The sequence below is a fragment of the Cariama cristata genome, unplaced genomic scaffold (genome assembly GCF_000690535.1).
Source record: "Cariama cristata isolate BGI_N322 unplaced genomic scaffold, ASM69053v1 scaffold3521, whole genome shotgun sequence".
Taxonomy (NCBI): domain Eukaryota; kingdom Metazoa; phylum Chordata; class Aves; order Cariamiformes; family Cariamidae; genus Cariama; species Cariama cristata.
This window is the reverse complement of record NW_009600839.1, coordinates 7,660-72,046: the sequence shown is the minus strand read 5'-3', so window position 1 is coordinate 72,046 and position 64,387 is coordinate 7,660. Positions and strand designations below refer to the sequence as shown.

Here is a 64,387-nt window from a genome sequence, read left to right as displayed (position 1 = left end):
CAGGAAGTAAGGTAGAAGGAAGTTTGGGTTGCTAAATATTGTGAACTCTAATCTGCAGAATATTTGCTTATGTTGTTGATCTTGGTGAACTGTTTGAAAGTTAAATGGGAAAAATAAGGATAAATTTCTTCAAGGGCATAGGTTTAATGATTTTCCGTATCAGTGTCAGGGTAGTGTAGTGTAAGATGGGTATGGGCATGGTTGATGGTAGGGCGTTTTTTTTGTACTGTAGCAAGTCTGTATATGTAATTCACATGATGTTTATTTCCACAGTGATTGTTGGGTGAAGATTGCCCATGGGGTATATAATATGTATTCCTTACAGAGAAGATGGGAGAGACTGGTTTTGCGCTGTTTTGAATGATGGCTGGTGGTGTAGAAGCGAGGTGTCTTAGGTCAATGGCATTCTTGCGTTTAGTCCTTCGGTAGATGTTAAGGGTATGGCCATCAAGAAGGTGATGTTGGTCCAGTTGGTATAGTTAGTTATAGTTGATATAATTACTTAAACAAAATATTTAATTCCTGGTGGATTGCACAGGCATGTCATCCTTGTGTGCATATTTGTGCTGATTTTTTGATTTAACTATTGTCTGCTCAGAATGACTTGTCTGGATGAAGAGATGTATAAGCTGGCCTAGACCTTGTAGGAACTTCTGTTGGCCTGGGATGCCATTCTGGGTTGAGCTGTTAGGCAACTGTGATACTTTCAAACCAACCTTTTCCAGTATTGATTTCCGTACCAAACGTTGGAGGGCTGGTGTTAACATTGCCATAGTGAGTTTATTTCCAATAAAGGAAACTAATGTACTTAAAGATCCTGTTTATAAACAACATATAGGTACCTAATTTGTCAGTAATATTTGCATTCATTTCTACCTTTTGAACTGAAGTAAATACATAAATGTAGTATTTATGACACCTGTAGGATATTTCAGGTTGGTTTATGTTTTTTCTGTTTATTTCTACTAAGAAACCACTAGGAAGTTTACATTAAGAACAATTCTAAGCTGCTTGATATTACTGAAAGAATGCATATATTAGTACTCTTGAAATCAACAAAGGCATCTCCTAATAGACTTGTTATGTGAAAGTGACATGTTTTCATGAATTTTATTACTATCCTGTTATATAGAGGAAGAATGACAGTATTTCTTCTTGCACCCCCAAATATCTGATGCTACCGTAAGGATAGAAAGCACGTTTTTTCCACTAGTGATACAGTTCAGTGTATTTAAAATATAAAGGTCAATTAAAACCACTCAATATCTAGCCAGACATTTTGAAAAAATAACTGCTTATAAACCAAAATACATTTAATAGATATATAATATACATGTATGAAAATGAAAATTACAAAAATCAAATTTTATTCAGATGTTTCTCATGCATGTCACATATATTAAAAAAATATTTTGTAGCAAGATGACATTCCAATGTATTTTCAAATCTCCTTTATTTGATATACTGTTATATCATGAAGAAAAGAAGTAGATTTTGGAGGAAAGGTTTTTGCTTGACTGCTTTATGTTTTGTTTTGTCCTACAAGATTGACCAGTATATTTAAAAATGTGTACCAGTTCATAAAAAGATTTTATGTTTCAGTGTTATGTGCTTCATTTTTCTAAAATCAAAAAAACCTAAACTATACTGGTCACTGAGGAAATAAAATTTGGAGCTAAAGAACAACATGAGTGTATATTAGAATGGGCCAGACTTTTCGCCAGTGTGATGTACTAAATACTATACTAATTCAAAGAGGTCATAATATGCATGAAACCAAGTGGAACACCCACTTCTCATCAGGAAAATTAGATTTCTTCTTCACCGGGCAAAACTGCTGAACGGCTGGCTGGTCAAAATATCCCTCTGCACCTTTTGACTTAATGTCTCATGTCTATCATTTTCTCAGTAATTATTGGCATATAATTGCGTGTTAAGTCTCTTAAACCTTGTTCTCTTTCTTGACAGATTAACAATTTCTTCCTGCTGCATCAGACCCAAAGATTTCTATGCATTTTTACTGATTGAGACTACATTCATTTTGTGCATGTCTATAGATTTTCTGGAACACTGTTCATTCCCAGAAAATCTAAAATAAGTTAAATGAGTGAACCTCCCTTAAAAATAAACTGAAATTTTCTTCTTCAACAATAACTCAAGCTGTGACAGTTTCTTGCATAACATTTACCCAGCAGAAAGCAAAAATACTCTTTCTGTATAGATACTCACTTCTCTTTATGGTAGTTGAAACTTTTTTCTGGAAAAAAAAGGAAAGCAACTCTGTACATTGTCCAAAAGTGTTTAAAATACTCTTTCTGTATAGATATTCACTTCTCTTTATGGTAGTTGAAACTTTTTTCTGGAAAAAAAAAGGAAAGCAATTCTGTACATTGTCCTAAAGTGTTTGATTATCTTATCCTATTATATTAGTCTCTTCCATTGTTTACTTGATTTGAAGGTATTGTCAGAAAGGAAGTTTATTTTTTCTTCAGTCATTTCAAAATGGACACATCTAATTTCTTGTCTTTCTGTAACATATCTTACAGAGACATTGGAAGGCAAAATTGCTTCTTCTTCCTAAAAACTTTACAGTCTTTATTCTGGTTTAGTGTTTCTCTTTATTTCTGTTTCTAGTTTCATGTTACACCCTTATCCTCCATGAAGGTTCACTAACTAAAAGTTACTGGATGTTCAGAAGTTCAGATAAGAAAGTCATTTATAGAGAAAAGTGGCTTTCTTTTTTGATTTGGTAGTAGAGAGAAGTAGAATAAGAAGTGCCGTGCAGACACTGAAATAATATTAATTCTGATCATAGCTTAGATGATATTTATTTTTTCTTAGGTCCAAAGTTTGCTGGACTCATGCCTTTGTAGTGTAATACCATGAAAATTAATGTGCTGACACTGTTCGGACAGTTTTCAATAAATTGTAATATATGCATAACCTTTAATTGTGGTCATGCAAGAAAATTAGGAGCATTAGAGGTGAGGTCAATCCGTTGTCATGCAGGTGGGTAGACCAGATTCTGGAAAGCTACCGTGCTACCTATGTACTTGCTCAACATTTACCCATGAGACAAAAAGCAAACCAGGAGACATTTTCTTTGTAACAGTTTGTTTGCTGGACTGGTTAACTTTTATACATTTTAAAAGAAACACAAATATTTAAAAATATGTAGAATTCACAAATAGTTTTAACTAAAATAGAGAGGAATTAGACGATACAAAACAATCTCAGAATTAAGAAATGGTTCATACCAATATGTTTCACTTAAAAATAAATGTACATTTTTGGAACTAAGAACTAAGTAATGCCAAACTAAAGCATTTTATCCTAGGTCAAACAAAATATGCATTGGAATCGGAATTTGGCTCACACCTCATTGGTAATAAAAATTAATTTAATTCTCCCAGCAGATTCACCAGTTACAAAGCAGCTTGGAAAGCATGTGAATATAGTAATTGTAAATCAAAACATTTCATATATTGAACAGCTGCATTTCTTAAAAAATCTAGTAGTGTATATTGTCAGATAGGGGTGAGTAGGAAATGTATAATGAGCAAGTTTGTAAACAAAAGAGAAGTGATAATGTTGACGGAATTCTCTTGTCGATTATACTAATGTAGCTCTGCTAAAACAATAGATTTTTCCACATTTACGCTAAGCTAAGACCAAAATGTGACCTTGGTTCTGAAGGGAGAATACAGCTGAAGAACAAGAGTGAGTTTTCCCACTTATGGAAGCAAAATAAATGGTTACTTCTGTCTGATACTGAGAATTTATTGCTTGCAGTTCTGTGTCAGCACTATTACAGAGATGTTAAGCACTGTTTACAGAAGTCTTTTTCTTTTCTGTACAGATGATGACGTGTTTTCCAATGTGTTTTGTGAAAACTCTCAGAAGCTTATCAATGTACATTTGTTTGCCCTGGCTGCTAAGTATTATTCTTTGTCCAGCCTTGGAGTGTGTACCCCATTAGAAGATGTACTTGAAGCACTGAGAGGAGACAATCAAGGAACAACAGGTATATTTACATTTGTATTCAAATTTTTACTTATTCACTATAAGACCTGCAGAGTTTAGGTTTTGGAGTGTGGTTGTTGGCTTTTTTTCCTATGTGCTTCTTACTTTGACTTTCATTTGTTCCTAGAGAGTTTCTTCATTGCCTTTGTTTAGGAAATAGATTATCCAGCTAAAATTTGAGCAGAGGGGTCACAGCATTCAGTACCTATAGTCCCTTCCTGAGATTCAGTTTTGAAGGGGATGAGATAAACAAGCAGGCACATCATTATTTGAGATATCATATCATATCTTGTTAATTCCCTTTGTTTTTATTCTCCCTGAGTGGCAAGAATCATGTTCACTATTCTTGATCTTTTAAAAAGATCACCCTAAAATCTGGCAAGTAGGTTTTCTTGTTATATCTTTTGTTTAATATTAAATATGTGCTGTGGCATTTAGCTGACTATGGCCCAATAAGAGTCTGATGTCTCAAAAAAAAAAAAAAAAAAAAAAGATTTTATTCGTTCTGTGTGTTTTGGACCAATACCAATTATATGTCAAAAAACTAGAGTAATTTCATTTTCTGTAGTTGAAGAAATTAAATTAAACCACTCTGAAGTTGGCATCAAGTTGGACACTGGAAGTCTTATCCCTGATTACATTTTTTGGATCAGATGATAAACTGGCATTTATACTTAATAGGACTGCTGTCATTTTCACCGAAAATGTGTTCTTCATGGAGTTCTCAGTCTTTATAGATTTCTCACTGTCTTTCAGATTTCTCATTAGTTTTTCAGAGACAGACAGAGCAGCTCTCTGCCTTTGCCTTCTAGTGTGTTTTCTCTCTACAACACATTAAAACACTGACGTTTCTTATCCTAAGTGATAGCACCATTATATATATGTTGGGCATCTCTCCCATTTTCTACAGCAATCTTCTCTTTCCAATTTTGTCATTTTCCATGGTTGGCTCCCCAGTTTTTCATTTCTTCAGCAGTACTGAAATGCCATAGCTAAGATAGTCTTAATGGTTTGTTGTGCATTGGTCTTACTTTCTGACTTCTTTCCTTCTGCTCTTTATCTGAAGCCCTTTTTTCTTGTTTGACAACTGTATGCTGCTTTTCTTCCGCTTGCTTGTTAGCTCTTTTCATTTTTATTATGCTCTCATTCCCTGTGTTCCACTTAATTTTCTGTAATTCTTTAGTTCTACCTTGTTATACTTGCACTTGAGTTCATACCTGGATTAGCTTCCTTAGACAAAACTACAAGAATTCTTTCATCTTCTTGTCGTGCAGAATGGAGCATCAGGAACAAAGCAATTGCTGAATATTTTGTTCTGTTTCTTGCAGGAGTGCTGCTCGATTGGGTAACTGGGGCCTGAGTTTGTGATGCAGTAATTCTAAATTGTACTTCATAAAAAAAATAAAATGTGGTCCAAATGCATACAATGGTATTATAATTCAAAACCTTTGTGTTGAATTGGCAGTAGTTATCAGTTAAATTAACTTAATTGAAGTTCCTGGTAATCATTTGGCAGAAGCAAAATGCCAAATTATGGATTCGTAACGTGCAAGTTGCCAAATGAAAGTTGTGATGTTTTAACTTTAAGCTATTTAGATATTTTGGACTTAATTCTGTAGTTCAGAAAATATATTCATTTCCTGAAATATTAAAGCTTGCAAATCAAGGGAAGTCTAAGTGTGAGAAAGTTGGCGACTTTATGATGACCTTGCTCATATACAGAAAAGTATGCATCAGAATAATTCCATTTATGTTTCGTATATTTTTAATATATTTTCTTGTTCTAGGACAAACATGCTTATGAGCCTGTTCCTGCAGTTCGCATACTTGCATAGTTCTCTAACTTCTTTGCCATCTTAATGTAGACATATTGCTATCCTTCCTTGGAATAATTGATAAGCACAATCATTTTAAGCATATTGTGGACACAGGCACTCAGAATGGAGTTGTGAGTCTTTCTGTGACGTATTCATGCCCAATTTTATTTTTTCATCACAAAAGGAGATGGATCTCTAAATTTCTTACAGTTTTTGAAATTAGTATGTGTTCTGCTTGCATCAGTTGTACCTGTGATAAGGAAATCTACATGAATAAGTATTTGTTTCAAGGAAGTAATTCTGTCATAGCAAAATGAATTTACAGTTTGTTTAAAACTAGTATACATATTTTTTTTTCAAACTTGCATTTGTCTTGCCAATATAAAATGGTCCCCAAATATGGTTTTTCTATTAGATTGTAATATGTCTGCTTGTTTTTCAAAATAATGTAAAAAAATCTATTAGAATTTTGCAGAAAGTGCAGCAACAATAACATTTATTAAAAATCCATAATTTTCACAGGACCACAGAGTCGATTTCACAGAAGTTAGATTTTCTGCAAACAGCGTAATTTTCTGTGAGCTGAAATATAAGCAGAGTGTTCATTCTGCAAAAAGTAGGAAAAGTAGTCTAAAAATGATTAAGAAACTTTAGTAGCTAACGTGATAGTACTTTATATATGCAGGTAGAAGCAAACTATGATTTTTCGACCTGGAACCTCAGCTTTTCTAAGTTGGGTCTTGTTTTCTGGATTTATTCCATGTTTGAAATACTTACTTTGGCTTAAGTACTCTCTGAAATGATCCTTCACACAGCATTACCCAATTCAGTCTTTTGAGTTCATACTACAGCAAAGAGTAAAAGGTGCAGTATGTGGTGATAGTTCAAAGTGACAGTGCTGCTTTGGAGAACACTTTTATTTCTGTCAAGAAGTTAAATGTCTGTTTCTTCCTGTTTCCATCCTGCTTCTTGTTGTGATGAACCTATCCAGGCACAAAAATGTTAAAATATAAACAAAAAAAGATATTTTTTCTTTTTTTTCTTAATTGTTTCTGTCTTTTTTTCTTTCATTTGAAACACTTACAAATTAAGAGTTTTTTAGGACACCTTGTAAATCTTCTACAATTTTAAAGCTAAGGAGAATCTTTAGTGAAATAACAAACACTTGTTTCTGCCATTTGTTTTGTTTAAAAGTATTTTAGTCTATTTTTTTCTTTTGTCAGTTCATAGAGTCTATATTAGATTTTAAGTATTGTCATAACAGTTTATTATAAAAAACCAGATGTTTAAGAAATAGAGAGATCCTGTGGGTTTTGGGAAAAATAGAGAAAACACTAGATTTCTCATGAGCGCAGTTCAACTCCCCACTCTTTTTTAAAGAAGTAACACTCTTGGCTCTGTTCCCAGCATGATCTGATCAAGGAATGAACATAGTTTTTGCTTAATGATCAGTTTCTGGACAGATGAACACATACCGTGCAGAAAGCACAGAATGGGAAAGTATATTAATCTGCCTAGTCATGTAGAAAAATCTTGTTTTCTAGAAGCATGCTCATCAGTAACGGTCCAGTTTCTTCTACCATCACTCAGACTTACAAGAATTTCCATCAATTTAATGAGAGCCAAGTGTAGGGTAGAGAAATGTGTGGGTTCCTCCCAAGGGAGCGACTTCTGACCTCCTCCTTTGTTTGGGGGATGTAGAGATTAGGCAGTGGGTGCTTGGTATTCTCCACAAGCAGTAAACCTGTGGTAGAGATTGACCTCATCTCTTTAACACATTCTCCAGCAACACTGAAATGACTGATTTTCTACAATAAAGATGTAACAGTTATATAGCCCATCCATAGGGTAAATAAAGAAAATAAAAGTGCATCTTCCTTTGAATTTCCCCAGCATTGCTCCTAACCTATTTGAGGTCTCTCCCACTTGATATCGTGAACAAATACGTAGAATTAACAACCCATACTGTGTGATTATTAATTATCCCTGCCCTTATATTTTGTATATGTAAAGGTAAATGTAATAAATTACACAAAAATAAATATTTTTTAATGAACAGGAAGAAATAGCACAGTTTTATAGTAGTAACTATTGTCTAATATCTGGTCAGGTATTAGATGATATGTTACATCTTAAAAAAACTACATTAAGAGTACTAAGTTTTACGGTGTGTTGAATTTTACTAATTCGTCTGTAATTCAGAAGTTTAGTCTTGTAGTAGTTTAGTGAGTTTTTAGTTAAAAATTACTATCCTTAAACTATAAAAATACTATAGCATATTTTTAGGCTGATATTTTTTTCTGATTGATCACAAATCTTTATTATTATGAGTTGTGTTAATGTGTATTTATTTTCTTAATCTGTTACAGATATCAAAACTGATGAGTTTATGAATAATAAGAAATCACATGAAGTGCAGGTGATGTCAGAGGTGGTAGACAAGATAGCAAATTATTGTGGAATAAAGCAGGTAAGAAAGCATTTCTTACCGTATGTTACCTTGTACCTTCCAAATTGTTCTCCTTATTGTGTTCGAATACATAATTTTGATATTCTGTCACTGCTTATTTTTCCTCTAAATAATAGTAGCTAAATAAGAGCCTTTAGGGCCAAGCTGAAAGACAATTTTGTTTACAAATGTATCATTCCAAAGGAGCTGCCTTTCAGTGAGTCATAATAATTTTATGACTCACGAAAAATTTTAAGAAATTGTAATTGTCCCCTATATGTTGATCAGCTAAAAATTGTACTGCTTTTGCTATGCATGGGTACTGCCTTGTTTATCGGTATTTTATTGCTGGCAATTTACCATAAGCATCGGTAGGAGAGCAAAACTTTGTTCTTCTTCTGTCAGACACACAAGAGTGCTACATACAGACCAAAGCAGAAAATCTGAGAAATTTTGAAAGCTCATCTTATTCTGGCACAAGAGATTTAAATTGTTTCCTATTGTTTAATACTGTTCACCTTTATTTAAGCATCGATTGAGATCTATCAATTAGGAATTTAGTTATGACCTTTTTAGTTTGAAAAGAGACCAGATTAAGCAGAGATTTATGTAGCAGTGTTTATATGAAGTACATTTGGTAGAACATGTATGAGATCTGGACACCCAACACCATTATCACCCAGCGATTACTCTGTGAATTGGCTGTTTCATACATCAGACGGCAAGTTCATCCTTGGATGGTGAAGAATTGCAGGATTCCTTTCCCAAATTTGATTGTAACTTACCTTTTTTTTTTTTTACATGTAATTATGATTGCAGTGTGCACTGGATCACTGTTGCATTAAAACCTCATACATGTTTACTTATGGATCTGTTGACAAAACACAAACATCACAACAATACTTGACTTTTTTGAGTACCATATTTCATATTTTATTAGGCAAAAGTACACCAATACCATTTCCTTGGTTTACATACATGTAATTTTTCTGTAAGCTTTTTCACTGTTAAACTTTCTGTTAGATCCCACATCTTAGACCTTTGTTGCGGTAAGACTAAATTCTTAAATATCTGGGTGAACTGAATTGGTTTGATCATTTTAATCTCTATAATGCTAGTAACTGGCTAATGCATCTTCATCCTCACTTTAAACTGTAGATGTCTAGTGCCTCTGGACACTGCACTTGATTGCTTTCTGCATCTGAACTGCACTTGCTTTCTGTGCAAGGGGCTATAAGGGTAAATGGAGACTAATTTCCTTCAGCCTAATATTCATTCCCACAAAGAGTTGTGGAGAACAAATTGAAATTGTTTAAAACCAAAGATTAATAAGGTATCTGCCCAGATTTTAGGCTGAACATATTCCTTCTAAGCCTTTTTTTTTCCTAAGTAAATATGTCTGAGTATAGTTTAAAATTAATGTACCAGATGGGGGTAAGGGGGAAGAGACAGCTGCAGCTGGGGAGGCCAGGTCTGTATTACTATGGTCTCTGGTATATCTTATCCCCAGTACTTTGTAATGGGAGAGTTCTAGTTGGACTGCTTCATACCTGCACGGAGGGGTTGCTAAAAATTGATGGTGTGGCCAGTCGTGTGCCAGGGGTAAGAGTACATGGCCGTGTTCTGTTTGGTTTAGTGGTAGAGGGGTAACTGCAGCATCCCTAGATGCTGCTACGGCCACCACAGACCAAATACTTGGATTCAGCTCTGAGTTGCTGAAGCTGAACTTTGATTAGGAAATTATTTGGCTCAGGCTGAGTTTAATTGAGATTGTGTAAATGATGCAGTACTTTTGATAGGTTTGGGTCAGGCCTGGGGCATCTGTGGAAACAGAGATCAAAACTCTGAATCCTGACCATCTGTTTGGTGAGGAACAACTGGCGAAGGCAAAGTTTTAGGCAGTCTTTTCCTTACAACTGGGATTACCAAGTAAATAGAGAACTGCAATTAAGGCCAAATATTACTGGATGAGATGCGATCAATTTGTGAGCATCTGCGATCGCTTACAGCGGTGGAAGGCGATCTTTCCAGCAGCTCTTTCAAGAGCCAGCTGCGGTGACAAGCGTGGGTGCCCTCAACGGCCATAAAGTGGATGTGCTCTGTAAAGAATAGAAATACGGTAGCAGGAGATTTGTGAAAGTAATTTCTTCTGTCATTAGCATGTTTTTTGCATTGCTTACCTTTTACTTCAGGCAAGAATTAGTTGTTCAAGTGTTGTAGACTTTCACGTTCTGAAAAAGCTGTAGGAGAGTGTAGTTTGCTCATAATGCAGTACTAAATGTTCTCTGCATTTGCTGGAAGGTGGTGTTTCATATAGCATTTTCATTTAAATTTTGAATAGTTCCTGTGAGATTCAGGAATGAAAGGAAAGGAAAACCCATATTTAGAGACTAAAAAAGTAGAGCCACCTTAATGACCTAACCTAAGTCCCGATGTAGCTGGTTACTAATAAAATCTCAAACCAATCATTATTAAGTATCTGTCAATATGCTGCAATTTCATGCGGTGATTATGCACTTTTATCAGATGGCTTGGAGTATCTTTAGTCAAAGGATTATTTTCTGTTTAGTATTTGAAAAAATTGTAACATTTATTGAAAAACATTATTGCAGTATATCACTAAATATGAAATGCTGACTGCTCTATATTAACTTTTTTCCATTTTAGTCATATACTGTAACAAAATTTATTTGTGCAAAGTTACAAATCCCTAATATATGAAAAGAACTTTCCAGTTACATTTAAAAAAAAGAAGAAAAGCGTCCTTCTCAGTTATTAAAAAAATGACTCCTTTTGGTTTGGTTACCTTTCAACTTAAAAAGTATAGGAGTTGTAAAGTTTTAGGAGAGTGTTTTCCTTATTGATTTTTTTCCTATCCTTCTCACAAAACAAAATATATGCAGCATTTAATTAAAAAATCTAGAGCTATGAAAACACAACACATGTTTTACAACAGCACATGTCCTCAGGGTGTTTCTTTCAGATATTACAGATCACTGACGGCTTGAAAAATGCCCTCCATTTCACCTCCATACCCATGATGTATAATGGGTGGTAGAGGATATTACTGTCTTTCAGTATTTTATAATGTAATATAATAAATAATAAAAGCAAAAAATTTATTATTACTGTAATCACTTTTAGGTTAGTGAATTGAATTAAAACATTAAAGCAAACTAACTAAAGGGTTTTTTTCAGTTGTTTACTGCCCCTTTTAAGCATTGTTCCTATTGTACAAGTGGAACTTTATTTTATAAAGAAGTTCTTGATTAAACTCTGAAAAGAAGCCAGTGGTGATTCTTCTTTGTTTAAATGCACATTTGTTTTCTTTACTGTATTTGTGAAAGTTTCCCTTGGAAATTGCAGCATGCACAGCAAGAGTTGCAATGTGTAATGTAAGTATGATATAATTCTGCATTCAGCATCCATTAAATTTGTGATTTGATGCCGGGAAATGTTGAAATGCTTCTGGAAACGAAGCTCTTGACTGCACTGTGCCAGAAACTGTGCTTAAACATAGTACCCAACTCACTGTGGACAAGACCTTTGGAGTTCATTATGTCATGGAAATTTCATTTTAAAAGTTCATGCTTGGCAGATATGCTATGGATTGCTGATTACCTTTCCTTATGTAATCAACAGAAGGTAAAGCAGGGATTAATTTAATGCCATCTATTTGTTTAGCACAAGATCATTGCCTGCTTATTTTTAGTCAAATTTTCCTTTCATTTTAAAACTATTCTCCTGGTGCTAATTTAACAATATATTACTGTTTTCTTTTTACTTGGAAACATCTGACAAAACCTTACCCAAACAGCAGTTTGTCTTACAGCCCCCAGAGGTGACATGTAGGAGTGGGGACTCGTGTGTCCGAATGCTGCCTTTCACAGAAATAATTAAAACCTTGTCGAAATGGAGGTGTGCATATTCTGCATAATAGTCATATCTGTTACATAAAATAGTGGGTGAAATTAATCCTTGAACGCTTTTCTTTCCTTCACTTTGAAATAATCTAGGAAAATATTGGTGATAAATGTGACAAATAAATGACATTTTCAACAAGTATGCTTAGATTATATCAATTCTATTTCACTAAATCCACTCCTGTGCTGATTTCATTCAAGAAATTTGAGGATTGTAGCATACCTAGATGGCAAATATGCAGTAATATCACATAACAAGTACCAATGAGAAAGCCACGTGCAGCCGGGGTAAACAATTTTTACCTAATAGTGTATATTCTCCACTGTTTTACATAGTCTTTAGTGACATTGGTTTAAATTTTGCTTTCTAATTCCATGGCTGTACAAATCTTTAACTTTCTTAGAATAAGGAATAAATCTTTCATTTTAGTAAGAGTATAGCTGTACTGAGTATCCTTACCTGGTAAAAAACTATGCAGTTGAGTTTAAGATAGATCCATGTAGTGTATGCTGCTATTTGGACCTACAAATAAGCAGTGTAAGCTTTCTTATGAACATATGACAGACCAAGAACAAGACATGGATATTCTGGAATCAAACACTTTCAGGAACATCTACAGGGAAGACATTATATCTAGTCAACATAATTTTTGGTAGATACCTGAACAGAAGTGAACATTTTCTTTCCATGGAGAAATGTCACTCTGCCTATTCTTGTAAAATATTTTATTATGTATTTATTACAAATGTAAACACACGTGCTATAAAGCTGTGATTATGTATTTAAAGGTCTCGGGTTATCCTTGTTTCTGCTACTGCTCTGTATAGTGTTTTCCTTCCTGTGTTATGTCAATCACTGAAGTAGCACAGGCTGTCAACTCAGACAAACTGAACTGTCAGCTAGTGACCCCTTCTATGCCCTCCTTCCTCCGGAACAGGCAGTGGAAAGCACATCTGACATACGAACCCCTTTGTTTTATTACAAAATCATCCTCGTGTTAATCAAAGCTGTACGGATCACAGAACGGGAAAGCAGTATAAATAAGCCTTCTGACATAAAGCGGGGGTGTAATCGATATCACCTGTCTTTAGGTCACATCTGAAGTGATTAAGTTAGGCACTGAATCTGAAGATGCCTATTTCTGTACACCTAGTGGTAGTAGACTCCTCAGTATGGGACCTAAGTGCCTAAAGCTAAATACTGTGTACACTTTCGTTACTAACACTATATCCTGACCCGGTTTAGCAAGGGCGGGTGGTATTGGTGTTGGTTTGTGGTTCTTTTCTTTAGCAGAAGGAAGTTCTTTGTCAAAGAATGTACTGAAAGTCTTTCCCAGAAGAACCAAGACAGGTGCATGGCATAAGCATTGCAGTGTCTGTTTTCTGGAGCAAATCAGTCAAGACTTGATTCTGTGTTTTGAAGTCAGAAGGTGGACCAACAAAGCAAAACATCTAAGTGTATTAAGTGGGAATATACTGATAAGGTAGCTATTAAATCCACGCTTAAATTTTTAGGGAATTATTTTGCATTTGATTGAAGTGTGTCTTGTTGCTCATTAATATAGCAAATTTTATTTTCTTTTTTCCCCATTATCTAGGTGATTGATATAGGTTCTGGAAAAGGCTACCTGAGTTCATTTTTGTCCATGCAATATAACTTAAAGGTTTATGGAATTGACTCCTCAAACACCAACACTAATGGTGCTCATGAAAGGAACAGAAAATTGAAGAAACACTGGAGAGCATATCAGAACCGAGGAAGGGCAAACCTCAAAAGCCGGAGGTTGGAAAAGGCAAATGACAGCCCAGTAGAAAGTGAAATTAAATATAAAGTAATCAGTGAAAAGCCCTTAAATAATGACAGCAGTCTTCAAAGTCAGGACCAAGTGACTATCCAAGATTTAGTTCCTTCTTGTGGTTTCACAGAAAGGGCTGCATCTGAAACCAGCAAACAAACTGAAGTTGATTTGGTGGCTCAGACACAATCTGATGAGAGCAAACTTTCTGAAGAGGTTCTTGCTGTTCTAAATGTTCTGCCTGCTGATGCTATAGAAGTTTTTTCTTCATCTCAGTGTAACTGTGGGAAACTCTGTGAAGAGGAAAAGGCGCAAAGAAAAATGGCATCTCTCAAGGCTAAAGGAAGCAAGTTGAGTGAATCAAACCTGTATTTTCCATTGACTTCTTACATCACTGCAGAAACAGAACTCGGTGACATCATAACAGATCTGGAGGTTATTTTACTAATATTTGAAGTAGATTGTCCATTGTCTTTATATTGCTATTTTCATATGTACATAATGTTTGCTGAGTGTTCCTAGAGTGCTGTTAGTGGTGTAAATGAATATTCTGGCCCAATAGTTTTTTTCAGCCAGTTAGCAGAAGTATGTCTAGCAGATACAGATTGTTTAGCTCTTTTATATATGTTGGGATTATTTAGAATATGTAAAGCAACCTTTAGAATTTATGGGGTAGATAATAATCAGCTGTCAAAGTTAACAGCATACATATTAGCACATTCAGGTATTTTATGATTATGGTTATAGATAACATCTAATTATTATGAAAAGAGTTGTATTTACCAGGTAGATGGATATATTAAGCACTGGAATTTCAATTTTCCTGAAATGTCTTATTTTTTAAGTTTTTTATTTTTGTAATCTCAATTAAACTTTGAAGGCATAGGAGAATTTATTGTGTATAATACTCAACACGAAGAGTTTTTAAACAGCCCTATTTGCAAATAGTGTTTTTATATTTTGACTTTTCAGAGTTACTTTAAGTTCATTTAGTAATTTACAAGCTGGTGAGGATTGTGTCTACACAAGCCCAAGCTCAACTGCCCAAAGGCAGTGACACGAGTCTAGAAGATGTATAGCTGTTTAGTTCCTGTGCCTGAGCTAACACGTGTTGATTGGATAGATACATTCAGTCAAGATAAAAACTTGTCTGTGTTCAGTAGTAACTGGACTATTATATTCAGGAATGTAGTTCATCTCTGATTCAAGACCATAGGTTTGTGCTGATGGCCCTATAACTTGAGCAAATAAATCCTACTGAGTATCTGAGAACATGTGGAACAAGCTCATGTCTGTCTGCAAGACACCCTGAGCAGCAGGGTTTGTTGATGAAGCATATGCCTTTACATTTGCACAGTTGGATTTTGTATCCTCTTAGCATGTAATCTGTATGATGTAAAAGGTAAAAGAAATCCTATATCGCAGCCTGCTTTTATTAAAAAGAAAAATACAGTCAGAAAAGTTAAAAGCTTCATTGTATTAAAAAAATAGTAATAACGAAACTGCACATTATTTGATGAATGTGTGTAATTAAAAAACTTTAAGATGTGCGATCATTTATGTTTTAAAAGTATTTTGAGAATTTTTAGAAATAAAATTTTTTTAGAAATAGTTTTACTAATATTTACATTTTTTTATTGTAACCATAAATTGATTATTTTTTCCTAAATTTTCCTAAGCTGGGGACAAATGGGAAGTGGGTAAAATTAGTATTTACTGATTTATACTGTAAATTCTGAAATTAATGTGCTGATGAAATATGGGTATAGGAATGCATGTTTGTATATAGCCCAGGACTAATATTGAGGTAGCAAATTTTGCTACACTTAAGCCAACGATCCAGAAGTACTTTCAGTTATACTCAGGCAACCTCACTGAAGGCAATGACACAGACTGCCCTCCTATTGTTCAGAAGTTTTGAGCATTATAATGTGTTTCCTCTGTCTTGCATGTGGTAGCCGTCTTCCCCTAGCTTCCTCCTGAAAAAATCTCTCCAACTTTTCCCATGCTGGGGTTTAAATCCTGCCCTTGCAAGTGCACGTCTTCCCTTAGCTTCCAAACTTTAGTCTTGTTCCGCTATTTCTGTAATTGCGTGTGGAAAAAAGCTTTGTGGAATGGTGAGCTGAAGCTGACTGATAGGAAAAAAGTTTTTAAAAACTAAGCTGGACTGTAACTGAATTTTTGCCACCTAAAGATTTTGGATCCTAAGACAAGGAGAGGGCAAGAACAGAGAAGCAACACAAAATGGAAGGTGAGAAGGGAGACAGGAATAATTAAAAAAAACAGAGGAAAGGGGAGGTTTTACTGTTTAGCACGTACACGTGCTATATAATACAAATGGGTGAGAAAATCAGATATAGAGCAGCAAAAATAGATGTGCATATAAAGTCAGAATGATTATAGAAAAGTCTCCTAGTTGAATGTCTCTGGGCTAATTTCTTGTTGATAACCTTATTAATAAATAAGGCTGAAATCAAAGCAGTATCACGTTTACCATGTAGATTCCAACTAATAATGCTGGAAGGGAAATACCTTGTTATGAATGGTGAGAAGAGGGATAATTTGGATGGAGAAATAGAGGGAAAGTGAAAAGTGGGGGAAAAGGAAAGCAGGAAATAGAATGGACAGAACAGAGCATCTGAAGCTGAAGTTTTTAACTTTGTGCTATGGAAGGAAATGCCCATTTGTTGTTCAATAGTAGTAGGCACACCGCAAAACTGCGGCACTACTACAGTTTTGGAAATAACAAAGCCTGCTCTTCACATTATATTTAGGAAGTGGTTTTGATTTCAGCAACTTAAAGTAGCAGAAATGCCATAGATAGGTCCAGCCAGATTTACAGCAGTAAATCCGAAGTAAGAAGAGGAAATAGCAGTGGTAGTAATATAACAGGAAAGCTAGGAAAGACAAGAGAAAATGGCCCATATCCAGTCAACACATAGATGTTCCCTTCCGTGCAGGTGATCCAGCTGCTATTCATAGTCTTGAACTTCTGCTTCCTCATGGCCGGTGAAGGTAGCGTGCAGAGATGCGTAGTTCTTTCCCCGAGCAAAAGCGATGAGCACTCTGTCTCTCCAGTGAAGCAATGCACCATATTTTCTTAGCCCTGAAGAGCTTTTATTATGCACTGAAAAATTCTAGAACAGGACAGCAGGAGTCCTTATGGACTTGCGTATTTAAACTTCACAGCTCGATAACCATTTGCAGCATGTTTGGGTTTTGGAGTTGGTTGTTGTTACTCGTGCTCTTTCAGTTGAAGAGGGAGATGCTTTATTGCTGCTTTTGTTTCTTTTTCTTCTTAGGACTGTATGATGGTGGGTCTACATACCTGTGGCGATCTTGCTGCAAATACACTACGCATTTTTACTGCCAAGCCTGAAATCAAAGCAGTTTGCAGTGTAGGCTGCTGCTACCATCTGTTGTCAGAACAGTTTGAAAACCAAGAAGGTAATTCTTCTGAGCTTAACTTGTGGCTGCCAGTTTGCATGTTGAGAGTATTATACCTTTTAATTAATAACCTTGTGTTTGTTTCTTTCCAGTGGCTCATTTAGTAATGGTTTTAATTACATTATGTGGGTCATTCACTCCCGGATGCCCTGTAGCTTTTCTGTTATGCCAATATTCCTAATATTCTTACTGAAATTAGGGACATTAATGCAGAATGTTTTTTATGTGGTTATGAATACAGCTGGTTTTATTCCATTACTTCACTTGTAAAATGTGGAGGCTTTTTTAGTCCAATGTGTTTTCATCCTTTTGAAATATTTTGTACCAGATTTTGCCCTTGGCTGTCTGCATGAAACATCCATTTATGTTGAGTTGTATATATACAACTATGAGCAGAATTAAGCCCTTGTAATGTAAGTTGTTACTCAAAAAAAACCACTCATCTGAATGCTGTGCTCTGGGGCATTGCCAGTTTAGAACATTATGGAACAGTACATATATAACAGTTTTTCTTGGGGAGGCAACCTGAAAATTATTTGAGGATTCACAGTATAGGCAAATTTTCCTTCAAATGTGGGTTTTTCCATTTTTGATAGAAAGTTGGTATCTTTACTTGAAAGGTAAATTCTGCATAATGAAAAACATGAAGTAGCTGGCTTTCCTGAGACAAGTGGTGTGTAGCTGAGCTGTCTAAATATGTGTCTGCTGAAGTCCTAGAACCTGATTGTCATATCAGCCAAATTTGAGAGAGGGGTGCATTGGTGAAGTTGATTTCAGCTCTTTTAGGGAACTTCGTGGACAGAAAGGCAGGTGGGACCCAGCTGCTGCTCTTTAATGGTTGGCTGCTCAGGCAGCTAAGGCACAGCTCCAGACTGACCATGACACTGGCTAGCTCTTACTCGCTTTAATGATCTTTTCATGTTGTTCTTATCTTGCTCTGCAACAATTTTAAGAGTTTTTGCAGTGTGTTAGTTTCAGTTATTTCACAATACTTCAGATCATGCCAAAACCAAAGAAAGTACAAACAAAATTTCTGATTTATAGAAATGTGATTAGTAAAAACCAAACAATTCCTTTTACATCAGAGTTTTTAAAAATTACGAACTTTTCAGGCACTTGTCATTAAGTTTGTGTGTCTGAAACATTTGATTGTTTCTTATTATTGCAAAGAGGACACGACTTCCTGTTCTAGCTGTAGGATTACTTTTTCCAGACTAGTGCATAAGGCTTTACAAAATTATGGTTACTCGGACACCACCAAAGGATCAGGTGTAACCTGATTGTAAGTTCAAACAAACAGATGTACAGGCACAGTGGTAAGAGATACTGCAGTTTCATAGCAGTACGGAAATGAAGCCAAATTGCATGTTGGAATTTCTAGCTGTTTGGTTTTTCTCAGCTTGAAGGATAAAAATTATTCTCAAAGAAGAAACTTCAGGCAGAATAAAAGGAAATTACAGCATTCGTTTTTGGGGAAAGAACACATAAGTAGTTCCAGTGGTGCTCAAAAAAATGTATTTTTTTTTATTATTACTATGAGAGTACATATTCTAAAATCTACAATGCTGTTATATTCCCATGGAAAAGTCATCTATTGTATGGCTTGTTTGTAAGTGCACAGTGGAAGGATAAGAGCGCAAGGACTGACAATATCTAAGAGCTAAAATTTCTTCAAGGGGAAAATGGGAAAGAATTAGGACTATAGCTTGTGTCTACACTTCCTATGCATGGGTTTCAAACTGACAAAGCATTGTAGAGGATGCTAGAGGACTCTGTAACTACTCAGATGTTATGGCTCCAACAATCCACTTGTGCAAGAAGTAAACTAATTCATCTTGCAGCTGTCTGAGGCAAGTGAATTTTGGAACTGCTTCCAAAATGGACTGAATCATAGAATTGTGATGAAATAATGTAACTTGGAAGTGGCTTCTGGAGGTCATCTGGCCCAGATCACAGCGCAAAGCAGGGACAACTTTGATCAGGTGGTTCAGGGCCTTGTCCAGTCATGTTTTGAATATCTCCAAGGGCAGTGAATCAGCAGCCCATTCCAATGTTTGCCCTAACCACAAAGTTTTTTTCCTTCTATGTATTCAGAATTTGCAGATCTCATGCATTATCTTTTCATTGCGCACCTCCAAGAAGAGTCCAGCTTAATCTTTTCTGTTCCCTTTCCTTGGGTAGTCAAAGATAGCAGTTAGATCCCTCCTTAACCTTCTCTGCAGCCCTGTAGTCCTCTTGCCACCACTGAACTCCTTCCAGGCAGTCAGTGTGGTGTCCTGGAGAGCCCAGAGTGGCACGCTAGATGCCCTTACTCTCACAAGTGCCAAAAAGGGGGAATAATCACATCCCTTAACCTACAGGCTTCACTGTTGAGCTTCAGAGTCCTATCAATTTTCTACCCACCATAGAGTCCACCTGTCCGAGTCATATCTTTCCAATTTTTCTATAAAGATACTAAGGAAACCTTGCTGAAAGCCTTGCTAAAGTCAAGGTAAGCTGTGACTATCCTCTCCCCTAGTTCACAGAGCCAGTCACTGCATCACAGAAAGCAATAAAGTTTGTCAGTCCCTGGTAAATTCCTGCCAGCTATTCTCAATCTCCTTCTTGTTCTTCATGGGCCTGGGCATGGTTTCCAGGAAAATTCACTCCAGAAGCTTAGTGAGAACTGAGGTTAGACTGAAGATGGGTGTGATGTTCGCCTTTTTCCTGTGATCAGGAACTTCCCTTGATGGACATGGTCTTCCAAATATGGTAGAGCGTGGCCTTCGTGTGACACCAGCCAGTTGCCTCAGCTTCCTGAAGTGCATCCCATCTGGTCACATACACTTGTGTATTTCCAGTTTGCTTGTGTGGTCCCTGAGCCAATGTAATCTGTACTGTAGGAAGTCCTTCACTTGCCCAGGTTCTGACACTAAGCTCAGGGAACCTACTGGCTAATCTAGGCATCAACCAGAGATTGCAGAGACCTGTAGAAGCCTTACATGGAGAGACTACTGTGAGTGTTAGCATGCAGACTTAGAGCTAGATCTCTGCAGTGATGGATTGAAGATCTTCCTATGAAGCAGAGAGAATTGGGCAGAATTTACTGCACACAGGGAATCACTTATTTGTTTGAAATCAGTCCAGTAAGCAAGGGCTTACCTGTGAGGACACAGTGGGACGTTCTGTTATAAAGCATTTTATACTTATTTTTTCTTGACTTAGTAGCTTTGAGGCTTGGAAGTTTTTAAAAATGTGTTTTTAAAATGTCATTGCTCTATTTTATATTTATATTATTTTTTGCCCAGTTTAAAAACTTTTTTATTTTCATGAGGTACACACTCTTAAGGACAAGGTTGAGACAAGTCCACCTCAAAGCTCTTTCCCACAAAGTAGCACATTTTCCATCTTTGCTGCTTCTTTAACGTAAACACAGATGGTTGTTCTCATAAGCCTAGTTGAAGCAGATGTGCCAGCTCACAAAAAAGCTGCTGTGGACTGATGGTTGCCATAACTTGAGATGACTGGGCTGTATGTTGTTTGGCTGTTAAATTTTATTTAATACCAAGATCAGTCTTGTTTGAGGCCAGTGAAAAATTGCTTTTTCACTTCATATTAACTAGATTTAACTGATATTCATGGGAAGAAATTTTACCCGTTTTCATGCCTAATGTAGTGTTTATAAGTCTGAGATGGTGAGTTGACAAAATATCAACAAAATGTTACTGTGCTATTTTTGGTGGGCTATTGAATCACCTTGGTTATCACAAGTTTGGGTTTTTTTGTCTCTGAGGAGCTGACTACAGGGCATAATCATAGACCCATAGAATCCCAGAGTGGTTTGATTTGCCATGTGCAGGGACACCTCCCACCAGACCAGGATGCTCACGGCCCCATCCAACCTGGCCTTGAGCACTTCCAGGGATGGGGCATCCACAGCTTCTCTGGGCAACCTGTGCCACAGCCTCACCACCCTCATGGGGAAGAATTTCTTTCTAATACCTAATCTAAATCTTCCCTCTTCCAGTTTAAAGCCATTGCCTCTTGTCCTGTCACTCCTTGTAAAAAGTCCATCCTCAGCTTTCTCGTAGGCAAATGTATTACATTTCTCTTATATTCCAAAAATAGTAAAGATATTGCAAGATTGCCGGATCCAGTTTGCCATTGGACCTGCTGTGGATACTTTGGGAGCATTTCTGATGAAAGTAGGTGCCAGTAGTCACAGTCTTGAATATTGCAATCAGTATACATTGTCCTCCTATGTGTCTATAAATAAGCTAAATTCATCTGGAAATTTTTGTAATGGGACCACATTTCCAATTATGCTGGGAATAATTTTGAACTCTTAAGATCATGAAAGCCTTTGTTTTGATTTATTAGTAACTACAACAACCAAGGGATGCTGTGTAATGTAATTGAAAAAATTGAAACCACTGACTTTTAACACCTGTCTTTAAATTTCACTGCTGTTATAAGCAGTACCAAACACTAAATTTCAGTTAATAAAGAATATTATGACAGCTCTTGGAAAATTCTAAGTAGTTTTACTTTGGCTTTCTCTAAGGAGAATTGGCTGTTTATACAGAGATTCTTCTATGGATAAAATGCACTTAGCCATTAGTATAATTGATTCCTTTGGGATTTTTCTTCACTGTTACTGTATTGGATAGTCAATTACATCAGAGTAGTAAGGATTTTACTATTTATTAGAGACTTTTTACATAAACCTATTTACATAGTGAGCCATTATGGCAGTTTTTCTGGAAAAAATCAGTTTGCTAATGATTTTTAGTTTAAAACACACACTGTGCCTCCGTTCAGGAGCTATTCTTAGAATTTTTGGGAGCTGGTTTATCTTACATTCAGCTAATACATTTCTGGGGCAATGTACCAGCTGGACTATGACTATCCCTTAACAGACAGTAACTGCAAATTTAAGATCTTTTCAAAAGACTTGACTGTCCTTAAAAAGGAATTGATGTGTTTCTGTATTCTAATTCTATTCCTTCCACCGTCCATACCACCAAACACATCAGTGCCAGTCTAGAAACCAGTGAAATTCTTCAATACGATGTCCTCTGGAGGAAAAAACCAAATGAACATTACTATTCCTAAGGAGCTACTTATAAATAAGTATTTCATAATCTGAAATATGACATAGGTGTAGTTTATAGGTAGTTTCAATGATAGCTGTCTGATAGAAACCCTTTTTGAGGTTAGCTTGAGTACTGCAAATCGTGAACTCCAGCTTTTGTAAGGATTTCCAGGATCAGGTCACTGCTTTAGGAAGAAAAAAATACATGCTGGGCAGAGGAGTTGTAGAGCTGTCCTGAAAGCTGTGGAGTGTAGCTTCTCGATAAGGCGCACCAAGAAGAAGTCAGCAAACCTTTTGCAGAAGAGTAAAAGCCTTGGACTCTCGAGTTACATAAATATAAACTTTGACTACATTTGTTAAGCTCTAACTTTTAAAAGCTGGTGAACATAATTAAGGGAACCGAAAGGGATGCAAAGGAAAGTCAAAATTCATGTACGGAATTTTACCAGATTTGTGAAAACTGAAAAGGCCTTGGTTAAGGTAGATTCAGCAGACTAAAACTTCAAAACTGAATTTTCTAAAGGATTCCTTACACAAACATAATGGCTTCATATCACTCCGTTCCACTGAAACATGGAAAGATTATTCGCTGTTTTAGAGGTATTAGAGTACAGATGATTTATGTGTTGCCTAGGTATATTTTCAAAGATATTCCACAGCCAATGTCTTAAAATAGCTATCACTGATACCATGGCAACACAGGAAAACACTTCCAAGCAAAAGATCAAAAAGCTTGATTTCCTTTCCAAGACACCTTTAGATGTTGCTGCACAGGGCACATTTTCATGAATTTGTGACAGAGCTAACTAGTCACTAAAACCCAGATGTTTTCTATCAAAATTGATCCTGAAAAAAATATGAAACTTGAAAAAATATTAACTAGGTGAGTTTTACAGATGTTAAATGACAGCATTACCTATTTAAGTTATTAAAGTATTTTTCATTAATAAGTGTAGCAAAAATATATTAAAACCTGAAACTATCTTACATTTGTAATTTTGTGTGTGTGTGCACAGTATAGTTGAGAAAGCCAAGTTTTCTATAATATACAATAACTAAAGCATACCCTAGGTTTGGTTTCTGAAAATTATTTCGATGACAACTGATTCTGTTTCCTGAAATGGAAGAACATTTTGCTTCCCCCCTGCTCCCCTTGCAATGTAATGGGATTTGTGGGAAAAATACAAACTCGAGGAACTGTGAAGTCTTTGGTCAAAGAGGATTTAGTCTTTCCCATGAAGGAAAAAGGCAGTTTAAGTAGTTCCTCTCCTTTGCTTGGAATCCTAGAAGTAGACTGAGATACTACAATGTGATGGAAGATGGATGCTATGGAAGACCTGAAACAGGTTGTGTTATTTGTGTTTCAGTACTGCCTTGCCTGAGTTTGGCAGTGTATACGAAGAGACAAAGTAGGCTGTGCATGAAGGATTTTGATGAGGGTAATAAAGATTACCTTCCACTGAAAAATCTCGAGAAGAAAAAATGACATTTAATTCCATTTAATTACAATCTCAGAAGATACTATCAAGATTTTTGTATCATTATTTGGAATTACTTATTCATCTTAAATAATCTTTACTCAATAATTATTCTGTCTTTGTCCTAGTGCTGGAAAGTGCATACAAGATTCTGGTATCACTTTGTAATATGAATCTTCTAGGATTTCAGAATCACTAAAGATAAATAATTGTCCCTTGATTATGATCCAAGCATAATACTTTTGCATACAGATTTGTTGTAGTTTCATTAATATTAATGGAGGAATGCAAAAGTTGAGTGACATAATTTTCATGTTATTTTTATGATTGAAACACACTATGAAACAGATCATTGACTAGTTTAAGTTGGCATAAATCCACTGAGATAGTCCCAACTTTAAAATAAGCACCAAACTTTAATCATATTCATGATGTTATATTAGTTGATTTTTTCCAAGGTACTTGAATACTTGAAATAGGTGAGAATTTTGCAAACTTCTTTCTGTCTCCAGTACTACAGGTAATGAATATCTGTAATTCTTTGCTTTACTATCAAAGTACATTTTCATATGTTAATGAGTTAGCTTGCTTTCACACTGTCTGCTGCATTGGTAGACCTGAGAATATAGTTTTAACGTCTGTATTACTTACAGCACATTTTCAGGTATATTTTTTTTTTTGGCAGATGTGGCATCACTATATGAAAGAAGACTAATTCATTTTTATATAAAATAATATTTTGATAACAAAGTAGAATGAAGATACAAAATAAACATACAGCCTGACTTCAGTATCCATAACAGAGACATGGAAATCATGCAATCTGTTAACATCAAACATTCCTCTATTCCAGTATCTTGTCTTCCATAGAGGCCAATAGCAGGCATATAGAGAAGAGTATAAAATCATAGTGAGTACATAGCAATACTTCCCCCAAATACTGTCTTTGCTTCCAGCATGTTTTGGCTCATGAACTTCTTGGAACAAAGTGGTATATTTGCATTAAATAAACCTTGATGGATTTTTATTCCTTGAGCCTTCAGGTTACTTTTGAACATATGTAAACTTTTAGCATCTATAGCATGCTATGGTAAGGGATCAACTGCATGTTGTATGAAGCAGAATTTCCTTTTAATTGTTTTAGGGCTGCTAACTGCATGGAGTTTTTTTATACCCCTTAATTTTGGGTGTAAAAGCCAGTACGCATTTGTCCCTATTTATTTTCTCCATCCCATTCATGATTTTGCAGATTTTTCATTCCCCTTTTATCTGTTTTACAGCTTTTATTTTTTGTAATACTTGCTCCTGTTATTAAAATGTTCCTTACTTATGACAAACCTGTTTCTCTTCTCTGCACCTTTTTGGGTGGTATTACTTGTTATCTGAGGTGAGAAAAACAAATCCAAACACAGAATTCAAGATTCGGGTGCAGCATGGAGTTATATAGTAGCATAATAGTGTTTTCTAGGGGTTTTTTCTTAATAATTCTTAATGGTTTTTTTTCCTTTTCTTAGTACTGGGCTTCTCTTTTCATCGAACTGTCAACTCTCAGTTCAAATCCATTCATTGTATATTTAAAGTTAATATTTTTCCCAATTTGAATCACTTTCATCTACATTGAATTTTATACACCATTTCATCTCTAGTTTTTATTAGAAATGGCTCTAATTTGTATTACCCTTAGGATCATCAGCAAACTTTGTCCTACTTTTTGTTAACTTTTTCAGATCATTTGTAAATTTGATCAACAACCTGTTCCAGCACAAGTCTCCTTAGGCCTCTGCTGGTGATCTCTGTCCTCCATGAAAAATGGTATTTTATTCCCATCCTTTGTTTCTGTCAATTACTTACCCATAGGAATGCTTTTTATCTTGTTCTGTGTTTTGATAGTTTCTCTAATGGTCTTGTTGAATGCCATTTGGAAACCCACTCTATCTTTCTTGTCTAAGTGTTACTTGAAGCCTTAAAAAAAATTCCAATATGTTTGTGAGATATGACTTCCCTTTAAGAAAGTCATGTTGACTCTTCCAAATATGTTATATTTGCTCATATATCAAATGACTCTATTCTTTAAGATACTTTCTCTCCATATAAATGTGAGGCTTCCTGTTTGGAAGTTCCCTGGACCTTCCCTTGAGCTCTTCATAAGCATTAATATTACATTACCTGCTTTGCAAATCTCTAGAACCAAAGAGTTTTGATCAAGAATTTGCACAGTGCAGTTTGGCAATTTCAACTTGGTTTTAGTTTTTGAATGAATGCCATGTGGCCTTGGCAATTTTTTGCTCTTCACAACTTCTGTTTTTCTATAGCTTCTTCTAGGGATCCTTCAATTTTAGATATTTCATCTGATGAGTTCCTTCTATGAAGCAGGAACTGTGGCTTAAGAACTGCATTTAGCTTATCTTCCATGCCTTGTTTCCTTGAGCAATCCTTTATAGCTTTAACACAATGGTAGTCCTATACCTAGTATCTATTTATAAGAAATTCTGTAGACACTCAGGTATCTGCAAAAGGTTGAAGAGATTTGAGATTATAAATTATTATCAAAGACCATACAGAATTATTTTTTACTTTTATAACAATTGAAAGAGAAATGTTTTGTTTGCCTGTGCCAATTACATTACTGACCGAAGAAAGTTATCTGTTAATAACCTTTTTTCTTCTGTCACCGTGCAGAACACAGTTAAATAGCTTGTGCTCTCTCAAGGAGATTCAGAATAATACCCTAACAATTTCATGCTCTGAAATGGAGTCTGAATATTTAGAACATCATAAAAATTGCATAGCTGAGAAGAAAAAAAAACCTTCACTGTTTTCTTTTTTTAATGCCTGTTATTGAGATCAAGTGCAAAAAGACTAATTATACTGAGAGCAGAAGAATTACTAAAGGTATAAATCCTTGGTAAGCAAGATTAATCTCCTGTTTGGATGGTTGTATTTATAACATTGTTGAGGCACAAGGTCGCTGTATATTTTCTGCTGGTCTGAATAGGGTAATTCCTTCCCTGACTTCTGTAAGAATAGAGTCTGTGCGTAGTGACAGCCTTTGTTTGTCAAGAGCAAAGAGCTTATGGTATGTGAACTAATGCCTGTTTCTCCAGCAGTTAAGGACTCTAACATGAATTCTCTGGAAACAAAGTATCACGAAAATGATGAACTACACATGTTCAATATACCACTTATTTCACTAACATCTGCAGGAATGTAATAATAGTCTTTTGAAAAATATAAAGTATCAAATAATTGTCTACTTACCTTTTTTGAAACAGAAAAAAAAAGGATTGTTTCAACATAAAATCTGTTACGTTGTGCGTTTTATACCGACCTAGGCAAATAAATACATTGTCATATTTGACAAGGGAGAACAAATAGAAAAGATTTTTCAAACTGAAATAAGACAGAAAAAGCTTTCTTTTGAATGCAAAGGGCATTTTCAAATACAGAACTTCAGAAAGCTTTTTCCATCTTGAAATACAGTTTCTACAAAGTCATTTAATATATCTTCCACAGTTTTAGTGATGATGACTGATTTTTATAAGTCTTAGGATATTACCTTTTTACACATCTTTGTAGCATAATGTCAACATAAATATACAATTGTACATGTCCTAATCCTTTAGTCTAGAGCATATAAGTAGGCTACACAATTTGTAGTATTTGAATGACTTCAGCAGGGTTGCTTTTAAGCATAATATTCTGCACTGAATATTGCAATTTCAAGGCATTGGTGATAAAAATATAACGTACAGTGTGGCCTTTGAGTGTTAATTCCAACTTGGATGTTAGAGGATTTGTCATGCAGAAGACTTCTGGTGTATTATAATAATGGTATTTCCACTCCTATAGTTCTTACATAGGCATATCTCATGGTTTTTACAGAAGACCTATTGCCACTAAGATAATACATAACTTTGCCAGCTAATGATGACTGAGCTGAGGAGAATTAGAAGTAGGAGGTGTAAAATATAGTTCTGTTAGTGCTATTGGTTACATTAAAAAATATGTAAGGATAGCTATGTATTGTGTCTATGAATATATTGTATCTCTTTCTCCTACTCTGCAAATGGTATTTGTCTGATTTAGGATATACATTCTTTTATTTTTTTTAATTTGTGTCACGCCTTACTAAATGAGTGCTATGAGAGATGTCCAGTAGTATGAAAAGGTGGTAATTGGCTTCAGTGGGAGTTTTCTCTTAAGTGAAAGAGGTAGACAAGTCTAGTGTATAAAACAGCCTTTGCCAGTGTTAAAATTAATCTCCCTTTTGTTTGTAGTTTATTAAAAGCAACTGCAGGATATTCCGTTGTCCAGTCTAAGAAAATAAATTTTTATACATAAGAAAATTGAGAAAAATATTTGACCACAGTATGAAGAGCTTATATAAAAATACTCTTCCTTTAGCTAATATATTTTTTGGGCAGTTTATGGATTTTGTATCCTATAATTCCATTTTATTTTTACATTAAAGAGAGTTTGTACGTTTACCATGTTTACCAGTAAAGATAAGATTTTTTCCAGGTAATTTAACTTTAAAAATTATGGGTCATTTTCCTTTCCAGTTAATGCAGTTGTAATTAGCACTTTGCAAAAATGTAAAATTTTTAATGTTATAGTTACAATTTTGAGTACCAGAATATAATGTTATTTTACTAATAAATATTTTAGTTTGTGCATTTGGAAAATGACTAGTCTCTTGAATCATCATATAAGTGGAAATGGCATAGTATTTAACACACTATATATATTTGTGTCCAAATCAAAGGCTGTATGTATTTCTTATTCACTGGATGTTTGAGTTCGAGTTTTGTGTTTCTGTTGTTGATTTTTAATATGACTAGTGCTAAGTTCCTAGAATTAGGTAACAGGTCTAAAAAGCAATATTTTAATACAGTGTTAGCAAAGAATTTATTTTAATTTCCTGTCACAGCTACTAACCTCAACTTTTATGGCAGTTCCTGGGTTTGTTGGTAGTACTAGAACAAAGTCTGTTTTCTCCTGAGCTTGTCTCCATCCTCCTTCTGCTTCTCTGGTTTGTCTAGAGTGTAAGTCATTCAAGGCCTGCCACGTAGTAACGAGTCCAGAAGAATGGGGGTCCCTCCCTACCTTACTGTGGCCCCTACTGAAATGCCAGTACTGACATAAAGCTGTCAGTAACCATTTATTCATCTTTTCACTTGGTGTTGCCCTTCAAGGATTTCTTTTAGTTTTCAGTAATACGTTTCTACTATTAATCATGTGTTAACTGTGTTCAGAGTAATAGATACAAAAATCCCTTTCTCTACAAAGAACATTTTAATAAGAATATTTTTAAAGAGCCTGATTAATTAAAACAAAGGAGGACAAAAAGAAATAGTGTGGCCAGCAGGACCAGGGCAGTGATCATCCCCCTGCACTCAGCACTGGTGAGGCCGCAGCTCGAGTGCTGTGTTCAGTTCTGGGCCCCTCACCACAAGAAGGACCTTGAGGTGCTGGAGCGAGTCCAGAGAAGGGCAACGAAGGTGGTGAAGGGTCTGGAGCACAAGTCTGATGGGGAGCGGCTGAGGGAGCTGGGGGTGTTTGGTCTGGAGAAGAGGAGGCTGAGGGGAGACCTGATCGCTCTCCACAATGACCTGAAAGGAGGCTGTAGCCAGGTGGGGGTCGCTCTCTTCTCCCAAGTAACGAGCGATAGGACAAGAGGAAATGGCCTCAAGTTGCACCAGGGGAGGTTTAGATTGGATATTAGGGAAAACTTCTCCAAAAGTGTTGTCAAGCATTGGAAGAGGCTGCCCAGGGAAGTGGTGGAGTCACCAGTCCTGGAGGTATTTAAAAGACGAGTAGATGTGGTGCTTAGGGACATGGCTTAGTGGTAGGCTTGGCAGTGTTAGGTTAACGGTTGGACTGGACGATCTTAAGGGTCTTTTCCAAGCTAAATGATTCTATGATTCTACGATTGTATGATGAAACTGAGATCAAAAAATTGAAGAGAAGAAGGGAAATGAATTTACATTTGTAATGCCATTTACAGTTCTTAAATGTACCATGCTCTTTTTTTTTTTCCTTTACTTTTAGACTTCTGGGAATGCTGGCTATATTGCTTGGAAGAAGGAAAGCTCTAGTTAGACAGAAGGAGATCCTCCCAAGGCTGTCTGGATCACAGCGTTTATGGCAAAGCTGCAGTTTGGCCATTTACCATACACTCTTAAGGATACATTGATTTTCTAACAACTTCAAATACTAAAATAGGAATGATGGGACAGAGGATAATTAGGAACAAGGGGAAAGGGAATAATTTAGTTCAATCTAGTATAGCCTTTTTTTATCTGACCATCAATATGTCAGGAACTACCCAAGCAAGAACATGGTTGCTATGGTTGTTATCTCAGGTATTGCTCTTTGAATTAAATAGCTGAAGAGCAGATCTTAGTGCCAGCCTTGTGGATTCAGCCATGTACAGGTTTTAGGTACCATGTCATGTTACCCTTATCTACTTGTCTTTGGCAAGAATCCCAAAGCATTGTTGGCCAACAGGTATATGATTAATACAGCGATTTTTCAATGTGCTTGGCAGTCCTTGCACAATTACCTTATGCTGACAGCTGTGTCTGATCTTCAGTCAGTTGTGCTTTTTCTGTAGAATTGGACTCCTTTTATTTTTGCCTTGAGTATTCTCTAGCTGCCCAGGAGTGGTTCAAAATGGAGCCTTCACATTTGCATTTCTTTTATTTTCATCTTTGTTTTTCTTTTTCTTTCATGATCACAGAAAGAGATCATAGACACTCAAGTGCACTGGATGTGAAGTACAAAAATGCAACTAAAGTTAATTAATAAGTATCTGAACTGTAGGTTTCTCATGCTTTGAAATTGAGAAAATAAAAAAAATCAATAAAACCTTTGAAAAGCAGCTCCACCTAGGTCATAGGCTGAAGTGGAGAGGCAAATTGGGGAATTATAATTCATAACTGTAGTGGAATTTGGAAATTGGGGGTACAGACTGTGAGGATGGACAAAGATGAGATACTAAGACATCAGGAAAGAATCAGCTGAGATAGATGTTAACATCAAAATAATAGCAAATGAGTAGGAGATGTGACTGTTTTAATGTTATGAAAGAAAAGATAAGAAATTATAAAAAGGAAATTTTAAGTTCTCTTAGGAGTGGTGCTCAGAAACACTGCTGAGCCTGTAAGAGTCTTAACGGATCTGTGAATAGGATGGTAACAACAGTAATGCTCACCTGAAACCTTTCTCCGTATCCTGACAGAATTAAGTCATGATGAGGGAAGTTGTAGTTGATCTAATTATAAATAGATAATGTATTTGTTGTGATTTATACTTTTTTACTACTTAGTGTAATGTTTTCAGTGTACCAGGTGTCCATATGTATTGCCATTTTTTTTCATTTGAAAGTTGAATGGAAAGGGGGAAAATTCTTTACAAACAAAGTTCAAAATGGTACAGGTGCTCCAAATCGTATATGCCGCTACTATTGCAATATTACAAAAATTACACAAAATGGAAGTCCAATTCCTCTACAAAGCTTAAGAGCAATTTACTGAAGGTCTTACAAAAAGATCTAAATAATGAGAGGACAGGGAGTAACGTATGACTTCCAGGAGTAAGTTGAGAAATAAGAACTTCATTCTGACAAAATATTTTAAAACAATAGTAGTATTGGGTTCCCAGAAGAAGTGGAAAGGTAATCTGACATACTTTATAGAAAATTTAGTCTTATCAGTTGATGATAAAGTATGAGACTTTATATTTACTTAAATTTTAAATGTTTTACCAAGATAGACCTGAGGCTTTGTATTCTCCTTTGCTAGACAGCGTTGAGTGAAAAATTCTATGAATATTTTTCAGTTGTGCCTAGCATCTGGATGTATTTACACTTGTTTCCCAAACTGTTAATCTCCTTCACAGGATTTCAAGCATGTAATAAACCAAAGACAGCTTCTCCATATAGTATATTGGCTTCAAAACATACAACATTTCTATCTGTTAGAGAAATGTGAGAAATCAGCTGCTGAAGGATTAGTCATAAGACATCTATGTGGTCATAGGAAGAGTTAGTAAATCCATTGAAGGGTTGCTTAAAGTATGTGAATATTTAAAAGAATTCTCCCACCTGTGTTTTAATATCCATAAAGTTCCTTCATTTTTCAAAAGAAATGAAAAAATTGTAATGGAAAAAATTGGTGAAAATTTGGAAAGTTCCTATTAAAATTCTTTTCTAGAAGAAGAGATGTTATGCCTACCAAAAAAAATGTTCTTTACTATCAAAACAGAATGGTAAGGATAGCATTAGATTGTTTAAATATATACATTTAAACAAGTCTTCCATGAAACTATGAATGTTACTAAACGCAGTCAGAGGAAAATAATAGGAATTTGTTCCTTGGCTAATGGCTGGAATTGTTCTTTTCTGGTTTATTCAGTATTATATGTTTCTGTATAATCTACACTTCGTCTTACCCTGCTGTATGTAACTGAGTGATTTTGATGAGAATGTTTTCTGACTTCTACAAGATGTATCCAATTTGTGGGGACAGTGAACAATAACAGCAAGTCTCTTCAAGCTACCTCAATCAGCATCTTATCTGTGTAGATTTCCAAAGAACCATCCTGTTCCATAGAGCTGAACTAGGATACAACTTTTCATTTTGTTCATGATGCTGCTTTAACTCTTGTCATGTTTCCTATGTTCTCTTCCTCTGTAACTGATTCACATTAAAATTATACTTTAGTTTATAAATTTTGTTCTAGAACATAACAGAATTACTTTTTTTTTTTCCAATTATTTATTTTGGTGCAATATTTGCAGCAAATGTATGATTTAGTCTTTTGAAGAGGTTAGCTTAGAAGTAAAGTCATAGCTATTTAACTAATAAATTCTAGGATTATACCCCAGCATAGCTTCAGTTCAGCTAATCAAATGATTAACTAGAATTCCTCATTTTTTCACTTTTCATAGAAGGAACTCTGTCTGATTGACTCCTCTATACTGAATTATGACATGATTGCTTCATGTGCTGTTGAATGCTTAAACTGTTTACTATGCAATCTTTCATAGAATACCCATACTTAAAATGTTTCTTGAATATTTTTGGATATTTGTACAGTTTAGAACAGCTCCTGTGTTGTCAGGTAGAAGCACAATATGGTAATTAGTGAGCTATATAATATTATCTGAACATAGTTGCAGGCATTAAAAGAATTTCCAGGTTTTTAAAATGTAGCTGATAAATATATGAACTTTATAGCAATATATTCATCCTACAACTTGTTTTTTAAATCAGCAGTGTGATTGAGAGTGGACTGGATATGGAAAAATGAATAGAACTCAAGGCAATATTGTAGATATGTGGTCAACTTTGGATATACACAAAAAAATTCTAAGAGTATTAGTTTCCCCCTCTTTTTCTCCTACTTTACGGTTTCAGTAATTTAAATGAAGATGGTGCTTTGCCTGATTATCTTTTTCAAAGGTGTCATAAATTCTTCCGAATTATACATGAGTACAGTGCACTAATATTGAGATTGTAGCTCAGCGGGTAGCAACTTTAACTTGCATGGATGTTTAGTTACCTAGAGGACAGGGTGTAAATTAGAAGAAATTACTTGAAAAGATCAATGATTTCATCTTTCTAACTCAGTTTGCAAATTTTTATTTTGAAATATTTTAACATATGTTTTAGAAGGACTTATTAGTGTGAATCATACAATAGGAACCATGGCAGTCATTGTCTCCTTTGCAAAAAATGTACCTAGTAAGTTCTTATTACCATCCCTGCAGTAGAAATGCTCAGTTTTATTCCATATATTCAATAATTAGACTTGAAGTTAATTAATGTTTTATAGCTTGTCATGAGGCATTTACAAATTCTTAGTACATTCCTAGTGCTGAAACCAGTTGCAATCTGTTTTGTCAAATTTCATCTTTAGAAGTAAAGGAATTTTCTTTCTTTTTCTGTTAATTATCCAGAATTAAAATCCTATTCTTAAATCGTGGTCCTCAAACGATTATACACCTTCTAAGAGCCTCTGATGTTTCTCGGGGCTAAAAGGAGAGCAAAGTGTGAGGTTGCCTGCAGAGCATTACCTGCTTGGTGTTACCTCCTAGAGACCAGCAAAGACTGGGGACTACTGCTAGAAAACTGAGGGCTTTTGCTTTGGGGAGGAGGATCGCATCCTTTATAGTTTCCTATTTCCCTTTTTCTTTGATTAACTTTCATTAAATGAATTCTACTTACGTGTATGTATCTCAGACTGTTGGTAAATTTGAAGAGTCGTATTTCTGCTGTCCTTTTTTTAACCCCATTACATGATTTATCTTTAAATATGCCCCAGTCATCTTTCTGTGCTAAAAAGCCGGGATCCTAGCCAATTTGTGGGTTTTTTTTTTTAAAGAAAGTAGTAATTCTTATTCAGCATTCTAAAAAATCAGCTGACAAATGTACTAATGAAAATTCAAAACATTGTAGAGTTTGCCTACGTTTAAAACTGGGTACTATGAACATATATAAAGTAATTCCCTTACTTTAATTTTCCCACATTTGCATTACTGTTAAACTTGAAGAATTGTGTTGTTATTCAAAATACAAATAATACTGAAATAAACTGAGCACAGACTGTGATGCAAATGCTTCTTGGTGTTTTGAAGAAACAGCAAGAGCCTTTGCAGCTGCTCTTTTCTGGAAAACAAACATTCTGCCTCGCAGCAAAGCTGCGGGCCTTCAGAACTGAAATAAACAAATACACATTGTTCTGCATGATGCTTAAAAGATGTTTATGGTAGAAGAAGAACCCAATGAGAAGAGATACTGAAGTCCCGCTACATTGACCGACTGCCTGGCTTACATCTTGCGACTCGTGGCATGGCATGGCATGGCATGGGATGCCATGAGTATTTGCAAACTCTTCTCCTATCCCTTGGAACATTTTGTCAGTGGATTTTTGTAAGAGACACTCACTTAAAATTGTTTTGGAAGATGTGAAATTATCAGAAATTCAGCATAAACCGAAAACATCTGTTATGGGGAAAATATGTTTTTTATAGCATGACCAGGGGTTTTGGTACTGGACTAGAACAGTTAAGTGTTTCTGCTGCCATTAACTACTGTTCATCTTGCTCAATACATTGTATGTTCTGTAAGTAAGAGAAAAATGAAAGCTGTGCCTTTTTTTTTTTCTTTTCTCCGTTTTGCAGAATGCCCTGACAAAGTGTGGGGATTTCCCATGTGTCAGTACTTAAAGGACAAGGCCTGGTGCTGTGGTCGCAATGCTAGAATGTCAGCATGCTTGGTATGATTCCCCTTCTTTTCTTTTTCCTACTGAGAGCTTTATCCAGATGTTATAGGATTCATTGTTTTTGGCTTCTAATCCTAAAGCCATGACTTTAATCCAAGACTCTACAGAATAACATCATTAATGTTGTAAGCATGATTAATTATATCTCAAAAAAATAGTATTGACCTTCCAGCTTTATATATTTTATACTTGCTGAAGGCATGAAAAAATGAGTATTGACAGAAATGTATTCTAAGAGTGGACAGAAAGGCCAAACCTTTGTTGAAACCTAATCAAGGTAAGCCCTCAGGGTAATAGTTCCTGGCCAAGGACTTAGAGGGGAACAAGGTAATTGTAGAAGGATTGCAATCAGTAACTCCCCCAACGCCTTCATGATTCATAATATTGAATGTTCTGACTGTTTAAAAGCTAAACAAACTTGCCTATTCCAAAACCTAGAAGAGCTCTAAAATCCATGTGGCTTAAGAGACTGGAAACATCTTTTTAACGTTGCACCAAGAGATGAAGTGCTTTTAAAGACCTAACCTCAGGATGATGAACTGTTGTCTAATTTGAAAAAAAAAGATAGGTACTGAAAATTTCAACCCCTGTTTCAGCTAGAAGACCACTATTCATTTCCTCTATTAATTTTTAATTTCTGGTATCAAGATGAATCACATCAGGTTCTGGCTAGCCTCTGCTGCTAGCTCGGTACCTCTGTATAGACTCAGTATAGGCTAATGTATCAAGGTTATGTAAACTTGGACTAACATGGTAATTAAACGCTATCAGGAGAGAGTCCAGGAGGACAGTTGTTTAGTATTCGTAAGGCTTAAATGTGTTAGTCTTGGCAAGGTACAAGAAAAAAATTGTTATTTTAGAGATGTTGCTGTAAAACTTATCACAAAAAGTCCTTTCTTAAAGGGATTTGCCTTTTCTCTATTTGTTGTCAGTGTCATACAATACCAATTCTTCCTTAGCTGACACATTAGCTATTTCCTTTCCCGTTCCCTTTCTTTTGGAAAGAAAAAGGTTGGGCTGTTTTTCAACAATGGTAGGAAGATAAATTTTGTAAGCGAATGACCCCCAAGAGACAGTACTGACTGTGCCATATATATATCTATTTTAGAATTCACAGAAATCACAGAAATTTGGCAGTTAAAAACTTTTTTGTTTAAACATTCACGAAAGGCAAGGAGTTCTCCTGTGTCACTAGATATTTGTACTGTTACTATGTTTGTAATTCTCTCTCTGCATTTTTCACGACTAGGATTTTCCTTACCTTCTAGGAGGTACAAGGGAGACAGTGCAGTGCAGCTAGGCACCCATCTTCCTAGGGGTGATGGCTGGCTAGGAGAGACTGAGTCTGCTGAGCAATGACACTCAGCATTATTGCTGATGTTCATTATTACCTGTCATTCAAATTGGTTAAAGTGCCGAGGGCCAAAGGTTCTGGACAAGAGTTTCAGTTTCAGACCCTTACAATATATGTTAGGACTCACATCCATCTTCTAAGCAGCAGTGGATATATGCTGGTATGACAGTTCTAGCTTATACAGCAGAAGTCGAACCTGATAGTTGGCCAAAGCCAGGAACGGAGGAACTGCAACTACTTGGACTGTGTTTGAAGAACAGTCTGAAATACAAGATCAGTTCTAAAACTAGGAGAAGAAGTAGGTCATTCAGAGACAAGCAGTCTTATTTACTGTAGTGGACTTTGGGAACTAAAGGGGACAATGACCCATAAGTGGTGAGGCATTTTTGGTTTGCTATCTGATTTGTTGTAGTGTCAGATAATTTACTGAATTTTTGTCTTCATTTCTACTATGATCTTCAATACTCACTTGAAATTTTTGTAGGCACAGTATCTTTTCAACTGTAGAAAAATATGCCATGCTTCTAATTATTTGTCATTCTTTGTCACTATGGATCATAAAAATCAAGAACTCTCACACCTACATCAGGGTTTATGGTATGAAGAATCTAGTGAAAGATAATGCACAGTATTTTAAACTGCAGTCTCTCTGAAGTTTTCATTTTATTTAACTTTACATACAGAAGTTCAATTTATCTGAATACTAGGGACTAAAAGTATTTAAAGACGTTATACATTGAACTAGTATTTACTTTAAAATACTTGAATACGCAAAGTGAATTATTTGTATTTCAGTAGGAATAGACTCAAGAAAAATGCATTTCTTTTTAGCACTTTCACAGAAAGTAATCATCTGAAATTCTTTTACAATACTGAGAAAAACAAACAAATTTTGCATGCATCTATTTCCATACAGTTTATCATTGTTTCTCCTATAAATAAACCAAAATAACAGGAGTGAGCAGATTATGAGTCCCTAAAGGTATTAACACTTTAAAGTGCACAAGCTTGTGTTATGTCACACCATTAATCTTTTAAAATATCATCTCCTCTGACTTTTATACAATGTGTTTATAAAATGGTCTGATAAAGAATAAACATATCGGCAATTTAATTCCTTCACTCTTAAAGGCTTTGGAGCGAGTTGCAGTTGGCCAAATGGTAAGTAATATTGTTTATTTTAGCCATTCTAAGATAAAATGTGGTTTTCCCCCTTGAATACTCTTAATCCATGACCTTTTATTGAACTTCTGCATTTCTGGGATCTAAAATACTAGCATACACTACATCAAATCCTGATAGATAGCATGTGTCATCATGAAATCACATTTTTATTGCTGTGATTGTACTTAGCGAATCTGTTTTCTTTTGACAATTAAGAGTCTGGGAAAAAAGCACAGCTTAAAATTTAAGGCATTAAACTACCCTTCCTAACTTCTTTCGCTATCTTTCAGCTAATACATAAATTCAGTACAAGTGTCCTTCTGATGTCCCTGGTTTGGATCACCCTATCCCAGTGTTTTATCAACTAATGTAAAACCAGAAATTATTATGACAAAAATTTGAACGTGTTAGAAACATCATCATTCTCAATTTTAATCCCTGTGTATTTTTTCCCTGCGAATACTTTCAATTATTGTTGTGCAACTTATCCTTTTGGGGATAGTGGACACCAACTGTGCAAATATTTACAAGGCAAAGCTGAGAGACCTCTTCTTTCCATATGTAAGCCCCAGTAGTCTTTTACTGTAAATGCATTTTGCCATGAATTTTTAAATGGCAAGCATTAACTATTATGCAAACAGATCTTTCATACACAAAGATATGAAGTTTTCAGTGTACTCTGTTTTTATGAGCATAGTACTTTCTGCATGGTCCAGACTACAGTGTATGATGATTCAGCTAGAGATTTTTTCCTTTTGTCTTTAAAACAGGTTTGGTAAATTGCTGTATTTATTTTGCATAGTAAAATTTGGATCACAACCAGTATGTTTTTCCTCTATTCTTTTTCCCTCTGCCAGCCTTTGAACTTTTACTTCAGAGTTTGGGTTTCTTTTTGTTTTTCTTGCATTTATGGTTATGTTAGAATCTGACCCAAAAATGTAATTTTAACTGGATGCAAGAACATTAGTGAATTGTCTTCTTAAACCTGTTATGACTGGTTATAAGGAATACAAGCCAACAAGTAGTTAAGGAAGCCAATATCAGTTTTGTTACTCTGATTTTAATTTCAGTGCATATTTTAAATCCTTGCTCTTGTAAAATTTTTTGCAGCTGCCTACAGAATCATTGTTTTATCGAGCTGTTCTTCAGGTTATTATAGAAGAAATGTATGGTGTCACCAAAAGGTAGGAAGCTCTGAATTCACAGAATATGAACCAAAGATCTGATTCTCTTCCACCTCTATTCTGTAGAGAAAGTATTTCTTAGAAAGCAGAAGGGTGTAAGAATCAGTCTCGACATACTATCTATCTATATATATATATATATAGGTATTAAAATGCAGGATAGATTTGTTCATCCTAAATCCACATCACAAATGTATTGCCCTTCCTTTACCCACAGCTGAAATAGGTCCTCTTTGGTACTGGATACGTGGGTGAAACATACCTTCATCAGAGAACCAACAGTGAATTCACTAAAACATCAACACAGTCCTGGGCTACCCTGTTATGCAGAGGTTCCAGCAGCTTTAATAGTGCATAAGACAAAAAGATTTCCATTTGTCCTCAGAAAAACTTCTGAAAGTTCAACAGCCATCATGGCTGTAAAGAGCTACGTACTGCCTGTGCCCACACTGGCAAGTACTGCGCCCTTGTAGGCTGGGATTTGGAGAGCGGGTGCTGAGGACCTGACATCTGCGGTATACTCTTTTTCTGGAGTTGTAGTTGGATTAGATTTTATCTAATTCTGTGGGATGTATGCCCGGTAGCACTTGGAGCACATCCAGAAGCACACCTTCCCATTTAATTTAATTTGAAAATAACCCATTTTTTGAGCTCTGATCCTATTCCATAGTGTGAACTGAGGCATGAGAGGTGGGGAGAACAAGAAAATTCACTTCAGAAGTATATTCCTCATCTAAAATAACTGCTAATGCAGATATCCCCAAATCTTTTGCTAAATGTATAGCCAGACAGCTTACCCTTCAGAAGGTCAAACTCCTGAAAGGAGAAATACTTCTTTAATATTATGTAAAATACCACACATAAAATCATGGCTACTAAATTGTAAAAAAATGAAAAAGTGTGAGATAGATGATAATATGTATCATTTGTTAAAGAAAGTATAATTTGGAGGAAGTAAGATTAAACTTTTGAAATAGAAGTAATGGCTACCTTGGAAAGACTCCCAGACACACACACCAGTTTTGTTGCTGAGCATGATGTTATACGGCATGGAATATCCCTGTGATCCGTTTGGGTCAGCTGTCCTGGCCATGTCCCCCCACACTTCTTGTGCACCCCCAACCTACTCCCTGGGGGGCAGAGGGAGAAACGGAGAAGTTTTCGATGCTGTGCAATCTCTGTTTGGCAAAAGCTGAAACACTGGTGTATTAGCAGCACTGATTGAGTCACGAAACCAAAGCACAGCACTATATGGGCTGCTGTGAAGTTAGCTCTGTCGCAGCCAGACCCACACAATATCTTTCCCCTTGTAGCTTGCGATTAGGAGGTAGATGCTCATTTTCCGAAGAATAACGTAACAGCACAATTGTTAACTGACTTTCAGACTGCAGCAGCCCAAATGTTTAGGTGCATCTGAATATTAGCTATGACCACAGAAATGACTCTCAATGAGTGGAGGTCCTTGCCAGCTGAACAGTGTTAGGGCTGCCACTGAGTGAAGTCTTTCTGTTGACCTCAGTAGGTATTAATTATGATCTCTAAATAAGGAGAGAGGAGGTTTACTAAGAATAAAGAGGGAAAACATTTTCAGCTAAGGTATTTCTATTCAGTGTTCCACTGGGGAGGGGGAGTGTATCTCTTCTTAAGTAATTCAGTAGCTGAAAATTCTGTAGCTGAAAATTTAACTCCTACGTTGCACAGCTGGAAGAGGAATTACATTAGGACACAGTCACGAAAGTGAATTCAGACTAACAAAAGCTTTGCGTGTTGTTTCTCCAAGATATTTTAAACAAAGAGAACAAATGTAATTGGCCTGTTAGGATTCAGTCTTCCTGTATGTTTTTTTTAAGTTTTTGTGCATTATTTTAACTTGTTTTCTGAAACAACCCACATTTTTGGCTGACTTCAAAAGCAGGCCATTGAGTTGTAAACAGGAGAAAATTCTGGCATCGTTTAGGGAAATAAAAATTGTGAGGATAAGAACACAAGGTAACAAGTGAAAGTGAAATTTTACTCCAACTTGGCATTTGCTCAGTCCAGTGGTTGATGGTAAATAAATTAAGCAGCGTTATAGTAAATTATAGAAGTATTATAGAAGTATAGAAGGAAATATCTGTCAGCAGAAATAAAAATTTTGTCATTCATATAGGGAAATAAAAATATTAGGGGAGAAATTAAAAGCAACCTTCAGCTAACTCTCAAATTCTTAGGTAAAATAATAACTGTACTGTAATCATAGTACAATTGTACAGTTGCTGTATCTTGAAATTTCTTCAAGTATTAGCCAGCTTGTTTTGTTTTAAGTAGAAGGGGGAAAAAGGAAAATTGTTACTAACTTGGCAGTAGTAGCTGTCCAACTGATTTATTTCTCCTGGATTAAAAATTAAATTTAAAATGTGTAAACTCCTGTTGGATATATAAAAGCCTGCATCTCAATGCTGTATTTGCAGTGATCGACATGTTGGAAAAACTTTCTCCAAATCATCCTCCTTCATAGATTATGTCAGAAAGTCTCTGAAAAAACTGGAACTGGATGATTCAAAGGTGAGTCACTAAATAGAGACTACATGAAATTCTTATATCCATATAAGTTCTTGAAGTCAGCACCACAATGCAATGTTTAAGCCACTGCATTGATTTAGTTTTTATATTGTTGTATAAATATAAAGCATTCTCATTTTTATTAATACTAATAGAGCCAATCTATACTTATGTTTTAAAAAAAGAAAACCAAAGTTGTTGTTTTTCATGTTTCTTGGAAATAGACTTCCATATATAAATTCTTTAAAAGATTTTGTTTTAAAATTACTTTATTCTAATGACTTTCTATAAAACCAATCCTTTTTTATACATGGTACTTATGATCAGAATTTTTTTAATCCTTTCCGGTATTTCTGAAGTTAATCCTACAAATCTGCTTTGAGGCAAAAAAATGTAATACATACTCTATTTTATACATGCTGTGATTTAGAGATAAATATAGTATATAAATATACCATAGTGAAGCAGGCATGAAGAACTTCTTGCCTGTGCTGAAACTCTACATCCTGATAAAAGTAACTCTTCCACATTTTTCAATCCAGCTGAAACACTATCCTACACAAACATGTTGCTTTTTTGTCTGTGCTTAAGTTTATACTGAAAGTGATCCAAAAGAACATGGATAATGAATCACATAGTAAACACTTTGACCTCTTTTTATTTTCATTTCTTTCTGCAGCAATATTATCTTGATCCCTTTGGACACCTTTGGAAAAATGTAACATTATAGCAAAATAGGCAATTCCGTCTATGCAGTGTGTTTCTCTTACAATTTAGTTCCCAAAGTATTTCCAATTTATTTTAGCCTTTAGACAGTCTCCTTAAGTAGCCTTTGAAGCTCTTTGAAGACCTAATACTTTTTTTCTTTAAATTAATTAATGTTAGAGATAAATATTAATATTTTTAAATTACTTTCCTAGATAGAGGAAAATAAGTAAATACAAAATTGAGATTTAAACTTCTAAAGTCTTCCAGAGACTTATTTATGTTCTTGTCTTGTCTTAGTACTACAACTGCTAAATTGGTCAACAGATGGCAACATAGCATTAGGCATGGAATATGGCTGTGTGACCATCACAGCCACTCTGTGAGACCAAGTTGTGCAATGGAGACACTAGAGACTGTTAGCCTAAACATTAAAAAATGTAGTACAAATCAAAGAAAAAAGTAGGAGTGGCAAGTATGTAAAATATTTAAGGCAGATGTTGTAGTAGTCTTTGGTAAAGCAATTTTTAAAATCTGTAGTCAAAATGTCAAATCACTTAGAACTTGCCAGGCGGATCAAACCATGAACTAGGAGAAAAATGCAAAAGCAATTAAACACGTAAATGCAAATGACGTTGCAATCATGCTTACAGCATTAAGAAAAAGACTTATGCCTGAAGTTCACTGTGGTTTAAAAGGATTATATTTAATTCTGTTTGCAAATTGAGTTACCTGTTTGCTTTTCTGTATAAATAGGCACTAATATCAGGTGTTTACCCCGGCTGAAGGTACTAAAATGGTGTCTTCCTCAGTTTGTGTACAGTCACCCAAAAGCAACAGTGGATTGTTTCTGCAATAATCAGTTTACTAAATCATTAAATAGACTCTGCTGGTAGAGAGTTATACATTTTTTTCTTCAAAACCAGTAAGCATAGAAACTTTATGTCAATATGTCTGACTTCAGACAGCTGCCTTTTGCTGGAAAGGGTCTGGAGAAATGCAGATTGCCCTGAGAGAAAGATGTCTGTCAACACTACTTCGAGCTGCACGTGTTTGTGTGGTTGCTAAAGACCTGATTCAAGTAAACGCTCATTTTTGCTTATATTTCTCCTCAATTTTATGTACAGCTGGCTGCATACTGAAGACTGAATTTTATGCTGATATAAACAATATTATTTTTTATTTCCCGGCTATGTTGAAATCTGCAGCAGCACAAAATGGTGCTATTTTGGTACTGCTGAGAGGAAAGTTGTTACTGCTCCCTCAACAGTGGTTCTGACACTGCAGCTTTCATGGTGGAGTCAGCATTATATCTACACAATATTGGAGAATGTGTTAAATTCCTCTCTTCAGAAAAAAAATACTTACATAGCTAAAAATGTGATGAAACCTAAACATTTGCTCTCAAAGACAACAAAAATCAAAGAGAAATTTATGCAGAATTTGTTTTCTAGCTCTGTTTTTAAAAAACAAACAAAAGAGCAGCTGTACTGCATAGACCAAATGTCTGTTCTGTCTCCAGCAGTGCCCAAAAACTGATGCCTTGTGAAGAATATAAGGTGAGAGTAAACATGTATGAAGGATACTTCCAGAATAATCCAAAATGTGCCTGTCATTCACAAAAAAAAGAGGCAGTCGTTGTCTTTCATGCATAAATTTATTTAGGTGATGTGAAAAAAACAACTAAAACTTAGTAACACTGTGTAATACAAATCGAGAACTGTGAAAAAAAATTGTTTGCATGTGAGTCTCTGTTTTACATGTGCAAAAATATTTTTTTAAAAAAATGGAAGTCTGAAAACTGCAAGTCCCAGGTCTTCTACTATGCCTGTCAGAAAACTGAAGAGACTCTAGTCTGCATGATAATAAATGTACTGAAACGTACAGGGACAGCGGCAGTAAGTTTTGGGGAGTCACTGCCAGGGTTTGGTGGCTTGGCATGTGTGGTAAAGTCATGGAGGTTTTGATCACCGTGGATGAATCGGGACTGTGAGACATAACCATCCTTCGAAATTTGTGGTTTGTGATAAGCATCACAGCTGCTTCCTTTGTACACACCAACGTCTCCGTTCCTGATCCAGGGGTAGCCCTGGTGCACAAATGTGGAGGTAGGAAAAAGAGAGCAAGTGCATCAGACACTGCCTTGATACTTATTTATGTAAGTGTATGCCTTTTGCTAAATATAGAACTGATGAAGACTCTTATCAGGTATAAATATCCAAACAGTAAGTTAATTTTTGCTATTGTTTTTCAGTAAAGATAAGTTCTTTAATTCTGCCAATTCTTCAAGCCCCTCTGCCTCTTTCATTTGTGAAAGAGATGTGAAGATCTTTGCTTATTTGAATGAGAACCAGACCCTTTATGGAAAGATTGACAACCAGAAGTGAGTTAGAGTGAGAGAAAATAGTAAAATAGGGTTGTTTTTTTTAAAAAAATAAATGCATTTATCAATTACCTAGGGCCATTTGTTGTTACAAGTTACCATTCAGGGACTGAAGTTTCCTATTACCTTAGTGAAAATAATTCCCTCCATTGTGTTTCTTTTCAGTGTGGAACGGTCTGTCAAGTACAGATTAAACACTGAGATGCAAATGAACTATTTTTTTCTGCCTTTTGGTACAGGTTCATTCCTTTCACACATCTCTCCACCTCAGTACTAAAACTGAGACGTACACAATGACTACTGAACGTCTGACAAAATATTCTCATCTTGTGAGGGCAGAGAGAGGTCTTTTAGTGTGAGCTTGATGCTTCACAGGTATGGTTATATTGCTTCTAGCTTCAGAACTAATGGAATTGCTTTGTGGGCCATGGATCCCTGCACAGGGCTTTAGCAATTTGTCTGGATACACACCAAGGCAATATTTTATTGCTGGTTATTTTCTCTGTCATAGCTCACTCTGTTCCTATACACTCCATGTTGTATGGGCAGAGCATTCAGTGTTGCATAGATATGGGAGAAATTCTTTCTATCAGAAGATTTCTTTTCCCTTTTATTCACTGTTTTACCTAATTTAACATGAACGCGGGATTCTCACTTAAGAGAATGAAGCATTCATCTCTCTTCTTTCTCCTGGAGGAGCTGGCCAATCTGACACTTGTTAGCCTCGCTTCTTTCAAACAGCAAAGGCAATCACTCCTTCCTCTTCAGCAGAACAGATTTCAGCTCTGTTTGTAGCTGCCTTGCAGATGAATTTAAAACGAAGCCTCTTTTTTAATACATCTGATTGGTGCTTAAGACAGTAAGTGCTACAAATGGCATTGCCACAGCAAGAAGTGCTTGTATAAGTATTTATGTATTTCTAGGGTCTTTGAAGAAAAAAAACCCAAACTTTCTCAAATTGCCTGGCGTCCTGTACTGATTGGGGTAGATTCGCAAAAGATCTTTCATAGGGCCTGGCTTTACGGTGATTAAAGGGAGAAAATGCTTACAAGGCTAAGGCCTGGATGTGTGTCTGGCAGACTTTGTGATCTAGGACCCGGCTGGGATCCCCTTCTGCTGGGAAGTGAGGGCTGCAGCGGCTGGAGCTGTTTAACAGAGAGAAGCTGGCCAGGATTCATGTAAAGTGCAGTCTGGGAATAAGGAGAGAATGCTGTTTAATGCCACGTCCGACTGCAGGAAGATATACAGGGCTGGAAACACTCCTGACACATCCGCAAAGAAAAGCTATTAGTCACTTTGATTTCATCTCCTGCTATATTCACACTATAGTTACTGCTACAGGCTAATAGCATATAAGGTAGTTACTTTGTCTTAGTCAAAATACTTCACAAATCACTTAACCCTTTAGATGTGGACATGTGCTGGGGAGGTACAATAGCAATTTCAGAGGTAGGGTCACCTTAAGCTTTCACACACACAGAGATATTTCTGTGCCTGTCAGCGAGTGTGTTGTTGCAGATTTACTTGGTTTTGTTTAATTGAGCTTCCAAGTCTCCTGTGACTGGTGTGTTTCAGTTTTGACCAGCCTAGTGTCTGCACATAACCTGAAGTTGCTGGGGCTCTTCCCCCAGAAAAAGTCGTTTATTTGACGGGTGCCCCATCGAACAACCTGAGATGAGATCTGCAACGATAAACAGATGCTCAGTTTCCGCCATCCCAGTTTGCTCTAACCCTGACCAGACTTCTTAAAAACAGCTGCTGCCCATTTGTCTTTCTCTGATCCTGTGCTTCAGGTAGAGCATCCCAAAAAGATTTACAGCTGTCAAGTCACAACTGACGGGTCAGCAAAGGGCATGAGACCCTTCTGCGAGGCGTTGTACCCATTGCAGTAGCATTTACTTTAATAACACAGTAAGAGAAACTCATGGCCTGTAAAAATCTCATTTATCATCTTAAGTAATTTAAACAACTTTGATATTTGATATATTATGTCTATCAATGTTAGACTCAAGATATTTCAAAGCCTTGATGTAGTTATGTAGCTAAATTTAGATATAAGTCATATCATCCTGTATATTCTGCAAAGGTTATGTATTTAGAAATGTATTTAATTAAATAAGCATGTTAGTGCTTTCTTTCTCTACAATAACCAAAACTTTTAGGTTTATTTATAATTAATAATTAATACTATATAATTTTGTCTTATTTTATAAGAATCTCTGAAAATATTATATATCATTCATTTATAAAGTAATCCTTTTCCTATATTAATTATGCTTGCATTTTTAACATAATTAAATAAATCCAAAGATATCTGATAAATGTTGGGCTTGCTAGTTCAGTCTTACTGGAATTCCTAAATTACTTCCCCTTTGCTACGTTGACTTTGTGGTTTTGGAAACTCCAGACTATTTAATTTTGAGTGGTAAAACTGGTAGATAATGCTGAAATCAGAATTTCTGTGAAAATATAATTTTTTTTTCACTTACTGGTTATTTTTTGTCAGACAAATTTTTTTTTCTTATATCTTTGGGCACTTTTTATATAGTTAGTGTGAATAGTTGATACATGTTTCATATAGCAGTAGTGATTTTTTAAAACAGTGATGCTTTTTTAGAAAACAGAAGACCATGCATGTGACTTTTTGCTTTCATTTTGATGATGCAAATGCCTACCAACAGCCTTAGCATACATGTCAAACCTGCAAACTAGGTAGCTGAGCTGAGTGATCTCTCAGTGCTATAACTGTCAAGTAAAAAAGAAAGTCAAAGGCCTGAGTTTTTTAAGACAATAATAAAATAACTGATTCTGTTGATTTTTTAAGAAATAAAATAATCATATGTTAATTTTTAAAATAACTGGTTTTACACTTGGAGCATAAATATGGTTGTGTTACAGGTTTCAGTGATTTATGATTGTTTTAGAACTGCAGTTTTAATATATGTTTCCTTTTTATAATTGCTCAGATATCAGAGTGAACATGGATTAAAGAGATGTCTTCTCTTATTTTAAGATGAGGCAGTTATTCATGTTAGCTAAATCTATATTTAAGATATTGGGCTCAGTCCTGAATAAATTTTGAGCAGACATAAATTATGCTGTGCTTGCTTGCACTTATTTATATGATAATAGTGCTCTTTTTGAAAGTAATACAAAAATAGTTCTAATTTGCTTTGTTCAGATTCCTGTAGTATTAGATGGAAACACTTTAGTTAAAGCACTGCAAAGCCAAGAGCTTAAAGATGGGACTTTCAAAGACACCTGCTAAGAGACTCAGACATCCTGATTCCATAAATGCTTTGTGAAAATGCAGTGGTGAATGTACATTGCAGAAAACTTCACAGTCAGTGGCTGGGAAGATGTTTGAAAACACCTCTTGGGTTTCCTGGGATCCATCCCTAAGATCGTATTTTCCCCCTTTCCAGACCAAACCAGGAGCCTTTACAAACTTGGTAGTCCCTCTGAGGAACATGCAAGTGGAAGCCCTGTCCCCCCATGTTGGCTGTCAGTCCAGCTTGGGTCAAGAGCTGTCCAGGTTTCAGTCCCTAATCATGTTCTACTCATGTAATGGTGAGCAGGCTTTGAGTACATTCCTTCCCATTTCCACATCTGTGGTTCTCGTACAATACCATTTGTAATTTATCACATATATTTCCTAGTTTGGTCCTGCACCAGCTGTGCTTCAGATGTTCTAAAGTTCTTCTGATTCATTGAACACAACTATGTCAAAATATGTTGAACAGGATGTTTTGCATGTTTTTTCATAATTTTAAACCATATGATAAAGAGACACTGTGCTCTGTATACTTCATTAACAAGGAATCTTGTAATTAAATGAGCAGGTGAGCCTGGGACAAGATAAAAAGCCTCTGTCCTTATGGAGCTTGTCAGGATAAGTTGCATTACAGTATTTAGAAAGCTGCTGTTTTTAAAAATGAGGTGTTTGGGCAGTTCCATCTCTCACAGAAAATCCTTAATAGGTTTCCATGGCCATGTGAGAACATTCTAAAGTAATAGACTGACCTTTGTTTCTTCCACCTTTAATACAGATGATATGTTTAAATTTTTGCAGGCAAAAATAGTTTTTCATATGAGTTTCTGATTTACTGACCTTACAAGATTTTGACCAAAGGAGTGTGACATTCTCTAAACCTATCCTAAATAATTAGTTGAGTGAAGAATTTCTAAGCTTAAATTCAGCACGGATACAAACTTTTTAACCAAATTGATTTCTTTTACTTCCTAAATTCAAATAGCTTAATATGTTATTCATTTCTCATCTGTAATGTTTCTCAGTTTCTGAAAATTGAATCTTAACTAGAGAGTTACTACTGGCAAATTCATAATTCAAGTTTTAGTGTGGTGTGCTATTTGAGATACCAATGGGCTAAACCAATTTTGTTTTCAAATAGTTTTCTTAGAAAAATGCAAAGTGCCACTAGAATATTTTCTGAGAACTTTGTGGGTTTTCTGACAGTCTCTTTTCTTTTCTTTTTTTTTTTTTTTTTTTTTTTTTATTTTATTTCTGTCAGCTAAATTGCATGGAAAGAAACTACTTTCTTTCCTTTGAATTGAAATATTACTACTGAACTACTTTGAACTGAAATATTACTAAGGTAGACAACACTATTGCTACTGTGAAAAGAGTGTGACTGGCTCTTTTGCTATGACAAAACATTTATGAGCACCTTCCTCCCTTCTTTGGCATTTGTCAGTATCTTTTAAAAACATCATTGCGCTGTGTTCTGTTATGAATTTAATAAAATGCCCACTTTGGCTTAATGTGCTACAACCCTCACCACAAACCCTCCCAAACTACAGTGCTTATAGGAAGTCATCCCAGGGTGATACCAAAAGGGAAAAAGATACGTCTTGTAACTGGTGATGCAGTAAGATTATGCCACGTGTCCTGTGGGATCTGCACTGGATCTTCCTGAGCTTCTGTAGACCATGTAGTGCATCCTGTTTCCATGCTTTCCTGAAAAACTGAAATCTGATATAATGTCAACCAATGATCAATGTGCTGAATGAGAAAAAATGTAGCCATCATTTAGGTCAGTGTTTCATACAGTACAATTCTTTACAATAACTTATTTCGGTAAGACAGAGAAGAGGACATTGGGTAAACGAGATTTGTTTCTCTTACCTTACCATAGAGTGTCCCTTGACTTGTAATATCTCCTCAGCAATGAGTAGTGGAATATCATAAAATGCAGTTGGCAAATGAAGGGAAGAGGAAGAATCTTACTGTGTGGCTTAATTTTACTGTCATTTTAAAAAGTGTTGAAAAACCACATACTTAAGACTGGGGAACTGTCAGTATGGGAATTGTGTGATAGAATCATAGAATCATTATGGTTGGAAGAGACCTCAAAGATCACCAAGTCCAACCTTCTGCCCAACGCCACCATGCCCACTAAACCCACCAAACCGTGTCTCAAAGCGCCACATCTAAACGTTTTTTGAACACCTCCAGGGATGGTGAGTCCACCACCTCCCTGGGCAGCCCGTTCCAATGCCTAACGACCCTTTCTGTGAAGAAATGCCTCCTCATTTCTAGCCTGAACTTCCCCTGGCGCAGTTTCAGACGATGCCCTCTTGTCCTGTCACTGGGTGCCCAGGAAAAGAGACCGACCCCCACCTGGCTCCACCCTCCTTTCAGGTAGTTAAGAAGCTTAAGTTTCTCAGTAATTTCATTATCTGTTTTACATTATTTTACAGTATATTACATTACATTATTTTTAACTACCTTAGTCATGGGAAAATTGTTAAAAGTTGCTGTATGGTATGGTCTCCCAAGTGTTTTGAACTGATCTAAGACACTGCTTTGCTAAAAGGACTGCCTTACTGATTTCTTGTACTCTTGCTAGTGCTCACGATAATGCTGGTACATTATCATGTACCAGAAGAGAGAGAAAACATGGAAATGTGCAGTCAGTGCAGGGGAAAGCAGTCCCTTTGAGGCAGCAAAGAGGAATTACATCTGTTTAAGCAGCCTGTGGAACAGCATCCTTAGGCTCTGTCTCTCTGTAGGGCATCTGCAGCATTACTAAGAGACTTTCATTCAGTCAAAAAAAACCTGAAAGACACAACTCTGACAAAATACTCTCTGGCAGAATGTTGAATGTGGTATCACTAATTGTCACGCACCTTGCCTGAATGTTTTGTTTTCAGCCGGTGCTCAATCCACGTGTTTGTGGGATTGCCGTCTAATGGGGTGTGCTCAGGCATGGTACAGTTACAGCTACAGCAGTGGAGACCTTGCTGCCCTGTAGTTCCTCTTGGTTGTTTCAGCTATTTGAACGACCACACCAACCCACAAAGAAATTAATTTAAAAGAGAGCGTGCACCAGCATCACAGTGAAAAGAGACGAGGTGCTTTTGTTCACAACCTGATAAAGACCAGGAGACTTTGTAGCTAAATCAGCAAAGAAATACTGGCCAAAACCTCTCTGTATGTATTGAAGGTTACTTGAGTATCAGTAGCATAAGCAAGATCTTTGAGTACAGAATCATTATTAAGACAAGTATGTGATATATGTATTTCAGTTTTTTTCATGCATTTTCACTCAGACCGTAAGTTCATAGTAGCAACATCATAATGTAAGAAAAAGGTTCAGTGTATGTATTTAAAGAATTTTTTTTGGTTACACAAATGCATGGGATAGAGAACAGTTGCGTGGGCAACTCCAGTGGCTAAATGGAGCTTGCTTTGCATGTGTAAGCACAATTCTGTTCCTGAAAATACAAACGATAATTTACTCTTACTTCACCTTGGAAGCATAGCTGAAGATTGTATTGGGTACTTTTTAAGAACCGAAGCTAGGTGGCAAGCTGTTGCAGTTTCAAAGCCAGTGTTATCTGTGTTTTAGTCTTCTTCCAATAAATTTGCCACATATCTAGCTACCGGTTACCCTTTTCAGGCCCTTTTCTATTAATGCTTTTTGGTGGACACTTTCTCTCTTTTTCCAGCTGGGCTGTTGCATTGAATTGGTTCACTCACCAAACTTTTAGCTGAAGCACAGTTTGGCATAGTACCTAATCTATCCATGACAGCAGGATGTATTCGGTCAGAATGTGTAGTAAGCAAGGAGGGAATGGAAAAGCATTTGGGCTCAGTACTCGAGTATGGCAACATCCAAGAGATATTTTTGACCTGACTTTTTTTATTTGCCAAACATTTCACAGCTTGTTTTCTTTTAACTTGAATGCTTCATGTTGAAAAATAGAGAACAGAAAGGTTTCATGATCACATTTTTATAAATACAGATCTTGGTATGTTAATTCCAAATACCCTGTAATTTCAAAAATCCATTATACTAAAACCCTTTTAATTCTCAGTTGAAATGAAAAGCTTATTGGGCAGAGGTTAAATAAACTGTTTTGTTTATCTCATGACTGATATATTTTAGTTGGTTTCACTCTTTGGAGGAGAAGAGAAAAAAAACCCCAACCCTCAGATATTTGCACAGCTTTACTGAAAATAAAATAGCAACAGGACCAAAAAAGTCCTGTTAGTCCACATCAGTACTGCCAGATCCGCTACTCAGCCTTGCCTCTGTAGTTGGGAAAAGGTGCTTTCTAAATTAAAAAAATATGACTGAAAGACTACAAAAGTTTTTCTAACCCATCCCCTTGTTTTAAGGCAGAGTTAGAATTTTGCGTCATTCCTGAAAAATATTTGTCAAATCTTATTAAAGCTTCCTGTGATGGAGACTGACAACCTCCTCAGTCCTTAATTAACCTCAAAGAGAGAAAATTTCTTCAAGTTTTTAGCTGCTTTTTTTTCTTTGTTACAACACAAGGCCATTAGTTCTTACTCTATCCACTGTAGACACAGTGAACAAATTGTTCTCTGCTTCTTGGTGATAGCCTTGTAAAAACTGTTATTATGCCCACTCTCAATTTTCTCTCATTTAGCCTGATCAGTTCCAGTTCTCTCAGTCTTTCTTCATAGGTCATGTTTTCTAGATCTCTGATCTCTTTTCTCTCTCAGGGCTTTTTTCAGACAGTTCATTTCTTTCTTTGAAATCCGATGCCCCCCAAATGGATGCAGTATTCCAGCTAGAGCTTTGCCACTGCCAAGCAGAGCTGAAGGATTACTTCCTGCGCTTTGCAGGCGGCTCTCCCATACATGTCACAGAGTGGTGATTGCTTTTTTTTTTTGCAGTAGCACAACTGTGACTCGCTCAGCTTGTGATCTGCCATATCTCCCAAACTGTCATTTGGTGTTCCCCATCCTGAAGAGCTGATTGTTTCTGCCTGAGTGTAGTCCCTTCTGCTTTTCTGTACAGGATTTCAAACTTCTTCTCCAAATTTCTGAAAATTATTTTAAACTCTAGCAACGCCTTCCTGTTGCACATTTGCAGACTTAGTTAATGTGGTTTCTGTTCTCTTGTCTGAGTTCTTAATGAAAACATTGCATTTTGTAATGGACCTCCAGTCAGCAGGCCTTTTCAGTTGTTGAAAGACTCAGCAATAACTACTCTCTGGTTATGGTCATTCAAACTGTTCTCACTCACTTTGTAATGCTTTAATCTAAACCTTGCTTCTTAAATTGGCTTATGACATTGTTATGTGAAATGGTGTCAAAAATCTTGCTGAAATCAAAATATATGACAGCCAGTTGTTTTTCGCTGTCATGAATCCTTTCACCCTTCTTACAAGCAAAGTAGACTGACTTGTGATTTGTTCTTGACGAATTCATGTTGACTATTACTCATCTGCTTATCTTTCAGTGTTTTTAAATTCTTTATTTGTTCCATTTTTTTCAGTGCATTAAATTTGAACTGACTGCTCTATAATAAAGGACATACTTCTACTAGCCATCTGACATACCATCTTTGAGAACTTCTCAGTGACAATGAGTAACAGTTCTGAGGTCACTTCATTCCCTTCTTGGCTGTCCTAGCGTGAAGTTCATAATACATACCTGATCTGAAAACTTATAATTTGTGGAAATGTTCTCTAGTTTGTTTCCCTATTTTTAGACTGAGATTTTACTTCTTTGCAACTGGATTAGCCACATGCTCTCAGATGACTCTTCTAATAAAAGTGTGCAGAAGTGTATTAAACACTTCAGCTTTCCTAGTCTTTTGTCATAGAATGACAGAATGATAGAATCATTTAGGTTGGAAAAGACTTTTAAGATCATCGAGGCCAACCATTAACCTAACACTGCCAAGTCCATCCCGAAGTGCCACGTCTACACGTCTATCAGTACCATTACTTTTCTGCTAAGCTGTGGACTAGCTCTTTCCATAGCCACGACACAGGAGCCATACTGGAGATGCCCAATACTGATGAAGTACACAAGGCTCTTTCAGCTCTGCTCTTTCCAGCAGCCTCCATCACCAACAGAATTGCAAACCTGCTTCCCACTCCTCTGACAGGTTCCTTAAGTGGCCAGCTCAACCCTCTTGTTTGATGTCCAGGCCTGTGGACAGAGTAGAGGCATCATGACCTTTAAAAATTGGAGAGTGTTGTGGTCTGGCTGCCCTGTAGAGAACATGCTTTGTGAAGAGCAGTTATGGTCATAGCTGTAGCTACCTGCTGTGGTGCACTGGCCACTAATGGCTGAAAAGGAAAAGGGTAACGGGCTCAGTCAAGTTCTTGCGCTGCCTTTGTATCCAATTCAGCCCCAAATCGCAGCATTTACAGTCACAGTGGCAGTGCTGGCAATGTTGCGTCAGGTGATTGGGAAAAGAAAAGGGGAACATGTAGTAGTTCAAAATAAATAGAGAAAGTTTTATTTTAAAAACTGGTAACTTGAGGTACAGAGAAACAAAGTATTATCTCCAGAATCTGATAGTAGGTTTTGTAATGTGAAATACCATCCAGGAGTCCTGACTGAAGCATGTTTCTCTCACACCAGAATCCACTCCTCAGCTATTTAAATAAATCTCTTGGGGACGGGGTGAGACGGGGATAAGATATATGGGAAAGGAAATGAGAATGTTATCTCCACTTTACTGTGTAATACTCATTTAAGAATGGCTAGCGCTTTCTGAATAATGAATGTATCTCAGTATTTCATGTCAGTGCAAAATGCTGTTGGAAGAACAGTTACTGTAAATGAGAACTGAGAAACTGCTATTGGAAGATTATTATAAACCTTAGGAAAGTGCTAATTTCAAAAACAAAACACGGATTTAATTTTGTAGTGTGACTTTAAACTAGGGAAAAAATATTTCATTTTAAAGTTCTCTTGAAAAAGTAACTAGAATAACTCTGATATCTTTTTTTTTTTTCAATCCCTTGCAGCTCCCAGACAGCTGTATAATGGATTACTATGAAAAATACAAGCACAGAATGAATGAGCTTGAAGCATTTAATATGGTAAAAGTTATAGGATTAATACTATTACCTTGTATATATGTGCTAGTCTAGAACAAAGCCCTGTTAAGTTTTATGTGGAGGTGGACTGTCTTACTCTGTGGTATGCAATCTCAAAAACAAAGCAACTCCCCCTTCCCAACTTTGGACCATATCCTATTCCAAAACTATATTAGGTGTCAGTAAAATAATAAAGCGAACACATGGAAGATTCTTTTTCAAGAGGGACTATTACCCTGGAAAATGAAATGTCAGTCTCCTTTTAAACCTAGACTGGTCTCCATGCAGTTATTTCATAAAAATTCTTTTTATTAAAATTCATTATTTCCCTCTTTAAAATTGTTCTGCTTCATATAATATAATTTTCTTGTTGGACAATGTCTCAAAACCAACTAAATAACATAGTTTCCTGGCTTTAAGGCATTCCATATATTTTTGATCTTTAATATGATCTGTTTTGAAGATGTCCATCCCACAGGGATAATTGGCAAGGCGACATTTGTACAACAGAACCCCTAGAAAATGATTGACCTTCCTGGAATTGTTCTGTGGAAGTGTAGCCACTTGGAAGTGTATTGTCTCTCTTTCCCCAAGTCGTTATACTGTCTAATCTTTCTTTCAGTTAAAGGTTGTTCTGGCTCCTTGCATAGAAGTTTTGATACTTCTGGATCGTCTTTGCTACCTCAAGGAGCAGGTATTTTTGCATTATATTTTATGATACCTAAAGGCTACATCAGTGAAATGGGACTATTTCAACCAATTTATTACTGTGCAGACCGAAAGTCTCTGTTGCAGAATTATTATTCTCATCATATTTGCAAAAGTATAAGCATTCATTCCACTTAGTATAAACATATGCCCAGCAGATGTTTTTATTTTCAGCAAAGCAGCAACAGTAAAGTTTATGTCCTTTTAATTGTATGGTTATTACTAGTCAATAGACAGTAAAAAATTAATTAAATCTACAACAAATCTCATTTTATACAACACATTGAGATATTTAATAATTAAAAAGAATATTGGAAATGCTAAACGAATGTTGTGCTGTACTTGCTAGAGCTTCCAATGAATATGTTTTAGAACATATAATTCAAGAAATTTTGAATTAGATCCAAAGTGTTTATGCTTTCCTTTATTGTTTCTTAATGAAGATCAATGATGAGAGAGGGTGCACTTTTTCCAACTCTATGGGTCAACTGAGGTACATTTGACTAACATACAGCCTGGATCTATTTTACAAGTATAGACCTGGGATATAAGAAGCAAATGCTACTACGTTTACTCCATAATGATTTATATTACAGTGTTTCTTCTAACACTAATTTTGAGCTTGGCCTGATTAACTCAGAAGCAGCAGTCATACTTTCTCTGCACCAGTACGCATTTTTCGGACAAACAGTAATTTGCTAGGAGGAAATGGCAGCATCTTCCAGCTTCTGCTCTGGGCCATAGTCAAAATAAAATTTTAAAATAAAGTTTAAACCCATTCATGTGAATAGCTCTGTTTTTCCACCATAAACCTTTCATTTTAACAGCTCCATTTTATCATAAGTAAAAATTCACTTTATTCTCTGCCACAGTGCACTTGGAACAACTGAGTTGTAGTAAATGTGTGCTTTTGTTCTAACTGGTATTTTTACAGAGAGGCAATTTGAAATATTTAAATAATGAGGTATTTTCCCAAATGCCAAGCAGTTATAAATCACATGGATATCTGTATCTGTTTTCCGAGACGGGACATCAGACTTGCCGCATTTAGCACTAATTTACCTTTTCTAAATGTAATTGATTTAATCTTGTACTGGTTGATTCACAAAATGTGTTTAGGAAGAAAAAATAGAAATTATAAAAGCCATATGCAACATGGAGACCAGATCCGGCTAGCCTGATTAATTTGAAAAGTCACTTAATTAGCTTCAGTAGTAGAATGTGCTGCATAAAATGAGTAGGACTTGATCCTTAATTTCTTTGCTCTAGTTCAACAAAAAAAAGCTTTATTTATGAAGGAGGTGGTTAGCTGTCACTTGGGAGTGCCAGAAATAATTTAATGACTTTAAAATACATCCTGGTTTGGGTGTCCTTTTTTTCACAACAAACTTTCTGTTATAGTCTTGTCAGATAAGTGTTTTTTCTGCTTTGCATTAAGGATATTTTTTTAAAAATTTATTTTGTATTTCAAAATGTGGACCTATTACTATATCTTAGCATTTAAGTCAAACACATTTTTATGTACTTCAATCATATATCATTTTACAGGACAACATTGCCTGGTCTGGACTTGTGAAGTTATTTGATCCTGTGAAATCCCCCAGATGCTATGCAGTTATGGCTCTGAAGAAACAGTCATGTGTTTAAGTGGAAGCAATTGCAGATAGGTTGAAAGCTCTGAACTGATGCTGCACTTTTATTCTGTTATTTTTAATTGATTCCTCAAGTACACTGCTTTTCAGCTGCAAAAAGTAAAAGGTGCAATGCCTCTTTGAATCATGAGAAATAAATATCTCCTTTAATGAGAAATAAATATCTCCTTTATAAATACTGTTGCTTCCCTATGTCAGTTATTAAACAATGTTGAACTTCTGGCTTTATTATGAAAGTTATGACCCATATTATGTTATTATTTTAAAATAATTTTTACATTTTTTCTTTTTAAGGCATTATACTATATATCAACACCCCTTCTCTCGATATTTCTAATCACAAGATCATATCTTCTCAGTTTTTACCAGTGGCTGGCATCAGCAGTCGCAGATTAGACTCGCCTTTTTCTTTTCTGGATTCAGATAGTGCATAGTATAAACAAAAAAATAACCTGCACTGTAAACAAGAGGTTCATAGACTAAAATTCCCTGTTCTCCAGGTCATCAGGACCAGCTTATTTATAGAGCAACCTAGAAAAGCCTAGATAGCAACTACCTGCAAAAAAGCAGTTTTGTATTAACCCCTTCTTCCTTCTGGCATGTTCCTGGCGTGCACTTCTTTGCCTGTCACTCTGAAAGGAAAAAATGTGTGTGCTTTAATCCGGTGGGAGATTTCCCAGTGCTTAAGAATCAGCTGCCCTGCTGGGGTTCACTCTGTAATCCTTGGGTTGTATCAGAAAGCTATTATCTGGCCCAAATGTGTTGGGTATAAATACTGTGGTACCCAAGTGAATTGAAACTTGCTAGGCAGTTTCTCGTTGGCTGTACTGCATTCATGAGTGGGATTGTTGATGCATTTATCTCAATGGGTTGCCTAATTAAACTTGCAGATTTTCCATCAATTAAAAAAGAGAAAAGTTTCTATTCTAAGTCCTAGTGCTTTTATTAGAATTTTCCAGTATATATAAAACATAATTAACTACCAGTGCACAGAAAAAAGGACAATAAATAAATAATAAAATACAGCATAAAAGAAGAAAAGGGGAGAATGCAACTTTGGTGGGCAGAAGATGACAATAACAGAAAATATATTTGTTTAATTGTATAGTGACAGTAATAGCCATGGGAATCAGACTGAGATTCAGATGTCAGTAGGAACAAATCTTATTCTGTTTCAGTCTGCAAAATATAATGAGACCTTGTGAACATGGCCATTCAAGAAAAGAGAAGTAAGGTATCTTTCTAACAAGTCACATCTTTCTTGATATGTTCACTTGGAAGAAGTACTCTTTTTTTGGTGGTGTAGGTTCACTGCTGTCTATTTTAGGACTCACAGTCCTTATTAGCTCCACAGATCCAGTATGAGCTTCTCACATTTGTTTGGTGCCAGTACGTTCAAGCCTTAGAGCTGCTGAACACCTGCAGTACCCAAGGAAATTAACAGAAGTTGCAGGTGCTCATGACATCTTTGGAGTAGAGTTAAAAAAAGAAAATGAGGCCTTCCATTTATGCCACTTTTTGTTATATCGGGAGTACTGAGGAAACTAACAAGCTGGTAGATTCTTTCCCCAGGAGAGGAATAAAAGAAGTAAAATCTTTTCCTAACCTCTAAGCATCTGGAAGGAAAAAAAAAAACCAAACAGTAATATCTGATGTAAAGAGGCAATCTGAAGTACATGATATTAAAAAAAAAAAAGATAAGGCAGAATCTTAGACAACTAGATTTTGTTATATTATGTTCTGCTAAGACATGATGACTAATTATTAGTCAAGTGTTAGAGTGCTGTCGTCCCAATATTACGTGTTGTTGGAAAAATTTACTTGGGGATGAAATCGCCTTTTTTGTGTTATGAATTGATTCTTCTGCTTTTTCAGACCAAATACTAAAAACTGGACATATATATGATGTGCAAACTAAGAAAGCACAGTTTCTCACTGAAAGCAAGTACTTAAATATTCTTTTTAGCAAGCCACACCTGGTTTAATTTGAACATAGTTGAAATTGCATAGGTTATGTAGACTATTGCTAATTTTGTGTGATATTTTAATGTGTGTAATGCTATCTAAATTAGAAGTTAAATTCTTATTACTGTCTTAAGAGGACATTTGCAACAGTTTAGAATAACAAGCACATCGCTAGGATTAGCCCAAGTGCTGATTCAAAAAGGTCTGAATAAATTTGCATTCCACCCCCAGCAACTTCTCAGGCTCTTTCAGTACTTTTTACGCACTTTGTAGTCTATGCAGGCAAAGACAGAGGCGATGTGCTTCTTAGAATAATAACTATCAAGAGGTTTATATGACGAGTTTGCATTCAGCAAAGTCAGTTGCTGTCTGCTCTCAAAGTTGTTTCAAATCTTTAGATGCCCGAATACCTATGAGCTATTGTTTACATAATGGAAAAATCCCTGACAGTAATCAAGATGAATAAAATGAATTTTCTTCATGGTTATTGCCAGAACTTCTTCCATAATGTAAACCGTATCCTAAATATGATGAAGTCTTTTGATAGAAAAGAATCTCCACTTACTTTCAGTGTGACAGAATGCTATCTATCTTGATATGCTCCCTAAGGAATAGTGGATATACCTGCTTTCCCTCAGGTGTTGGCCTCATTCTGTTCGTGGCACACCTATGCATTCTGTAGCAGATTTGGAGTGTTTTATTTATTTTTCTTAGGGCTGAAACCTGTTCTTGGATGAAGGAAGAAGAGTATATGCAGGGTATGTGTGCAACCTTAATATCCAAGAGTATGTTGTACCCTAAGATCTCCAAGCCTGCTTTTGCAACAATAAACTTTAATTCTGCAGTTCTGATTCATGCCTTAGAACATCACACCCTCAAAAAATTTTGTGCTGTCTTAGCTTCTGGGATTTTAGTTTCAAGGTTTTTTCTGATTAAATATTAAGTAATTTTTATAACAATTTATCTTCTTCATTGACATTATTTACAGAATTATAGAATGGTGGGGGTTGGAAGGGCCCTCTGGAGATCACCCAGTCCAAGCCCCCTGCCAGAGCAGGGTCACCCACACCAGGTTGCACAGGAAGGCATCCAGGCAGGTTTTGAATATCTCCAGAGAAGGAGACCCCACACCCTCTCTGGGCAGCCTGTGCCAGGGCTCTGCCACCCTCACAGCACAGAAATTCTTCCTCCCGTTAACATGGAACTTCCTGAGTTTCAGTTTGTTCCCGTTGCCCCTTACCCTGTCACTGCTAAAATAACAACTATCTGCTTAGAGTTAAAATGCTGTTGCTATGTCATGATGGAGTTAAAATCTTGAGACTCAAAATCCGTATGTCCTATGATGGCCTAAAATCTGCACAGAGGAAGCATGCTAAATGTATTTGGCTTGGTGGCAGCTATATGTCTTTTTGATGACTGGAGTATTCTTTCCTATCAGTACTTATTGGTTCAGTTTGACTTTCTTCCTAAAAACCATCCTAAGTGTGTCCTCATATTGCCAGAGATCACTGATACTAAGGGCAAGTCGTAAAAGAGGACCAGCACCAAGAAAGTCTTCGCTGCTTACGTGTGAAATATACAACTTAGTATGGTGCTTCAAATTTCTTTTTCTCTGGGAAGTAGCTGAGTACCTGATTTTTGTTAGCGTCTTTAAATCTCTTTATCCCATCTGTCTTAACATTCCTACTGATGTATGTCCTCCTTCTTGCTGATATATTTCCTAGTGCTCTGAAAGCAGAGGAATCCTTGCTAGGCTATGAGCCATGGAGAATTTTCAGTGTCCATAATCAAATCAGAACTGTAGTTGCTCAGGCATTTAACCCTTCAAACTGTGACTTTAGCTTCCTTAGTTTTTGATATCCATTCAAACTTTGCAGTTTCCAAAATTCCCATACTTCCTGCCAGATGGGAACATAGCCTAATTCTCTGGGATCCAGCTGCACTTCCCTCACTATCTGAAATAACCAAGTCAGTCTGGTGGCTCTACATTCTGTATCTCCAGACAACTGCTGAATAAGTTGGTTTCTTTGAATTTGCTTATCCCTGGTTGTTATCTTTGAATGTTGTACTTCAGTGTACTCTAAGAAAAGGAGTAAAATCCTTCTGAGATTTAGGATGCCTCAGAGAAGATGCACCGCAGTTACGCTTCTTGTTGCTTTCTCTGTTAAAGCTTCAAAATTAACTCCTGATGATCAGACAGATTAATAAGAACCAGACAGCCTGAGAAGCATAGGTTATTAAAAAATACTATGCACAATATCTTGTCTTCAGGAGTCTTTTTCGATTCAAGAGCTCTGAGGCATTTTTTTCACAGAAATTCCAGTGCACATTATCATTAAACTCAAATGTCCAAGGAAACCCATCAAACGTAATGAAGATTTGCCTCAAACTGTTAGAACACGCTGTTGTACACCAGTCTTCCCAGTATACACCTGCATGCTTCTCAAGGCTGTCTGCAATATCTGTATTGAACTGGAGAGGAATAGACACTTGTCTCACCACCCCAGTGATGCTGTTCATGAAGTCTGCAAGAGAAGAACGCTCTGCTCTCTGCTTTGTGTTAAAAGGATGCAGAACTCTTAGAGTGGGTATGTCTAACATTGAAAGATTTCTCCAGTTGTCATTATTGAAATCCATTTAACAAACTTCCTCAGTTAGTTCAGTCACAAATACAAAACACAGGCAAGATTATATGGACAAAAGAGCTCAAAGATTTGCAATTACCGTAAAGTATATTACTATTCTTTATAAACTGTAGGAAGAAATGCAATTATCTTATTCAATGGAAATACAGGAAAGCATGAACTTTCAGCAAGTAAACAGGAGATTCAGATTTTAAACTTGCCTAACAATCTAGGGACTAGCTGCAAAAGTGAAAATATTTTTTTAGGGCAATAATCTGATATACTGTTCATCCTGGGAAATCAAGCTACTTTCTACACAACAGTTATTTTGTACGTGTTGTATAAACCGTATTTTTGTCCTGGTTTTTTTTTTAATAGTTTATCATTAAATTATCTCTTTTCAGTCTTTTGCAATTACAGTCACAGTGCCTATGTATAGTAAGCAAGGACCTTCCATTTCCTCTTGTATGTAACACGTTAACAAGATACAATTATTAAATATCTTTGTTTAAAATTAACAAAGGCTGTTCAAAAGCAAAATAGCACTTCTAAATTTAACTATAGTTTATCTGTAGATTAAAAAATTCAGCCTGTGAAACCTGTGCAAACTTTTAACTTTTCATTACAAAATTCTCAGTTTTATGTCTCTTTCTTTTTGCATCTGGACTAATATGAACTCATTCATGTAGATAAAGATGTTGTCAGGGCAGCTGGTACTGGGTTTTGCATGGAATTTATCAAGAAAATCAAGACACACTAAATCTACTGAGCCAACAAATCAGATTGTTAGACTGAAGCTCAGATTGCCTTAACACACCAACTGTCAACTCTTTCATGAATCACTGATGAAAAGAGCAAAGCTGTCTGCTTACTGAATAACTCAGTAATGTCTGGCACCAAAAGAGAAAATTCCAAATAAGAATGAGCAGTGATCACCTCTCCTGATTATGTAAACCTTCAGAAACAATAATTAAAATGTACAGTTGTAAATCTATGTTGTTTATTACACCTCCTATTATTGGAGTAATGAATAAAGACTGACAGCAGAAGCAGCCATGCTGTTTCTCAACTATAAATCCTAAATTCACTTGTTAGTCTTAGAAAGGCTGAAGTCATCAAGAGGACACACAGATGTTAAAAAGTGTAGAATGAGCTGTACGTTACTTGGATAAATGCGCCATTTGCTACCCTTTTTATACTCTAAGGCATGGATATCAATTCAAAGAACACAACTCACAAAATATTCAATGGACAGCATATAAACCAAGTTTTATCAATTTTAAGCTCTTCAGTGTTTATTTATTGGCAGACTTATTAGCTAGCAAGGGTTATAAGGCTGATTTCAGCAAAATTGTTGCTGTGCTGTTTATGATAAAAAATTTTAAATAAAAGCAAATAAAAAAATGTAAACCCTTACTTTCCTGGTAATTTTAGTTTTAATTTGAAAACATGAATAATGGTACAGAGTCATGTACTGAAAATGCATATCATTAAGATTACCCCTAGACAGGTTCTTGATTTAAGTAAAAAATGTCTGGCCAACAAGAGCTTTAGAGAGTTGCTGGTTTGCTTTTTTTAAAAGTCACACTTCCGTAAAGCCACTTTGTTCCTGTGCTTATCCTCAAAGAGTATTGCAGAAGTGAGAGAAAATGTAACAAGTATATCTAAGAGGTGGTTTTTTGGATAACCATTCCATTTGCACTAGTTAATCACATGACTCAAGTTTAATGTCATCTATCTAAACACCGGTTATTGAAATCATGAATTATGGAGAAAAGATCATTTCCTAAATCAGACATTTAAATAGCATTGAAATTGAAATAATCACTTTTCTAAAGATACCCACATCCTTTGAATAATTGTAATTTCTGTATGTACAAAAGAAGGACAATTCCAAGCATTCAGCATTATACAAAAAGTCCATAAAGAAAACTTTAACAGATATTAAAATGAAATAATCCATTACATACACTTATGCAGTGACAACCTGGATCGTCTTCATTTGAGTCACTGGCAAATTTCTGTTGATTTCCATGGGAGCAGGCTTGGATACAAAAGCATCTGCTGAAGACAAACAGTGTGGGTGATCAAATATCTTTTTTACAAAGACAGTTCCAAATTTACATTTCATGAAAGCAAAAAGATTGTGTACACTTCTTTTATCTGTATGTATTGAACAGTATAGAAATTATTGTGAACACTGGTTCACCATGGAAATCTTCCTGACATATAGTAAGAGAAGGTTCAAATGGCTTTTTGTTTATTTTTTATTTCAGATAATATGGTTTTAATGCGTTAAAACTCTCAGGATTTTATTTTCTCCACTCACTGGTCCTTTAACAATGAGAGCACTGATTACAGTAATACAGAATTAAATGACACTTATTGTTTCTAAGAATAACTGAAATGTCACAGCCTGTATTTTCAGCGAAGCCAATGCTAAAATTCCCATGAACTCTGTTATAACTGTTTTTAT

The 64,387-nt window shown here is 35.9% G+C and overlaps 1 protein-coding gene across 1 annotated transcript; it reads left to right on the top strand.

Annotated features, from left to right (window-relative positions):
* The first annotated feature begins 3,816 nt into the window (after positions 1-3,816).
* METTL25 (methyltransferase like 25) lies at positions 3,817-57,317 on the top strand. Its single transcript, XM_009710168.1, has 11 exons — positions 3,817-4,024; positions 8,210-8,310; positions 13,811-14,443; positions 17,311-17,455; positions 35,196-35,290; positions 37,782-37,811; positions 38,925-38,998; positions 41,449-41,542; positions 54,891-54,965; positions 55,585-55,656; positions 57,219-57,317. The coding sequence occupies exons 1-11, from the start codon at positions 3,817-3,819 to the stop codon at positions 57,315-57,317; spliced, it is 1,626 nt and encodes a 541-aa protein (XP_009708470.1).
* Positions 57,318-64,387: the final 7,070 nt, after the last annotated feature.

What these genes read in the sequence shown, in the direction of transcription:
- METTL25 (XM_009710168.1), top strand. Translation starts at nt 3,817, where the DNA reads ATGTTAAGCACTGTTTACAGAAGTCTTTTTCTTTTCTGTACAGATGAT. An exon ending in ACAGTTTGAAAACCAAGAAG is followed by an intron (nt 17,456 to 35,195) that starts GTAATTCTTCTG and finishes TCCGTTTTGCAG; the next exon opens with AATGCCCTGACAAAGTGTGG. An exon ending in ATGTATGGTGTCACCAAAAG is followed by an intron (nt 38,999 to 41,448) that starts GTAGGAAGCTCT and finishes CTGTATTTGCAG; the next exon opens with TGATCGACATGTTGGAAAAA.